Source organism: Aegilops tauschii, chromosome 6 (assembly GCF_002575655.3).
Source record: "Aegilops tauschii subsp. strangulata cultivar AL8/78 chromosome 6, Aet v6.0, whole genome shotgun sequence".
Classification (NCBI taxonomy): Eukaryota; Viridiplantae; Streptophyta; class Magnoliopsida; order Poales; family Poaceae; genus Aegilops; species Aegilops tauschii.
In genome coordinates, this window is record NC_053040.3 from 129,176,562 (window position 1) to 129,248,650 (window position 72,089).

General features: G+C 49.7%; 1 protein-coding gene and 2 non-coding genes across 4 annotated transcripts; 1 reads left to right on the top strand and 2 right to left on the bottom strand.

The window, feature by feature from the left end:
• Positions 1 to 33,536: 33,536 nt before the first annotated feature.
• On the bottom strand, positions 33,537 to 35,794 carry LOC109742214 (uncharacterized). 2 transcript variants are annotated; one of them, XR_012187384.1, is made up of 3 exons: positions 34,939 to 35,794; positions 34,291 to 34,835; positions 33,537 to 34,171 (listed from the first exon to the last, which is right to left on the bottom strand). It is a non-coding gene; the product is annotated as an uncharacterized protein (transcript). The 2 variants fall into 2 exon arrangements; XR_005759672.3 differs by having other exon boundaries at positions 34,291 to 34,838; positions 34,939 to 35,783.
• A 1,192-nt stretch (positions 35,795 to 36,986) lies between these two features.
• On the top strand, positions 36,987 to 37,068 carry TRNAS-AGA (transfer RNA serine (anticodon AGA)). The gene has a single exon. It is a non-coding gene; the product is annotated as a tRNA-Ser (tRNA).
• Positions 37,069 to 54,546: 17,478 nt separating this feature from the next.
• Positions 54,547 to 54,951, bottom strand: LOC141025891 (uncharacterized). The gene has a single exon (XM_073501823.1). The coding sequence runs from the start codon at positions 54,949 to 54,951 to the stop codon at positions 54,547 to 54,549; it is 405 nt and encodes a 134-aa protein (XP_073357924.1).
• Between the last annotated feature and the right edge of the window lie 17,138 nt (positions 54,952 to 72,089).

Genomic DNA, 72,089 nt, shown 5'->3' on the forward strand with positions numbered 1-72,089 from the left:
TTTGCTATGCTTAATACTTGTCACTAGGGCCCGAGTGCCATGATTTCAGATCTGAACCTATTATGTTTTCATGAATATATGTGAGTTCTAGATCCTATCTTGCAATTCTATAGTCACCTACTATGTGTTATGATCCGGCAACCCCGAAGTTACAATAATCGGGACCACTCCCGGTGATGACCATAGTTTGAGGAGTTCATGTATTCACTATGTGTTAATGCTTTGGTCCGGTACTCTATTAAAAGGAGGCCTTAATATCCCTCCAACGTATCTATAATTTTGATTGTTCCATGCTGTTATATTATCTGTTTTGGATGTTTAATGGGCTTTATTATACACTTTTATATTATTTTTGGGACTAACCTACTAACCAAAGGCCTAGTGCAAATTGCTGTTTTTTTGCCTATTTCAGTGTTTCGAAGAAAAGGAATATCAAACGGAATGAACCTTCGGGAGAGTCGTTTTTGGAACAAACGCAATCAGGAGACTTGGAGTGGACGTCAAGGAAACAACGAGGTGGCCACGAGGTAGGAGGGCGCGCCCAGGGGGGTAGGCACGCCCCCCACCCTCATGGGCCCCTCGTGGCTCCACCGACCTACTTCTTTCACATATATATACTCATATACCCCGAAAACATCCAGGAGCACCACGAAACCCTATTTCCACTGCCACAATCTTCGGTACCCGTGAGATCCCATCTTGGGTCCTTTTCCGGCGTTCTGCCGGAGGGGGAATCGATCACGGAGGGCTTCTACATCAACACCATAGCCTCTCCGATGATGTGTGAGTAGTTTACCACAGACCTTCGGGTCCATAGTTATTAGCTAGATGGCTTCTTCTCTCTCTTTGGATCTCAATACAAAGTTCTCCTCGATCTTCTTGGAGATCTATTCGACGTAATACTTTTTGCGGTGCGTTTGTCGAGATCCGATGAATTGTGGGTTTATGATCAAGTTTATGTATGAACAATATTTGATTCTTCTCTGAATTCTTATATGCATGATTTGATATCTTTGCAAGTCTCTTCGAATTATCAGTTTGGTTTGGCCTACTAGATTGATCTTTCTTGCAATGGGAGAAGTGCTTAGCTTTGGGGTCAATCTTGCGGTGTCCTTTCCCAGTGACAGCAGGGGCAGCAAGGCACGTATTGTATTTTTGCCATCGAGGATAAAAAGATGGGGTTTATATCATATTTCTTGAGTTTATCCCTCTACATCATGTCATCTTGCCTAATACGTTACTCTGTTCTTATGAACTTAATACTCTAGATGCATGCTGGATAGCGGTCGATGTGTGGAGTAATAGTAGTAGATGCAGAATCGTTTTGGTCTACTTGACACGGACGTGATGCCTATATACATGATCATGCCTAGATATTCTCATAACTATGCACTTCTCTATCAATTGCTCGACAGTAAATTGTTCACCCACCGTAGAATTTGCTATCTTGAGAGAAGCCACTAGTGAAACATATGGCCCCGGGGTCTATCTTCCATCATATAAGTTTCCGATCTATTTTATTTGACAATCTTTACTTTTCAATTTATACAACAAAAATACCAAAAATATTTATCTTATTATCTCTATCAGATCTCACTTTTGCAAGTGGCCGTGAAGGGATTGACAACCCCTTTATTGCGTTGGTTGCAAGGTTCTTATTTGTTTGTGCATGTACGAGGGATTTGCGTGTAGTCTCCTACTGGATTGATACCTTGGTTCTCAAAAACTGAGGGAAATACTTACGCTACTTTGTTTCATCACCCTTTCCTCTTCAAGGGAAAACCAACACATGCTCAAGAGGTAGCAAGGGGTGGTGCACAGTCTGTTGCAACTAAGAACAAAAACAACCAAGGAGCATATTTGTGTTGGTCCTGGTTTTGTTATCTTTAGACACCTTTCCCTATGTGAGCGCAACAAATCTAGTCCCGCTCAAACTCTACAGCCTTGTCCCCCAAAACAAAAGATCAGTTCGTTACAGATGTGCGTACTGCATTTGTCATTGTTTCCCCTTTTTGACCAACGTAGGTGCTGGATAGCCAGTCTGTACTAGTACTTTCCCCCTTCCTTTCCTCTTTGAACCACGTCCTAGATTCATGCTATACAACTTTCCCCACTACTTTCCTATTTGATCCAACACCTAGATTCGAGTGCAGAAGCGGAAAAAGCCCACATGCAGCTAGAGCAATGCATGTGGAATAAGTAAATTATACCTAAAGGTTCTTGGGGTGGGGTTCGGTGGGCGACCGGAGGCCGTTCGGCCCACACTATGTACGGCGGCGAGGAAGAAGGGGTCGGAGGCCCTCCCGCGCCGCCGCTGGGTGAAAGAGAATAGCTGCGCCGGTAGTGTGGATTCCCTTCCTCGCCGACGGTGACAATGTTAAGCCTCCTTCCCTTCCCGGCGGACGGATCCTGCCGGCTCTTTAACCAGCAGTGAGGGGAGAGAGAGAGAGAGGCCAACGAAGTCTTGTTTAGATCTGGAGAGGGTGAGAGAGTGTGAAGAGAGCCACTACAAGCGCTGAGGCTCCAGCGTGTATATATATACTGGAGAGAGAGTGTGAAGAGTGCAAACCCTAGAAAACAAGCGCTGAGGCTGCACCGTATACGTGATGAGGTGATTATACGGTCACTACGAGATCGTATAGCTCTGTATCCATCCATTTTGACTAGTCAAAGAATCCTCCTGGCACCGCCCCAGATCACTTTGTCTCTCTGTCATGCGGGGCCTACCTGTCATTGGGTGGAAGAAAGAAGTCGAACAAAAATAAAATTATGCTCAAGTGTAGTTATCGAACCCGAGACCTCAAGTTTGATGAGCGAACAGGCTAACCAGCTACACCACCCCCACGTTATGTTTAACGAGAGGAAAGTAACCTTCAATACATTCCTGCATTTGTGTGACAAGCATGCCGTGTTTTTTTTGCGTGGGAGTCATTGGGATTTAAATCATAATCGTGTCATGTGGCTTTGGTGGTAAGGTCTTTTGGGATTTAAAGTAGTGTTGGTAGTACAGAAATAATGCAGCCTTAGTCACCTTACTTTTCTCCACGTAGTACGTTGGGTCCCACCAGTCAGATGGTGAAACAAACAAATTAATAAGAAAAATTAAAAGCGCCAGCGGTGTATCTTACCTCACACATCTCGCTACAGCTCGTGAACACTGTCCAATTGATCCCTCTGTTCACTCACGTACTATTTTAAGTGAATCCATATTATAACATGCACACAATTTTGGGCACTTGTATTCGACCTAAGTCAGTGTGCCACCGTATCTCATACTACTCCCTTCGTCTAGGTGTAATAAGTCACGTTAGAAGGTGCAGCGGGACCAAGGTGCAAGCAGATTTTTTTTTGAAATGAGGTGCAAGCAGATTGGAGGAGAAGGAGAAACTTGACCGGTCCTTCCTCCAATCAAAGCCCCGATTTCTATCTCTAAACGCAACAATTAATCACAACAACTAAGAGATGCCGTTTTAGCTACCATGTAGGGCCACGTAGTATTAACTCGCATGCATCAACGCGTAGTTGCGCTCCATGCATTGGGTTTCCGGGGGAGATAACAAGGCAGAGTAAGGAGCGTTTGGTTACATTGCTAGGCTGGTCATAGTGGTGAGTAACTTGGACTAGTAACATGCATATGTTACTAGTCTATGTTACTACTTTCATAGTAGGTAGCAACATATGAATGGTAACATGCAAGTCTTCATTAATTGAGATATAGACTCATTTTACCTCGGCGTGTGTGTGTGTGTGTGTGTGTTTAACAGCATGTGTGTGTTAGAGAGAGCGACACATCGACCTACTCCTACAGAGAGATGGTGTGTAGTGTACGATTTAGCCGCGAGAGTCGGTGCATCCTCTTGTTTCCGGGCGTCCAGTCGGGACAGGCGGGACAGCTGCCACGCCCGCTCCTGACCAGCCTGGCCCACCCAAAGCCCCTCCATCGCCCACGCGCGCTTCCCGCCCGAAACGGTCAGCGCCGCTCCAAAGAATCGGTGCCGCATTCATGCCCGGGCAGAGCGGACGCGACCTCTCACTGGCGCCTGCGTTGAAGGGAGAAGCGGATTCAAGAGTGATGGTTGCTTCGTCCGTTCAACTTACTGCTGGGTCTATGTGATTTGACGGCTCATTGGTCATTATTACTGAGGTGGCAGGACTGCTGGATGTCCCACGCTTTCGGTGAAAGGAGGTACTACTAGATTACAATTTTCTCCATTCTCAGTGGAGGAGTGTGAGAGCAGTGAAAACACGCAGGCTCAGTGATTACATGGCCCACCTCACACTATCACCATATTTTCTAGACACCGTGCGACACCTAACTCTTTACATAGTACTAGTATAGTACGTACTGTAATTTATCAGCGAGATAAATTTGTACAATGCTATGAAGCTTCCAGCTTCTGTTTCATGTATATTGCATCCAAGGTTGCCCGTTGCAACATTTTATCAAATACAAAGGAGACTAACATGCATGCTATTGCATCTCAATGATTGACAGATCATGGCCAATGTGTACTCCCCCCGTTCCAAAATAAGTGTCTCAACTTTATGCAAACTTTAGTACAAAGTTGTACTACTACTAAAGTTGACACTTATTTTGGAACAGAGACAACTAAAGAAAAAAACGATCCATGCAGTCCCTAGTCCTTGAACCATAAACCCTAACCAGGCTTTAATTTGCTGGCAACGTTGGAGCTTCCGAAGAAATGAAGTTTGCAACCCTTTGACCATCGGATCATTTTGTGCAGTTTCACCAAAATCGAGATGAGCATCCCTGTGGCAAAGAAATTGAAGAAGCGTGATTAGAATAATATTACTGGGACTAGTTGATGAGACATAAACTCATCACAAATATAGTACGTAGAAGCCAGTAGAGGTATGTGCGGGGCAAAGAAGTAGAGAAATATCCACATGGAGTGATGTGGGCAGCTGGAGCAGTGGTGCAAGCCGGCTCTAAAGGGAGTTGTACCTGAGGGATGTCGGGACGTAGCTCAACCTAGAGGAGGGCGGCGGGAGGAGGCAACTGCCCACGTCACGGCAGTGAGCAATGGACGAAGGCAACCTCACCGGCTTTGTGAGAGAGAACGGCGGGGACCCCTGATCGGGACGTGCCGATAGTGGGTTTTCACCGTCGGCGACGGCGACCGCATCTACACTAAGAATCCACCCCTTCCCCCGGCGGACGTGATCCGCCATGATGTTAGAGATGTGGCCACAGTCGTTTTGTGCGAGAGAGTGTGAAGAATGAAGAGAGCAACCCCAGCAAGAAACCGTGTAGGCTCGTCCTGCCTATGTATATAGTGGAGCGGTTTCCTTTTCTCTCCATATGAACCTATTTATATTGCGTACGTGCCACTGAAGAAAAAAACTTTATTTATAAATGACGCAGCACCTACTACTCGTTCTCCTATAAACCTTGCGATTGGCTCTTCGCCTCTTCGGGAAGTCGAGCAATAATGGTACTGCAGTATATATCGTTCTGGCTATATGAGAACGAATGAATTGCTGCATGTCCACCACGTGGGTGAGGGTCGAGGGGCGAGGGAGAGTGCGTACTATTACGTCCGTTTCAATATGGACTACATACGGAGCAAAATGAGTGAATCTACACTCTAAAATACGTCTATATACATCAGTGTTTGGAGTATGTACTAGTAGTTCATATTGAAATCTACTAAAGGACATATATTCCAAACAATATGAAAATCTCTCTAACCAAGGTAGGGACGAGGAGCAAACGGAGGGAGTAGTAAAATTTTCTCCTTGTCCTGCGAGCCACCGCGCGCGTGGGCAAGGGAGCGGGCGTAAGGCGTACTAGTATGCAAGCTTCACCTCATCCTGCGAGCCATCGCGCCTATGGGCGGGGGAGACGGCGTACTAAGCAAGCTTCTCCTCGTTGTGCGAGTTGACGGGACACATCAAAAGTACTCCAGTGTATAGATCCTTGCCTCTAAGGTAGGCCCCACATGGTTTGCCTCTTTTAACATAACGCGTCAAGTTGCAATTTGTTTGTTCACCCGTGGTAGACAATCCTCCATCAAGTGGACAACTAGTACACGTGTCAAATTATCACGTGGGCTGCCTTTTCATACAGAAATGAGCTCCACCGTGTACCCGCGCGGGTGTGGTTTGGAAAGAGACGGGAGTACGTGCACCGTGCATGCACCTCTTCTCTTCGTGCACGTCCCCCACCTACGTGGGTGTGTGTAAGAGAGATACAAACCTAGACAGATGGTGTTGGTGTACAAAAGAAGGGGCGCACCTTTGTACCCCTTTACCTGTGCACGGACAGTCGGAGCCGCGCACACGGCCGCACCGAGCAGAACAGGGGAGGTGAACCAAGGTAAAACCAAAGCCCAAGACAGCCAAGGCAATGCCAAGGCCAAGAACACAAAGAAGCAGAAGGACGATGCAGGCTCCCCCGGCAAGACCCTTGCCGGGGCAGCCTCAGCAGCCCCGACAAGACCCTTGCCGGGGCAGCTCGCCCACACCAGCGGAGTGAGCCACCCTCGAGCCCACGGGTTCCAACTCAACCAACCACGTTGGAACTAGGGCTCGGGAGGCACCTCCATGGTGGCATGCAGATCTTTGTCAAGACCAAGGAATATTCGAGATCAAATGAGGATTAAAAGACAATGGTCCTCGGCAAGATCCTTGCCGAGGAAAGCCACAAGACCCCTAGCAAGATCCTTGCCGGGGACGACAGCGCGCCATGGCAAGACCCTTGCCGGGCCGCCCGGCAATGCCCTCACCGAGGACGCCAGCAGAACCACTGCCAGGCCCGCACCAGCCAAGTCTCCACCGCCGTTCGCATATAGCTGCCAGCTCAACCAGCTGGGCTGGCACCTGTGTGGCGACATGCAGCTTCCAGGCCAGATTGGCAAGCGCCTGCGTGGCGGCATGCAGATCTTTGTGAGGACCCTACCATCGCGCCACCTCAGCTGCCTGCCTGCCTACATGGCGCCGCACGCATCGCTGGCTAGGGCGCGTGTCGAAGCGAGGAGGAGCGGTGACGGACGGGACGGGCCTCGCTCCCGTCCCCGATAAAGCTAGGGGACACCTCAGCGGCGCATTAAATGCGTCTTGTCCTGTAATACGAGCGATAAGCTCGTAGCACTGTATGCCTTTCCACCTCCTGTGTGCCACTGTGGCAGCCCCTTTCGACTATAAAAGGAGGCCCATGGCATACTGGAGAAGGATTCGGCCCTTTGAAACCACGCACCCACCAAGCTAGTTCGAGGGCTCAAGAACTCTCTGAAATACAGCCACCAAAGCAAGACTAGGGTATTACGCATCCTCGCAGCCCGAACCTGGGTAAACGATCCTTTTGCTGATTACTAATCATGCTCTTCTCACAGCCCTGCGCCCCGGCAACCGTAGTAGGGATTCTTGTGATCCCATAGGGGTCGTTCCACACCGACATCTTTGGCGCGCCAGGTAGGGGCGCAATTGTGAGAATCTGGTCTAGTAGTTAGCCTAGCGTTTCTTCATTGCCATGGCTCCCAAGAAGAAGACGGCCACGGCGATCAGCTCGTCGGGGGCCGAACGGCCCGTGCCAGTACGGGCGAGCAGCGGCCCGGTCGCGGATAGAACCCGAGCCGCGGTCCGCGAGCACCAGCATCGCCCTGGCAGTCAGAGCCTGGCGAGCGGCGCCGTTCGCGCGCCAGGCGACGGGCCGCACGTCACCAAGTATAAAGATGGGGCTGGGGCCCCCGCAGGCGGCGCGGGGCCCTCCAGGAGTGTCGTTGTGCCACCCACGGGCGGCGCAGCAACCTCCAAGACGCCCACGCCGGCGACCACCGCACGCTTTTCCCATGGTGTGCGCGACGAGCAGCGTCACCACGCCGGTGACGCCGGACACCGCCGTGGGAAGAGCCCTGTGCGTCATCCGCGGGACGAAGGAGTTCAGCATGCCCGCCGAAGTGCTGGCGAAAATGGCGCGCAGCCGCTGGGTCGTGATAAAGCTCCTTCTAACGTGGTTAGAAGTCGAAGCGCGCCATAGTCCACGCAGCTGTCGCCGCCACCCACGCCAGCAGAAGCTTTGGCGCGCGCGCAGCTGCTCCTCGACTTCCCTCCTGCTGCGGAGAAGCTTGACGAGTGGAGGGCCACCATCCGGAGCCTCGTCGCCGTCGCCAACAAAGATGATCCGCGACCGGCGGGACCCTCGGGCCGGCGCTCCACCGAGCCACCACATGCCAGCGCTGGGAGGACCGGGGGTGCTGCGGTCACGGTGCACTCTCCTCCTCCTCGCCAGCCGCCACGGGCGTCGGCTCATCGTGACGACGCTTGTGATAACATCTCTGTAGCATCGTCCGACCCACGGACCCACCGCGACCAGCGCCAAGTTCTTCAAGAACGAGCTCACGAAGATGCTCGAACCACTATCGAGCGCTGGCGTGATACGTGCCACCACTCGGACAAGCGGGCGGGACCCGCTATGGACCACCCAGCGCCGGGGGGCTCCGGCAGCCTACCTTACGAGGTGGGCTGCCCAGCCTTTACCCGTGAGTTGCGGCAGTTCCAATGGCCGTCCCACCGCACGTTCAAGCCCGACGTCAGCGAGAAGTACACTGGCAAGACCCATCCGTCCGAGTTCCTCAGCATCTACACCATCGCGATGCAGGCTGCCGGAGCTCGCGATGACAAGGCGCTTGCCCATTACTTCCTGTTGGCACTGAAGCCCAATGTTATGTCTTGGTTGATGCACTTGCTGGCGGATTCCATTTCTTCTTGGTCGGATCTGTGCCATGAGTTCGTTGGCGCCTTCACTGGAGGCCACCAAGCTCATGGCCAGGCCAGTGATCTGCATATCATTCCCCAGAAGGAAGGGGAAACCCTGCGCAAGTACATCCAGAGATTCAGCCGGGTGCAGTACAACATCCCTGATGTTCATCCCGCCGATGTGATCAGCGCGTTACATCAGAACGTGCGCAACCGCAAGATGCGCGAAGAGCTGGCGATGACCAAGGTTAAGGATGTGGCCAAACTCTATGTTCTGGCCGATAGGTGCGCCCGGGCTGAAGAGGGAAGGAAGTACCCCGGCGAAGACGCCGGTGCGGAAACCGACTGTACTGATGAAGACACCGCCACCCCGACGAAGAAGGGCCGGCGTCGCAACATGAAATGCAAGGGCAAGGCCGTGCTTGCCGTTGAAGGGTCTGACGACACCGGCACTGCCAAGAAGGTCAAGGAAGACGACCCCGGCAAGGAGATTGCCGGGTGCGTCACCTGCCGGGCCTTAGCAGCTGCCGACAAGCCAGGGAGCTCCGGCAAGCAGTACTACCAGATCCACCGCACCAAAGGCCACGACCTCCAGAACTGCCAGCAAGTCGAGCTGCTTGCTGAAAAGCAAAAGGCCGGGTATGAGAGGCGGGACAAGGAGAAGGGCCAGGATGGTGCCAAGGGATCCGGCAAGAAGCGTGGCGGCCAAGGAGGCCACCGCGACAAGGACAGCCAGCAAGAGAGGCCCGCCCAGGGCCATGACAAGAAGCAAGAAGATGATGATCATGACGAGGACGACGAGTCTGGCGAGCAAGAGTTCCAGAAGGCTACAGAGGCCATGTGCGTCGACGGTGGCGCCTCGCTACATACTTCTCACCGCCAGCTCAAGTAGTGGTCGCGTGAGATTACAGCAGCGGAGCCGTCGTTCGACGCTCAGAAGCCGCTGAAGTGGTCCAGCATGCCCCTCATCTTTGACGCCGAGGACCACCCTGACCGCACAACCGCGGTCGGGTGTTTTCCGTTGTTGGTCTCGCCAACGATACGCAACCTCGAGGTGAACAAGATGTTGGTCAACGGCGGGGCCGACCTGAACTTGATCTCGCCCGTCGTGATCAAAAGACTGCAAATCCCTGATGGAGACCTCAAGGAAACGGGCACGTTTCAAGGGGTCAATCCGGGGAGGAGCCAGCCGAAGGGGAAGGTCACGCTGCCCGTGACGTTTGGAGGGGAGTTGAACCATAGGACGGAGAGGATCGTCTTCGACGTGGTCGAGATCCCCTTGCCCTACAACGGGATCCTCGGCCGCCCGGCACTAGCCAAGTTCATGGCGGCGTCGCACTACGCCTACAACATGCTAAAGATGCTCGGGCCGTTGACCATCATCTCCGTCCCCTCCGACAAGAAGGACGCACTGATTTGCGTCGACCAACTCTACCGGGAAGCAGTTGCAGCAGCTGCCGCCAAGGCACTTGCTCCTGCTGCTGAAGCCCCGGGAGGGAAGAAGAAGCCCGGCAAGACCTCTCGCACCCACTCCGGCAAGCGCACATCCTCGGAGTGTTGTGTTACCATCGAGGACGTGCCAGAGAGCTCTACCGGCAAGAGCAAGAAATCCAGAGCTGAGCCACCGCAGACCAAGAAGGTGTCCGTCAGGGCGGATGGCACGGGAGGGGCTTTCACCATAGGCTCCACCCTCGACAGCAAATAGGAAGGCGCGCTCGTCACCTTCCTGTGGGCGAATGTCGACGTGTTTGCGTGGCAAGCATCCGACATCCCCGGTGTTCCCAGGGAGGTGATTGAGCACCACCTAGCTGTCTGTCCTCATGCGCGGCCCGTCAAGCAGAAGGTCAGAAAGCAGGCTCTGGAGAGGCAGGAGTTCATCACAGAGGAGATCATGAAGTTGGAAGCGGCAGGTTTGGTGAGAGGAGTGCTCCACCCGACGTGGTTGGCCAATCCGGTAGAGGTGCGCAAGGCAAATGGGAAGTGGAGGCTGTGTATTGACTACACAGATATCAATAAGGCTTGTCCTAAGGACCCCTTCCCATTGCCGCGCATCAACCAGATTGTCGACTCCACGGCCGGGTGTGATCTGCTATCATTCCTCGACGCCTACTTGGGCTACCACCAAATCTTCATGACAAGAGAAGATGAAGAGAAGACAGCATTCATCACCCCATGTGGTACGTACTGCTTTTTACGGATGCCTTTCGGGTTGAAGAGTGCTGGCTCGACGTTCGCAAGAGCAGTCCAAATTGGTTTTGAACCCCAGCTCCATAGAAATATGGAGGCATACATGGATGACATAGTGGTCAAAACCAAGGACGGGGCAACTCTTGTGCAAGATCTGGAAGAGACATTTGCCAACCTACGCAAGATCAATCTTAAGCTAAACCCTGAGAAGTGTGTCTTCGGCGTTCCGTCCGGCAAGCTTCTCAGATTCTTTGTGTCGCAGTGCGGGATCAAGGCAAACCCAGACAAAATCAAGGCTATTGAACAGATTGAGGCGCCCAAGCGGATCAAGGATGTGCATCGGCTCACCGGCTGTGTCGCCGCCATGAGCCGATTCATCTCCAAGTCCGCCGAGCGCGCCCTTCCCTTCTTCAAAATCTTGAAGAAGGCAGGCCCGATGGAGTGGACCCCAGAAGCCGAGGCGGCGTTGCAGGATCTGAAGAAATACCTTTCCTCCACGCCAATACTGGTTGCGCCTAAACCACAAGAACCGTTGCTGCTGTATCTAGCGGCAACGAATCAAGTGGTCAGCGCCGCACTGGTGGCACAGAGGGAGGTCGACGAGGAGGCAGTGGCGACAGCAGAACCAGCGGACGGCGAGCCAAAGATTCCCCCGGCAGGACCTGGTGCCGGCAAGGCAATGCCCCCGGCAGAGTCTGACGCCATCAGGGCAACGCCCGCACAGTCAATCGAAGTGGTGCAAAAGAAGAAGATGATGCAGCACCCGGTTTACTTTGTCAGCTCCCTCTTGCAGGGGGTTAGATCGAGGTACTCCGGTGTGCAGAAATTTCTCTTCGGCCTCCTTATGGCCTCGAGGAAGCTGCGTCATTACTTCCAAGCCCACGAGATCACTGTCGTCACCCGCCTCCCGCTACAACGGATACTGCACAACCCAGATGCAACCGGAAGGATTGTGGAATGGGCCTTGGAGTTGTCGAGCTTTGGGTTGAAGTTTGAAAGTACCTCAACAATCCAGAGCAGAATCTTGGCAGAGTTCATTGCGGAATGGACCTCGACACCTGACGAAGAAATCCAAGAGACCGCTCTCCCCGGCAAGGAAGCGGACCGCGGCTGGATCATGTACTTTGACGGGGCTTTATCGCTGCAAGGCGCCGGTGCCGGTATGCTGCTTGTCGCACCCACCGGAGAGCACCTCAAGTACGTGATCCAGATGCACTTTCCCAGGGAGATGTCCACAAACAACACTACTGAGTACGAGGGGCTACTTGCCGGTCTCAGGATCGTGGCAGACCTCGGGGTGAAGAAGCTCATCGTCAGGGGTGACTCGCAGCTTGTCGTCAGACAAGTCAACAAGGATTACCAGAGCCCATTGATGGAGGCCTACGTAGATGAAGTGAGGAAGCTGGAGGAGCGCTTTGACGGTATCCAAGCGGAGCACGTTCCCCGAGCGGAGAACGACATCGCCGATTACCTATCGAAGTGTGCTGCATTCAAGCTACCTGTGGAACCAAGTACCTTTTTGCTCCGGTTAACTCAGCCATCCGTCGAACCGTCAACGGGGTGGAACAAGAGGAGGAAATCAGGTCCCGGCAAGTATTTTCCCGCCGAGCCCCCTGGGGCTGCCGGCAAGGATGCTGCCGTGGACGCTGAGCCTGAAAGAGCAACTGGCTCCGGCAGGGCGTCAAGCCCTGGCCGTGGAGACAACCGCTCCCATGGCAGAGGAAATGCCTTTGGTCCTTGCCGTCGAGCCCCAGGCTCCGGCGTGGGCGCAACATACTGTCTGATTCCTCCAAACAGGGGAACTTCCTGAGGAGCAGGAAGAAGCAGAAAAAGTAGCCCGTCGGTCTGCCCTGTTCCAGTTCGTCGATGACGTCCTGTACAGGAGAAGGCCGAACGGTGTGAAATTGAAGTGCATCCCCCGGGAGGAAGGACTGGAGCTGTTGGCAGAGATACATGGAGGCATATGTGGCTCCCACATAGGGTCGAGGGCCCTTGCCGGCAAGGCGTTCCGGCAAGGTTTCTTCTGGCCCACCGCCCTCCAGGATGCGACGACATTAGTAACCAAGTCTGAAGTGTGTCAGTTCCATTCAAAGAAGCTTCATCAACCAGCTCAAGCCCTTCAAACGATCCCTCTCTCCTGGCCATTCTCGGTCTGGGGGCTCGACATATTGGGCCCTTTGCCCCGTGCTGTTGGGGGCTTTGAGTACTTGTACGTTGCAATCGACAAGTTCACAAAGTGGCCAGAAGTGGAACCAGTGAGGAAGGTAACAGCATAGTCAGCCATTAAGTTCTTCAAGGGACTAGTCTGCCGTTTTGGTGTGCCAAACAGAGTCATCACCGAGAACGGCACGCAGTTCACAAGCCACACCTTCATGCAGTACATTCAAGACCTCGGCAGCAAGGCCTGTTTTGCCTCCGTGGCACACCCCTGGAGCAACGACCAAGCAAAGAGGGCGAATGCTGAAGTGTTGCGAGGCCTGAGAACGAAGACCTTTGATAGGCTGCACAAGAGCGGAAGGCGCTGGATTGATGAGTTGCCGGCGGTTCTTTGGTCGATCAGGACGACGCCAAATCGAGCCACCGGTCAGACACCCTTTGCCCTAGTATATGGGGTGGAGGCAGTTCTCCCCACGGAAATCATATACGGGTCACATCGAGTTCTCGCTTATGATGAGCTTGAGCAAGAGCAGTTGCGGCAAGATGACGCGACGCTCCTTGAGGAAGATCGTCTTCGGGCGGCTGTGAGAGCAGCATGCTACCAGCAAGCCTTGCGCCGGTACCATAGCCGCAAGGTTCATGCCCGAAGCTTTGAGGAAGGCGACCTTGTTCTTCGGCGCGTTCAGTCGGCCAAGAATTCCAACAAGTTGACGCCGAAGTGGGAAGGCCCTTATCGGGTAATACGAGTCACCAGGCCTGGCGCAGTTCGCCTGGAGACCGAAGATGTTGTTCCAGTGAGCAACTCCTGGAACATCGAGCATCTTCGCAAGTTTTACCCATAAGGCGCGGCTTGCTGGGCCCCCCGACAAGCCAGCTTTTGTACAAGCCATGCCGGCAAGGCATGTAACCCTTTGTACAAAGCCAGGTGCAGACCCTGAGCACAAATAAATGAAGCGCTGGCGCCCGAAGTTATAGCATGCATGCTAGGTCGAGTCTCTTCCTTGGTTAGGGTTGATAGTGCTTAGCGGCGACTAACCCCTAGCCTAGAGGTCGAGTGCGCGTCTCTCTGTTCTTTTTTGTCCTCCTTTGGTTCGCAGGGCACATGGGCACTTCTGCTGAGCTACTTGGAAGAAAGGGAACGGACCGGCGTCCCGACCCCGGCAAACCAGAGTTGCCGGGGGCTGCAAGTACAAGGATCCAACCGCGGCAAGACAAGGTTGCCGGGGGCTGCAGATCCAGATAAGTCTTCCATCCTCTTTCATGCATTTCAGAACGGAACTGGGGCATGTGAAACCTCGTTTTATCTCCAGGCTACCGTGCTCCCCTTTTTCCTATACCTAAGGATTATCCCCTGGGTCCGGATTTGGTTATAGCCGCGGCGGCAAGGAGATAGAATGAGGAGCCTAAGCCCACTTCATCCCTGCCTCCGCCAAGGGCGCAAGAATGGTTGAGCGAAGTGAGGGAGACGGCAAGGCCTGTTGCCGGGCGAAAAACGTTTATCTTAATAGTAACAAGGATTCGCTCCTTGTCGCGGGGTCCACCCACGAACGAAAAACCCGGCAAACATCCCTTTTTCATTAAAAACATCCCACACACAGTTCATACGGAATGAAAAACATGAGCAAGGGGATTACAAGTTCTAAATTTAACGAAGGCCCGAAGGCTTACAAACTAAAAAAGAGATGAGATGCCCGTAATCCCTTTCTTGTCCCTCTCCTCAGGAGGCAGGTCAAGAAGGCGAAAGGGCAAAAGGGGCGCCTAGGCGAGCTACGAGCAGCAGAAAGCACCAAGAGAACACCTCGGTGGCTACCCAAGGGTGGGCCGGTGATGACGGTGCCGGGAAAGGAGCTGGAAGACAAGGTGGCAGGTCGCCGGACACGCGACGAAGGCGTCGGTGTCCGCGTACTTTGAGTTGACGGCCTTGCCGCCCACCCTCTTCCTCTTGCGTAGCCTCCCGACGCCAGCCGCCCAAGGACACAGCCCCGAGAAGTTCAAGGAGCTGGCCCCTCCCCCGGCAAGACTCCACCAGAGGAGCGGCCAGGTGCAGATGTTGCTGCTGCCGCACCCGCCCAGGCACGGGGCATCCGACGCCTAGTCAGACTCGTCCCCGTCATCTGCCCCGCTGTCCTCCTCGTCACTTTCGCTCGAGGAAGAGCTTCCATTGTTGGAGTCTCCGTCGGAGGAGCTCTCCACGCAGCACTTCAGGCGAGTTCCAAAATCTCCGAAGACCTTGACGGAGAGCAACCCGTCCTCCATTAATTTGAAGTAGAGGACGAGCCCCGCCGTCAGGCTGTGGATGCGAGCGAACGTCTTCCATCCACGGCGGAGGTACATGACCCGAGGAGCCAGGAAGTCGACGTCAACCCGCGTGCCCCCATTCCTGCAGCCCCTCATGTGCAACCCGAGGGACTGGGGCGGGTCACGCTCCATCTCCCGAGCAAACGGGGCGGGAAGACGAAGACGGCGACGCGGAGGCCGGCGCAGCCTGATGAAGAACTCGCGGGGCTGGTCTCCAACGTGGCCCTCCGTCGGGAAAGGCATCATTGGCGGGGGCGAGGCCGGCGCTCCGCCCCGTCCTCCTCTTCCCCAAGCACCACGACCTCTACCACGGCTTCGCCCACGGCCTCGCCCCCCCCTTCCCCTTGCAGCCCGCTCCACCACCGCGGTTTCAGGAGGAGGAGGGACACGCTGTCGAGCGGCGACCCTCGCCGCCACCATCGAGGGACCAGGGTTCCCCTTCTCCATGGCGGATGAGAGGAAGAAGCAGAAGCAGGAGGAGATAGAAGATAGAAGAATGTGGGATGTCGTCCCCCCTTCCCTCTCCTTATAAAGGGGCGGGTGTCGGTGTCAAAACCGGCGGATCTCGGGTAGGGGGTCCCGAACTGTGCGTCTAAGGCGGATGGTAACAGGAGGCGGGGGACACGATGTTTACCCAGGTTAGGGCCCTCTCGATGGAGGTAATACCCTACTTCCTGCTTGATTGATCTTGATGATATGAGTATTACAAGAGTTGATCTACCACGAGATCGTAGAGGCTAAACCCTAGAAGCTAGCCTATGGTATGATTGTTGTTGTCCTACGGACTAAACCCTCCGGTTTATATAGACACCGGAGGGGGCTAGGGTTACACAGAGTCGGTTACAAGGGAGGAGATCTACATATCCGTATTGCCAAGCTTGCCTTCCACGCCAAGGAGAGTCCCATCCGGACACGTGTCGAAGTCTTCAATCTTGTATCTTCATAGTCCAACAGTCCGGCCAAAGGATACAGTCCGGCTGTCCGAGGACCCCCTAATCCAGGACTCCCTCAGTAGCCCCTGAACCAGGCTTCAATGACGATGAGTCCGGCGCGCAGATTGTCTTCGGCATTGCAAGGCGGGTTCCTCCTCCGAATACTCTATAGAAGATTTTGAACACAAGGATAGTGTCCGGCTCTGCAAAACAAATTACACATACCACCGTAGAGAGAATAATATTTCCACAAATCTAATCTGCTGACAGCTTTTCATAACGTGATGTACTGCCGTGGTCTGGTCATGACGAACCATTTTTCCGAGCCTGCCACCGCACGTGTTGCGAGGCGGTTTTATTGGCACGTCGTGTCGAAGCAGAGATCATGTCCCTCTTTTCACGGGATTCTCATCAATACGGGCGTGGGTAACCCCATCGTGCCTGCTGGTATGACTCCTCGATTTTAGGCAAGTTCCAAACGGCCACGCGGAGGACGCTAGATATTCACCCTCTTTATAAAGGGGCCAAGGCCTGTCCTTTTCTTCTCGCACTCAATCGAATCCTTCCCCCACCTCAAGTTCCAACACCCAAGGCTCAGGCTAGGCACTTCGGACCTTCAGTCATGTCCGGATCCAACCTTCAAGGTCGGTGGATGCCCTTCTCTGTCACAGAGGAGGACATCAAGAAGCTAAGAGAAGCCAGGTATCTGAACGCCGAAATCTCGCACAGGCTGCCTGCTCGAGGGCAGGTCATCCCCACTCCCGAACCAAACGAGAGTGTCGTATTTATTTCCCACTTCCTCCGAGGGCTAGGCTTTAGTCTTGATCCTTTCGTCAGAGGGCATATGTTCTACTACGGGCTCGATTTTCATGATCTGGCTCCGGATTCCATCCTTCACATCTCGTCGTTCATTGTTGTGTGTGAAGCCTTCCTCCACATCACCCCACACTTCGGCTTATGGCTCAAGACCATCAATGTGAAGCCGAAGATGATTGAGGGGGGACACGCAGAGTGCGGAGGTGCCGTAATAAGCAAAGGCGCCGATGTTCCATGGCCAAAGGGTTCCTTCCCGGAGGTGTCCAACTTATGGCAACGGGAGTGGTTTTACATCACAGCTCCCCGGGGTACTAAGTGGGTAGCCGCCCCTGCCTTCCGCTCGGACCCCCCGCCACAACTGGCGTCATGGATCAACAAGGGCTGGACTGGGGGCCAGTAAATAATGTGCCGTCATTGCAGAGTCGCATCCGAGATCTCCTCGAGAGAGATGTCAGCCTTGTCAAGGTAATGCAAGTCATGCTAGTTCGTCGAGTCCTGCCTTGCAAACGCCGACCTCTCCGTATGTGAGAGTTCAACCCGGAAGGACCGCGAACTATTCAGCACTTCTTCGGCGTGACGCTCGAAGAGATGTACAGATTGTTCTTCGGATCACAAATAAAGTGTCCGGACACCACCGAGGATGCGGTTCTGAGCTGCAATCGTCCAGACACCCAAGTAAGTAATTCCGCGGCCGAACACGTTGTCTTTTAATTTACCACAACATCATTCTGAAAAGTCGCCTTTTGACCAGGACTGGATAAAAAAGGCGAAGATGATCAGGTGTTCGGCCCCCCTTCCCGAGGGCTCACCGGATCCTGTACTAGCCGGGATGCTTGAGCTTGCGCCTTATCAAGCGCCATCAGGGGAAGATAAAGGGAGGAACAAAGAAGCCGAAAGCGAGCCTCACTCATTATTCATCCAAACCGAGGGAATTAGTGCCTCCGCGAAGGAGGTATTCCCTCTCCCCAAGGAAGGAAGAGGGCCGCCTCTGAAGACTTGGAAACAATGGTTTTCAAACGAGGGAAGAAACCTTTGTCAGAGGGCCCTACCCCAGAGGGCATCCTTACCGCACAGTACCCGCAAGGGGACCAGCCCTCCACCGAGCTGCAAAAGTACTTTATAGTAAATATACCCTGCTTCATTTCTGAGAACAATAACCGAGACGTATGTCTTGTAGTTCGGATCGTAGCCCTTCTCAACAGAGTTCGTCTTCAGGGGATCTTCTTCTGGAGATGATGGAGAGCGAAACGCCTCCCCGTGCTTGCCCGCCTCATGAAGCGGACGACCCTGAGGTGTCGTCACGGAGGATTTCTCCTGATCAGCCAAGGCCAGAGGGTAACCCTTCGGCTACCCGAAGTCCGGAGTATTTGGCTCCCAAGGGGAGCGACAGAAAGAGTCCGAGACTGTCCGGTGCGCGACTAGACGTACTGATGAATCTTCTGGAGCAAGCGGCTATCTCGGAAGCGCATCGTACGCTAATGGGTACGGTGGTTGAGAGGATTTCATCCGCCGAAAGTGGGTTGCATGAAGCTTTTATGAGCCTGCTGAGAGGCTTTGAGGTACGCAAAGTAATATATATTTTTTGGCGGTACCGCACACGCTAGGTGTGCCCTATGCAGATAGTGGCCCCTGAGACTCTGGTTGCTGTCGAAAAAGACGGCAAATAGAGGATCATAGTCCTAGGTAATAATCGTGCCACTTTCACGTGCAGGCGGCTGAGGGTCCGGTGGCTAGCCGGACTGGTGAGTTTGCCGAACTGAAGCGGCAACTTGATGCGGCAGATGCCGACATCGTGCTTGTAAACAAGCGGCTTGACGAGGCACAGGGTATGTATTCTCCTATGATCAATGCATATTAAGAGGAGCATGATGCTAGTATCTGTAATATGCTGTGACTGCAGATGGAGCTGTCGCCGTGGAGACCCTTCGGGCGGAACTTGCCCGAGCCAAGGAACAAGCCAGGAAGAGTGATGCGTCCGCCCTAAAGGAGGTCGAAGAGCTAAGAGCTGAACAGGCTGCGCATTGCCAGAGCAAAGAGAAATAGCCAAGATGGCTGTTGAGCTAAAAGATGCCACCGACCGTTATGAGCTTCTTGAAAAGGAGAGCCGAACGAAGACGGCGGACCTGGAGAAAGCCACGGTAGCAGCCAAGGAAGCCCGCTCTAAAATCAGAGCGGCGAAGGAGGAGCTACGTCAAGCCGGAGATATCGCGGCCGGGAAGCCCCTTTTGTTGCGGATGAAGTTCGGAGATCCTAAGTATGCCCTTGTGGATCAATTATGGAATTCTGTGGACATGTACCTGGATTTGGCAGCAAGTGCTGCTGATGCGACCAAGTTTTTCGAAGATCAAAAAAGTTGTTCTGGTCACAGTTCAATGCTCCGGCGCGTCCGCTGCTGTTAAATGAGCAAATGGCCGAGTGGGCCGAGCTCCATAGGTTGTCCGGGCTTGCCATGAGTTTTGTTGTGGATCATCTTTGGCCGGAGGGACCAAGGCCGAATAGTTATTTTGGCTTAGTGCAACGATTCCTTGGTGCTGTGCCGCACATCGACGCTGTGAAGAGGTCGGCGTGCATAGAGGGTGCGCGGATGGCTCTTGCCCGTGTCAAGACATACTGGGCAGAGATGGAGGCCACCGCTATTGCAACCCAAAGTTCGGCCGTAGGCCGGATATCGGCCAAGCACTATTTTGAAGAAGTCTTAGAAGGCGCTCGTTTAATAGAGGCTCAGTGCTCGAAGAGTATCATGTTCTAGTGACATGTATCCCAATTGTAAGAACAATGTTGTTTGAATTATAAAGGCTATGTTTATACTTTTGCCTGAAAGTATTATTATGCCTCCTATGCGGTCGTTTATGTATGTATGTGTGTGTGTGTGTGTGTGTGTATACTGAAAGTTTGCAGTCGTCGGCTTTCGCCCCCACGCATATAATGCGGGGGTGTTCGCAAAAGCGCATCTTCACACTTGATCCAACGTCTTGGTCCATTAAGGAGGTGGTAGCGCGGCGAACGAGGCAATCAGACTATATTGCTTTAACACTTTCACTTAACCATAGGAGTTTGACAGTGGGGCTACTATATAGCCCCTGGTATTTCCGCGGCTATCCAAATACGGTGCGCGTACGTACATGACCGGGAAAACCGGCCCTTCGTTAATGCGGAGGAATCCCAAAGATTCCGCTAAGTCATCGAGTGGTTGACCAGGCTCGCGCTTTATCATGACAGTCAGTTTTCGGCTTTCTCTACTGAGGTGCTCATCCGGATGAACCAGGGCACAATCGCAGTAGTTCTCTCGGTGCCACCTTAGCCGATAGAGCGGAACGTAAGGTAGCAAAACGCGGGAGCCGGGCAAACCCAACATTTGACCAAAGACATGATTCGGAGCTGATGCATATAAGGCCAAACTCGCGACGCTGAACACTCCCTAAGGTATTCGGTCTTTACAACATATACCGGGCTGAGTAACGCCCTTGATAATGAACCCCGAGTGTCCAGGTACGTGCATTATTCTGACGTGGCGAAATGCCAATAACGTCAGCATCCCTCTCGGTTATACTGAGTATCCGAAGGATGTGAAGCAACAAGAGACAGTAAAAAAGGTTTACACAGGGTCTTAATCTAAAAAGAAACCTTTGAGCGGGGCCCTGCTGCACGTCTGCGCCTGTGTCTCCATTGTGCCGTATCCTGGAAGGGTGTAACACGATTGTCATCTGCAAAAGAGAAGAACTTAAGTGAAAGTTGTCGTGCGAAAAATTGGTTATTCTTAATAAACCATTAAAATTCAAGATAAGTAAGGTCAAGCCGAACTGTAGTCCTTTTTACATGCGGGAAGCCCCTGGTACCGCCTATGGGGGTATATCCATCAAACCAATCTCAGGTTTATCTAAGTTGTTACAGCTAGTGATGCGCCGGACTCGTCTAGTCATGTCCGCGGTCTTGACGACCGATCATTTATTCTGGTTGGAGAGGCCGTTTAGTGTTCGGCTGCTAAAGCCGCCACACGTTCTTCCGCGCGCAAGGAACGCTCAACATTTCCGTTAATTGTGATGATGCCACGTGGACCGGGCATCTTAAGCTTAAGAGAAGAGTAATGCGGTATTGCATTAAAACGAGCGAAAGCTGTTCTTCCGAGTAGTGCTTGATAGCCGCTTCGGAATGGAGCGATGTCGAAGGTTAACTTTTCACTTCGGAAGTTTTCAGGAGAACCGAATACAACCTCTAATACTAGAGAGCCCGTACAGCGGGCCTCTGGGCCTAGTATTACTCCTTCAAAGGTAGTATTGCTTTGGCTGATTCTTGTCGGGTCTATCCCCATTTTGCGGACTGTGTCCTGATATATCAGATTAAGACTACTGCCGCCATCCATGAGGACTTGGGTGAGATGGTATCCGTCGATAATTGGGTCTAGCACCAAGGCAGCCAGTCCTCTGTGCCGGATACTTGTCAGGTGATCCCTGCGATCAAAAGTGATCGGGCAGGCTGACCAAGGGTTGGACTTAGGGGTGACGGGCTCTACGGCGTGTATGCCTCGGAGTGCATGTTTGCTTCTTCTTTTTGTTACATGAATAATGTTCACTGTTTTGACCTCTGGTGGGAATTTTTTCTGTCCCCCAGTGCTTTGCTGGCGAGGCTCATCCTCGTCTTCACTTGGTGTATCCCTCCCCTTGTGTTCGGCGTTTAACTTGCCGGCCTGCTTGAAGACCCAACATTCTCTGTGGGTGTGATTTGCAGGTTTATCGGAGGTGCCATGAATCTGACATAATTTGTCTAGAATCTTGTTTAGGCTGGACGGTCCATCTCTGTTGCCTTTGAAAGGCTTTTTCCGCTGACCGGGTTGAGAGCCCCTAAATCCGGCGTTTACCGCCGTGTTGTCTGGGCTGTCTTCGTTATTTCGACGCTTGCTTTTACTGCGTCGTGGTTTTCCATTACCATCCCTGACTTCAGATGTGCCTGGGTCGCTGGTGCTACTACGTGCCAGCCAGCTATCTTCGCCCGCGCAAAAGCGGGTCATGAGGCTTGTTAGGGCTGCCATTGTTCTTGGCTTTTCTTGGCCGAGGTGTCTGGCGAGCCATTCGTCTCGGACGCTGTGTTTGAAAGCTGCTAAGGCTTCGGCGTCCGGGCAGTCGATGATTTGATTCTTCTTAGTGAGAAATCTGTTCCAAAGCTTTCGGACTGACTCTCCGGGCTGTTGAATTATATGACTTAAATCATCTGCATCCGGAGGTTGGACATAGGTCCCTTGAAAGTTAGCCCTAAAAGCATCCTCAAACTCCTCCCAACTTCCAATTGAATTTTCGGGGAGGCTCTTCAGCCAGTGCCGAGCTGGTCCTTTCAACTTGAGGGGCAAGTATTGATGGCGTGGAGATCGTCTTCGCGAGCCATATGGATATGGAGGATGAAGTCCTCAATCCAGACCCCAGGGTCTGTCGTTCCGTCGTACGCCTCTATGTTCACGGGTTTGAATCCCTCTGGAAATTCGTGATCCAACACCTCATCGGTGAAACATAGGGGGTGCGCGGCACCCCTGTATTTGGATGTGTCATGGCGTTCTGACGGTTGTAGTGTTCGGTTTTGATTATGCGCTGGAGGGCGCTTCCTAGATCCGTAGATGGATCTGGTCACGCCGGCCTTTTGATGCAAGTCCTTGCTTGGATCGTGTGCTGACTTATGCGCAGCCTCGTTAGCCGCCCTATCGCGGCCACGAGGTGGTCGATCCGACCGGCCGGCCGTTTTATTTTTCGGCTGTGTGGGCTCTAAGGCCTCATCATTGAATTCGGGTAACAGCTTGCGCTTTGGATAGCTCTTTGTGTGGCAACTGCCACCATACTTTTCTTCAGTGTCAAGCACTTTGTTCCATCTACTGTTGAGCATATTCTGCGCGGCCTTAAGCCTTTGCTTCTGCTTCTTCAGACTCCTTGCGGTGGCAATAAGCCTTCTACGGAGGTTCTCTTGTTCCAAGTGCCTTTCCGGGATGATGTGTGCATCGTCGTCCGGACTGTTTTCCTCTCCGGAGAGAGGTTGATGAGCTTTATCCTCGGCGTCGCCGTGATCGGACAGCGGCTTCGTACTCTGTTCGCCGTCTGCTGGTTCATCCTGTTCTGTCGCGGCGCCTACGCCGTCGCTTTGGTTGCTTCTCGAGGGAGCTATCCTTCGCTGCCTCCTTCCGTTCCTCGTCATTGTTTTCTTTGGGTGTATCCACCATATATATCGTGTGATGAAGTGGTTGTCCAGCGCCCTGTGGGCGGTGGTTCCTGTTCCTCTCCTGCATCGTCGTCCATACCGTCGATGTCTTTGGAGTCGAAATCGAGCATGTCAGTTAAATCGTCGACAGTGGCTATTAAGTGGGTGGTGGGTGGGGAACGAATTTCTTCGTCGTCCGCTTCCCATTCTAGCCGGACATAGTTCGACCAAGGGTCTCCTGACAAGGCGAGAGACCTCAATGAGTTTAGCACATCACCTAGTGGTGAGTGCTGGAAGATATCCACGGAGGAAAACTCCATGATCGATGCCCAATCAGATTCGATAGGCACGGACGCAGGTGGTTCAGAGCCCGTAGCTGGGGACGAATCCAAATGTCCGAAAACACGGGTCTCATAAGAGCTGAAGGCAGTATTCGGCTCTATCGCCGCTGAGTGTGCGGCCTCCGTGGCGGGGTCTATCCACCCGTCCTCGGATGGCGTAATCTGCTCCGGATCGAGGGCCGGAGTAGCTGCAGGTGGGATCTCCCGAACACTGTCCGTTGGCAGGGCTAAGTCATACCTGTCGTGATTGTCGGGCGCACCTGACATGGGCTCGAATCCGTAAAAGATCAAGTCTCCGTGGATGTCGGCAGTATAGTTCAAGTTTCCAAACCTGACCTGATGGCCAGGGGCGTAGCTCTCGATCTGCTCCAGATGGCCAAGCGAGTTGGCCCACAGCACGAAGCCGCCGAATACGAAGATCTGTCCGGGGAGGAAAACCTCACCCTGGATCGCATCGTTGCCGATGATCGAAGGAGCCATCTAGCCTTACGGTGATGGCACAGTGGAACTCTCAATGAAAGCACCAATGTCGGTGTCAAAACCGGCGGATCTCGGGTAGGGGGTCCCGAACTGTGCGTCTAAGGCGGATGGTAACATGAGGCGGGGGACACGATGTTTACCCAGGTTCGGGCCCTCTCGATGGAGGTAATACCCTATTTCCTGCTTGATTGATCTTGATGATATGAGTATTACAAGAGTTGATCTACCACGAGATTGTAGAGGCTAAACCCTAGAACCTAGCCTATGGTATGATTGTTGTTGTCCTACGGACTAAACCCTCCGGTTTATATAGACACCGGAGGGGGCTAGGGTTACACAGAGTCGGTTACAAGGGAGGAGATCTACATCTCCGTATTGCCAAGCTTGCCTTCCACGCCAAGGAGAGTCCCATCCGGACACGGGTCGAAGTCTTCAATCTTGTATCTTCATAGTCCAACAGTCCGGCCAAAGGATACAGTCCGGCTATCCGAGGACCCCCTAATCCAGGACTCCCTCAGCGGGGTCGGGGCTCGGCCGCCCCGCTCGGCCAATCCAGCCACCGGAGGCACAGGGAATCAGGACCGACCCGCTGCCCCAACCAGCGACGACCCGGTTTCCCGTCTCCACCGCTTGCCACCCCAAGCGCATGGAGGACGCGTGGCGAACGTGCAGAACCTAGGGGACGGGTGAAGCGACCTCTCCCCACCCCGTGATCGTGGGGTGTGGACACCTTGAAGACCGTGACCCAGCCCCATTCAGTAAATGGGCCACGCCTTTACGCCTTTCCCTCTTCATGGGGAAGGCGCGAGCCGCCCCTATATCGCGACGTGACGCATGCCTGCGAAAACCGCCCCATGCATGCCGCCCACGTCACATACACACCCCTCCACATCGCGCATTCAACGCGGGTCATGGGGAAGCACAGCAGACAGGAAATTACCGCGGTAAAAACCGCCCCTCCTGCCCGCGCACTGTTTTGGGCCTGGCCCAACAACATGTCACGCTTATGTGTGGCCCAGGCCCGGGGGCTCCTGTCGTGTACAAAAGAAGGGGCGCACCTTTGTACCCCTTTACCTGTGCATGGACAGTCGGAGCCGCGCCCACGGCCGCACCGAGCAGAACAGGGGAGGTGAACCGAGGTAAAACTGAAGCCCAAGACAGCCAAGGCAACGCCAAGGCCAAGAACACAAAGAAGTAGAAGGACGATGCAGGCTCCCCCGGCAAGACCTTTGCCGGTGCAGCCTCAGCAGCCCCAATAAGACCCTTGCCGTGGCGGCTCGCCCACACCAGCGGAGTGAGCCACCCTCGAGCCCACGGGTTCCAACTCAACCAACCACGTTGGAACTAGGGCTCGGGAGGCACCTCCATGGTGGCATGCAGATCTTTGTCAAGACCAAGGAATATTCGAGATCAGATGAGGATTAAAAGACAACGGTCCTCGGCAAGATCCTTGCCGAGGAGAGCCACAAGACCCCCGGCAAGATCCTTGCCGGGGACGACAGCACGCCACGGCAAGACCCTTGCCGGGCTGCCCGGCAAGGCCCTCACCGAGAACGCCAGTAGGGCCACTGCCAGGCCCGCACCAGCCAAGTCTCCACCGCTGTTCGCATACAGCTGCCAGCTCAACCAGTTGGGCTGGCACATGCGTGGCAACATGCAGCTTCCAGGCCAGATTGGCAAGCGCCTGCGTGGCGGCATGCAAATCTTTGTGAAGACCCTACCACCGCGCCATCTCAGCTGCCTGCCTACCTACATGGCGCCGCACGCATCGCTGGCCAGGGCGCGTGTCGAAGCGAGGAGGAGCGGCGACGGACGGGACGGGCCTTGCTCCCATCCCCGATAAAGCTAGGGGACACCTCAGCGGCGCATTAAATGCGTCTTGTCCTGTAATACGAGCGATAAGCTCGTAGCACTGTATGCCTTTCCACCTCCTGTGTGCCACTGTGGCAGCCCCTTTCGACTATAAAAGGAGGCCCATGGCGTACTGGAGAAGGATTCGGCCCTTTGAAACCACGCACCCACCATAGCTAGTTCGAGGGCTCAAGAACTCTCTGAAATACAACCACCAAAGCAGGACTAGGGTATTACGCACCCTCGCGGCCCGAACCTGGGTAAACGATCCTTGTGCTGATTACTAATCCTCCTCTTCTCACAACCCTGCGCCCCGGTAACCGTAGTAGGGATTCTTGTGATCCCATAGGTGTCATTCCACACCGACAGATGGCGTATGTGTTCGTGAGTGTTTTTTGTTTTTTGGGGGGGGTGATTTCGTGAATGTATTTGTGGGAATATGTGTCGATGACATCTCAAACAAAATTTTGCATGCAATGTGTGTGAAATAGAGGCATATCCATATCATATAGAGAGGGCCAGAGGGGGCGATCCATGAGAAGAGAGGGGGGTCATAGATATCAATAGAGTCGAAGAGAGGATCAAGTGGGTGCGTGCGAGATGGATGAAGAGAGCCATCGAAATTGAGTGTGTGCAAGTCAAAGATATAGGGCGACTGACCTACCAGAACGTCAGAGGGCACAGGGCAAGTTTGTGTGTGGCAGGGAGACATGACTAGAGCGCTCGATGTATCGGTGTGTGTGGGGGGGTGGGGGGAGGGGGAGGGGGAGGCAGAGGCCTAACTAAAGAGGTAGAACAACTCGTATATGTGTTGAGAAGGAAAGACCCAACTATGTGTTGAGGGAGATGGGTCGACATCCATACATAACTGAAGGACGGGAAATAGGTTGGGACAGAGAGAGAGAGAGAGAGAAAGGAGAGAGAGGGGGAGGGGAGAGGGGTAGAGTGCTGGATGGGTGATGGAGTTGCTTCTCGAAGATGGTGGGAGAGGCCTACTAGACAAATTGAGGGTAGAACTGCAATATTATCAATAAGAGTGGGGATGTGTTTCTGTGTGTGCCTGTGCATGATAAATCAATCGACGCATGCATGGATGATGAAGGGGAACCATGTGTTCGCTAAGCAAACCTAACTAGATCGGTAGATCAATTGTTGTTTGTCGAAGGAAGGGAGAGACATAACTAATGAGGTAGATCGATCGACGCGTGGGGAAAAACGAGTTATAATTAAGGACCTAGCTAGGTATATGTATAGCGGGAGATCGGTCGGTGTACATCCATTTGTTAGAGGCAAATAAGGCCCAGCGAGACGGATAGACAGAGAGAATGGAGCTAGGAGGTGGTGCAAGAGGCCGAGCTACTAGCTAGATAGGGGGAGGAGTGTGCGGTTGTGAGATCGATGAAAAGAGGGGCGAGAGTTTACACCTGTGTGGGACCGTATGAGAGACACGAGGCATGGACACAGAAAGGAGGAGATGGAAGGTGCGTGTGTACGTATGTTGTAGGCAGACGCTGGAGAGGTTTATCGATCGGTGTGTGTCGGAAAGGAGTTGTGGAGACTATGGGAGAACGACCTAAAAAAATGAATGTGCGCGATGGATAGAATGCTGGGGGAGGGGGAGGGCGAGGAGGGCGTGTGCATGCACGAGAGAAAGTTAGTGCTAGCTACAAAGGTTAGAGGATTGTGTGGGTGTAAGAGACTAACAAAGATCGTAATTTGATATGAAAGTGGATTCATATATTTGAATAGGAGATCATAGTGTTATAAACATATGCATGCATGAATATAGCGGTGATACGCGTGTTGTGGTTTTGCACATGTTATACCATAATGTGATAATGCATGGCGTTTGTAACTCACAGCTAAATGTCGAACAATCTAAACCATACTATATATCAAACAATCTCATATTTTATTTGAATTTGTGATAATGTGTGGCGTTTGCAGCTTACAACTAAATATCAAACAATCTAAACAATACTATATATCGAACAATCTCACATTTTATTTGAATTTGTGGTAATGCGTGGTGTTTGCAACTCACATCTAAATACTTGTAGGCGTGGGGGGCGGGGCACCATACATTATGTGATAAACACATTATACATATGAGACATGGTTTAGATTATGAAGATCTAGCTAGAGCTTGAAATGTACTGTGATTTGAAATCAACATAAAGTGGATTCAAAAAACCGAGTTCGAGTTCATATAGTACACATAGTTCATATCTAACTCGAGAGTAATCATGTGGTGTGCTGTGAAGATAATACACAAACGATGGTTTAACTTGACAATAATGATGATTGTAGATCTTATTAAAATAGAGAAACGGATTCAAATGGTTTGACTTCTCAACAATCATCATTGTAGATCTTATTCAAATAGAGAAACGAATTCAAATTTAGTTCATATTGAGGCGGTAGTATATACGTTTGGAATGCACTAAAACGTTCATTTGAGTAGCAGGTTGCATGCATTATACACACAGCGAAATATTTTAATTGAACATAACATGAATTCAAAGTTTTGAATGACATTTGTAGTGCGAATTGATTTGGTACAGTACGTGGGACTAGACTCTCTTGTGTGCTGCGAATTGATTTCTTTTTGTTTTTTCGTCGACGGAAGTGCGAATTGATTTGGTACAGTACACGTTGGGCTTGTCCGGAAATTTCAACCAGCGCCTTGTTACCCAGAAATATTTAAGATATATCTTTGTCTCGTTGTGCTCCGACAACTCCCTCCATCTCAACCTGCGCCTTGCTATTCCAAAATTACAACGCGCGCGAAAACTCCCACCTCCTGTGAAATCCCGACACACGAAATGCCCGTGATACCCCTGAACCGAAAGAACCGCCTAGCTCAAATCGGTGGGGGTAATTTCGTAACTTACCCCACATTTCAGACAAGCGCGTCCCTAAGCCATGGTTCCCCACTCCCATCCCATCCGCCCACCCATTCGTACACCGAGGCCGCGAAAACCCGCGAAGCCCCACACCCTCCTCTGTCCGCCACCCAGCCGGAGCCTCTTCCCCGACGACATCGTCCACAGCAACACCTCGACGTCCCTAATCTACCGTACCGGATGAGGATCCGTCGTCAATCTCGTCGTCCCGCCGGTTCAGCCACCCCGTCCTCCACCTCCAAGGAGATGCCCCGATGTTCCCCTCGTCTTTCGCGCCACCTCCATTCCCACACCACCGTCTTCACCTGCACCACTGGAAGAGCATCATCATCACCGTTTCCTCGGATGAAGCTGAGGCCTAATCGGCGCCACCAAAGAGGTTGTACACTAATCGCCGCATTTTCTTATTGATTCGATCTCACGGTGCTGCCGGCGCTCGGTCCCGAGCCGACACGGCGCGGCTCCATCCATGGCAGCGTCGCCGGCCACTTCCTCCACGGTGTCGCTCCCTCGGCGGCGACGTCCACATCAGTAGGAGATGCTGCTGCTTTAGCTCTCGCTCGCGCTGCTGCTCTGCTCTTGCTCTTGGTCCCCTGCTTGGTCTGCTCTTGCTATTGCTCTTGCTCTTGCTCGCGCTGCTGCTCTCGCTCTTGCTCTTGCTTGCGATGCTGCTCCGATTTAGCTACACTTCAGTCGACTGAATCAACTTTTGGGTCAGTCAATTTTCAGGGGGTGGGGGGCTCGCCGGAGTTAAGGAAGAACCGGCCGCAGCGGGGAGGGGGGCTCGCCGGAGAGGTACCCCACTATCTATCTTAGGATTCAGGGTGGGGGCGGTGGTCGCTGACGATGGTGGGGCAGTGGCGTGGGGAACGCCAAAGAAAAAGCTCGGCAAGGGGGGGCCTAGAGGGATGGCCGGGGCGACGGCGGACCAGCGGTGGGGATTGGTTTCGGGGCGGGCGGGGCAGCGCACTGCCGGCCGCGGGCGGCGGAGTGCGGCGGTTTAGTCGGTGGTGGCTGGCGGCTCAGGGGGGTGGAGGTTGAAGTTGAACTGCAGGCCCTTGATTTCGTATCCAACGGCTGGAAAATCGACTGACCAGAGATGAAAAATTCAGTCGACCGGCTCTCGCACGCACTGCTGCTGCTGCTACTGCTTTTCTGCTACTAGCTAGTGCGTTCAGTTTCGACAGTAAAATTCAGTTTCGACAGCAAAATTTAGTTTCGACAGTTAAGTTCAGTTTCGACAGTTAAATTCAGTTTCGACAGTTAAGTTCAGAGATGAGCGGCTGAACTATTTTACATCTAGCACTTTGTGGTTATGTATTTTACGTCATCTATTGGAGATGCTATTAGAATTCCACTCAGGTTAACGTTGTCTCTCCTGTCCTGCTTCAGCCTCGGCGTCGTACAACTCACCGGAGCTGCTCCAACGACGAAACCCTCCATCACCGCGGAGCAGTACCCCGGGCTCCATCTCAAGATTCCTAAGATCTTCTTCCCCTCCTCCGACAGTCAAGTCAGCCGGATCATCCTCACCGACCAACCCAATCACGCTGAGATCGACATGGCTTCGCCAAAGAGGTTGTACACTTTTGCATCTCTTTTTTTACTCTACATGTTATATATATTGTCCACTGAGCACACGCAGTAACGTGAAATATGATTAGTTTCTCCTACTATATGACAAGCAGTGAGGTACCAGGCAACTTAGGTATCCATGGTGGACTCTCTTGAACGCCATCATTATTTATCTCTGTGTGTTTGAGCTGTGCATTTGACGATGGGCCTGGGAGTTGAGCTAGTACGGCAGTGGCCTGGGTCCAAAGTAGTAGAAGTAGGCAAGTAGCACAAAAACATTTTTTGAGTGTAGCTTTTCCTTGCTCAAGCCTGCCTACTAGAATCGCCAGTGCTTGAAAGGAAAAGTGAAGGAAAGACATAGGAATTGGAAAGTTTCCTATGGTACTACTATTCATGCATTTGGTTCAAAGGAATGGAGCAAAGGAAAACTGTAGGATTTGTTCCTTTAGTGTCTCCTTGAAAGAAAAACCGTACGAATTTTAATTTCCACTTGTCCTCCTTTTCAAATTCCTATTCATGAAGGACAAGACTAAGAGATAGTAGCATAATAGCATTATAACCGTACATTTTCTTGTGGTTTGACTTAATCTCGCCATGCTTCTTTGCATCCTCTGATCTTCCAATTCTTGTGAACCAAACACCAAGATTGGCAGAAATCCTATGTTTTTAAATTCTCTGTTTTGCATGTGCATTCCTATCCTATTACTGTGTATTTCCTATCCCTGCGTTGTTAGAATCCTCCAATGCAAACGAGCCCTTACAGAATTACTTCTCTTAGAGATAGTTGTCAAAGAAAACCTTGTGTGATTTGTCCCGCTCCTGTTGCCCCGTCGTCCACCCAAGCTCAGCTGCTCCAACGACAGAAGGGTCCAGCACAGCAGGGATCCGGCCTCCAGATCGCCGCCTTAGATCTTCTTCCCCGCCGCCGGCAGCCATGACAACTGCATTACCATCATCAACTGAGCAGATGACCTCGAGGACTACACGGGTCTGCAAGAGAGGTCGCACTCTTTCATGTCTGCTTACGTTATGCATCACTTAATATTACATGCTACTTTATCGTCCTGTTCACCGATTAGACTCAGCTCCAAACTAATGGTCAAACTTGAGTTTTTAAATGGTTGCGGGGTACATATCGGGGCCGCAATCAATAGTATCAATCTACTATCTGGTTAATCTCTGGTGTCTACTATGAGTTTCATGTTGGGTGGGAAACAAACAGTAAAGAAGCCATTATCTGTATTTTTTAACTGAAGCCATTATGTGCCTGCTATCATTGGTTTTGGGTCTATCCACAGGTTGCTACCATCACTCTGGATTTCTGCATGCACTCCTTACACAATCTCACTATGTTTTATTCCTATACATGTCAGTTATTGTACACAATGGAACTGAACATGTAGAGCAAAAGAGACGAGCCTTGTGTGGAAATAAAATTTCATGCAGACGTCGCTCCATGATAGGCGCAAAGGTAGCCCCTCCTCCACCCATTTCGGATTGTAATCGAGAGGAAGATATCTGTTCTGAGGGGGATTCAGAAGGAGAAGACCACTCCTATTTACCCCCTGAGCTCTTCGCTCTAACTTGGCATGCTGATGTTGGTTATATCATGCATATGGTGCCTTGCATTGCTTACTTTATACATCAAATATGTCAACTACTTAGTTTAGACATGCTTTGTGTGAATTCCATCTGTTTAGTTTATTCATCGTTTATGTGAATTATGCAATGCCATCTTGTTTGGCCAGGCATCATATATGTGAATTTTGCAATGCCATCCTGCTTAGCCAGTCATCTTATATGTGAATTATATCAGGCCATCCTTTTTTTCGTTACATATTACATTTGTCAACAATGTTAGTACATTCAACTACTCTTCGTGTGCATCAGCCATTTGACACGGTGATGAAAAATTTTAGAGTAAAAACAAGGTCTTCAGAGCAAACTATGCTATCTGACGAAGCGCATATCTCGCTGGTTACGGATAGCTCATCAGAGGAGGATTCAGAGATAGATGACCAGTCCTATTCCCCCCCCCCCCCGAGGTGTATGCTCTAACTCGGCAGAGATCTCATCGCGAGGAACACAAGGATGAATGCGGATTTTCATTTGGTCAATTGGTTTCCATCGTAGTGCATTGCATTCTTGAAAGTCTGCTATTATTTTGCATGGCATTGATGTCACCTATTTTGTTTGTACATTAGTATTTGGTAATTTCGAATATACTATGTTGCTTGGGTGAGGAGATATGCATGTGTCTCCTGTTCATGCGGCTCCGCTAGAAGAAGAAAATGCACATGCGCTACATAGCAATTGGGAATCTAGGACCTGTTTGGTTCATGATGAACCCTGTCACAACTAAACCTTAGGCAATCCGTGGCTGCCACCCAAATTGTGACGAACAAAATGACCATCATAAATGTGACAAGATTTGGCAAAACTAAGCCTATGATATGTAGACCATACGGCTACAAAAGTCTCGCAGCCCACAACTGTGACAATGAACCAAACATCTGCCTAACATGTTGTGGCATGACTAAGGTTAGGCATGATAATAACACTTGTAAACCAAACATGTCTCCAGTTGTTGGGGATATAATTATTAGTATGACCCGCCAGGAGGCGCCGGGTCATACTTAAGACGATTCATGAAGCCCAAGACCACTCCTGGAGATGATGGGTTAGTTAAGGGCCCAAGGCCCAAAGGGCGACTTAAGGCCCGTAGAGATAAACCGCCATATATGTGTAAACTTGTACTATAAGGCAGGAATAGAGAGAAACCGAGCCGGACACTGTTTATGAGCCGGCCGGGACTCTATGAGCCGCTGGGCGTCGACCTCTGTATATAAAGGGACGACCCGGCGGCGGTTCAGGGCAAGTAACCACAAATCGAGAGCTAGGTCAAGCGGATTCGCTCCCTCGTTATCGAGACATAAGCAATCCAACTCAAAACTGGATCGTAGGCTTTTACCTTCACCGTAAGAGGCCGAACCAGTATAAACCCCGTGTCCTTTGTCCCGATTAATCCCTTCCTTCTTCCTAGTTGCGATGGCTCCACGACTAAGTCCTTTCGCTAGGACATCTGCCGTGACAATTCCACGACACCAGTGATACACGTTATGTCACATAAGCAAACTAAAAAAATAAGTAATTGTTGATCAGCGCTTAGCTGAAATAAACAAAAAGTTCTTCAAAAGACCTTTCTGCAGTATACCCGCCAGCACCAAGTATGTACATCATCAGCCAGCCAGGAGTCTAACTGGACCTAAGCTTTTCCCGTTTACCCGTGCACGTGTGCAGCATGTACAAAGCACGTTCGGGCTCTCGCCTAGATTCGGAAATGCACCGGATTCACTAATCACTGCCGCACGAGGTACGTACTACGTACGGTCGATATGGATCACTGCCCCGTACCGCCGCGCGTGCCCGGCTGCAGCGCGAGCTTGGCGGTGTCCTTCCACAGCCGCGCCTCCATCTCCTTCTCCATCACCTTCCGCTCCGCGTGCCGCAGCGACGCCTCCAGCTCCTCGATCCGCTCCCGGCTCCTCCGGTGCAGGAGCTCCTGCAGCCGCCTCTCCAGCTCGAGCGCCGGCACCCCCTCGTCGCCGCGCTCCTCCTCCGCCTCCTCCTGTCCGTCCTCTGAATCTCGCCACCGCCTCGCACTGTACCCGCCTCTACCGGCTCCGGCTCCGAATCCCCCGTCCAGCTCGATGAACGACTCCCCGTCCGACGACGACTGCACTCAGAAAGACAACACGCAATTATTTGCCTTCAGTTAACTGCTACTACGCAACATCATGACCAAAAGTGCAGAACTCGATGTATTCATGAGAGGAAGCAATCATTCAATCAAACCTCGGGTGTTCCTTGCTCGGTGCGGCAGTTGAGCTGCAACTGCGCCCCAGCGACATCCACGGCCATGGAGCTCGATGGGTCCTCCACTTCAGACGACGTCTCGCTCGCGCCGCTCGCGGTCTCCATGGCAGACGAGGAGGCGGCAGCGCGGCCACACGGCTCTCGCTCGAGGTCGAACAGCGGGTTTCCTGTCAGGGCGTAGAACGGCCCGTCTCTCCGTTTCCGTCCAGCACGCCTATCACGACGGAAATGGCGGCGACGCGCCGGTTCGGGAGAAGACGAAGAGGTGGCGCCGGCGTCTTGGCCGTCCGTGCGCGTACTGGACGAAGCCTGGCACTGGCACGGCGAATCAGTCGTCGTGGCGACCTTGGTCGTCCTGACCACCAGCTGGTCCCTCATCTCCCGCAGGAGCCCCTCCATCTCCGCGCGCACCTCGGCCATCTTGTTGAGCTCGACGCAGGTCTTGGCGAGGAGGAACAGCAGGCTCAGCCCCATGCCGGCCGTTTCCGTCGACGACGCGCCGCTGCTCGCCGCTTTCCATCCTGCTGCTGCACGTACGCGACGACGCAATGACACGCAAAGTTTTCAATGATTGAGCAGACAGAGGCTAGCTGTAATGAGACTGAAACCACCAACGAGCGCACGCACCTGAGGAGTCGGTCGACGCGGCCTCGCTCTTCTCGGCGGCGACCTGATCCTTCCGTCCGGCGCCGCCTTTCCTGCCGAGCCTGACGAACCGAAGCCGCGCGCAGGTGAACATCGGGATGCGCAGCCGCGGCGTCCCGGGGGAAGGCGGCGAGGGCGGCATGGCGTCCTCCCCCGCCACCTCGTCCCCGCCGTCGCTGTCGACGAGGCAGTCGGAGATTCTCTTCTTCTTCTTGGTCGTCGTCCCCGCTGCGCCGTCAATGCCGCCCCCTCCCGCTGATGCCATTGCGCACGAGCTAGAGTCCGAAAGAGAGCGCGCGCGGGCAGAGAGAGGCCGAGAGAGAGAGCAAGAGAGATAGGGAGCAGAGGATGGGCAGGACGGCCGGCGGGCGTGGCGTGTGGAGAAAAGCAGCGAAGCGTGGGCGGGCGGCAGAGCAGCGGGGAGTGGCGTTGGTACGGTGTGGACGCGGGACACGTCGTGGCGCGCCTGTTGCCGGACTGTGGCAACTGCCCGGGGAAAACAACATTCCCTATACAAAATCCGTGGGTGGTCGGCCTGCGTCGTACGCGACGGAGGAAGTCGTTGGAAAGAACAGGATATAATGGCTCGAATGAGTGATCGAATCTTCTCACAACTGGGGTGTGCAGGGTTTGCGTTGGCCGGACGCTCTCGTCGCTGCTGAACTTCCGTGCGTGGTCGTGCTCAGGCCTCCAGGGCGTCCCTCACATCACGGTGGCTAGAGAGCATCGGCGTGATGGATCCAATTCAACGAGGCACCCACCCTGGCCTGATGGCGCGGCACAGCAATAGCATCTCCTGTTGTGAGATCCTCCTGTGCAGTGCTCCCATGCCACTGCTGATATCCGTTCGTTAACTACAGGCCACGGCGGATCTCACCGTCGCTCCGCCGCTTTCACTCTCGGCTGGCCGGCGAGAGCAGTTCCGTACTTGCGGAAATCGTTTAAAATAAGTGCAAGTGCAGTGACGTTGGCTGTCGCGTGGGATTATCAGTAAGCATATTACACTATACTAGGAGCACAAGATAATCTAGTCCTGCACTCCTACTAGCCTTGAAAGATGGTACCAAATCCAACATGGGCACCTCTCAATCTCATGCGTCACGTCACATCAGGCAGGACCCCCCGGCAATAGTTCCATTCCTCCAATCATTGATCGCCGATGCAGTTAACAGAGACCAGTACCGTATATTTTACTTCGAGGTACTTGACACCCCGTCTGATTGGCAGCATGGCCACCACCGGCGCAAGACGCCGTGCCCGGCCGGCCCCCCCGCCGAGCCCCGCCAGAGACGACAGGACAAAGAAAACCGTCGCAGCGCCGTGGGGGCGACCCATTCCGCAGTTTTGCCGACTTGCCGCCATCCTCCGGCCATGCATGATTCGACAGACCAGTCCGCAGGCTCGCGACGGTACCAGTGTGGCAAGACGGCACCCGACAAAGCAGACGAGGCCGTCGTCGACGACGAGCCGCCCGGACACCGGCAGGACTCTTATCCATCACCCCGGGTTTCTCTCCGATTTGACGAGCGCATGTGTGCGTCCCTCTCGTTACGGCTGTTGGTGGATTTCGATGGATCCGGAGATTGGACGCTGGCGAGTCTCCGAGCCACGGAGTGGGTGATTGATCGACGGGTCAGAGGTTAGATCTACTAGTCTGTCGTGTTAGCGTGGTAGGGTGCAGCCTGCAGCGTGATTAAAGCCGGCGATTTCGCGGGCGGGGCGTCGGAATCGATCCACGAAGCTTCAGGCGAGCTTCCTTCGTGTGCATTCAACTGGAGTACTAGGAAACGCAAGATGTAGGTGTCATGCAGAAGCGTGGAAGCTATCGACGGAACCATGTAAGTGACACGCAAGAATAAGACAGAGCGGTTCCCTCGCAAGAATAAGATAGTTACAACAACCGGAGCAAGAAGATTAAGAATTCGTCTTACGTATTAGCATAATCAACGAAGAAGCAACTGAAGCCCTGTACCTTTTGTATTCGTTCCACCATTACTTAAGAAAGCTTAAGTTCAAACTGTAGCATCAATGTGGTCGTGCCGGAGTGGTTATCGGGCATGACTAGAAATCATGTGGGCTTTGCCCGCGCAGGTTCGAATCCTGCCGACCACGCCCTTTTTCTCTCTCTCTCTCTCTCTCTCTCTATTCGGCTAGAAATAATATTATGCAGAGTAAACCATTTTTTGGCACAGTTTTTTTTAATAATTTTCTAAAACACAGGATTATTTTCTTCCAATTTTTTCCAATAATGATAATTTATAATTATTTTTTTAACATCTTATGGAATAAGACAATAAGCTAGGAATATCTCGAAATTAATGTTCCATTTGGGAAAAATGTTCATGCAACTTGTCAAAGTTGTTACACTAGGTCACAAAAATTATACGTAATCCATACCCAGAAAAGAACAGTGCTAGAAACAATGCAGAGTGTGCCAGGACTAGGTGCTCCCGGGTGTGGGAATGGAGTTTTGGCTCCCGGGACCAGGTGCTCCCGATATCTGGCTCGTCCAGAATCGCGTAGGGATGTGTGTCGTGTATTACCTGGTTGCATATACGCGAATAAAAAAGCATGGGAAAATGACATGTATGTATAATGTCAGAGAGCTGGCAGCGACGCACGTCCACTGGCCGTTAACGGCCGGCAAGCCTACCCATTACCTAGACCCACGAGTCAGCAGAGGGACACTTGGAAGCTCACCCAGTCCAGCAGGAGGGCGCGGACCATCTTGTTGAGTAAAAGGGGATCGAAGGAAGAACAGAGTGGTGGGCGGCGGCGATGGCGGCGGCTCAACCATGGTGATGGATTTCCCGGTGTCTCCGATAGACAGGTAATCATTGTTTAATTAGTAATTAGTTTGGTTTCCGCCCGCGTGTTTTTCTCTCTCTCTCTCTCTCTCTCTCTATTCGGCTAGAAATAATATTATGCAGAGTAAACCATTTTTTGGCACAGTTTTTTTTAATAATTTTCTAAAACACAGGATTATTTTCTTCCAATTTTTTCCAATAATGATAATTTATAATTATTTTTTTAACATCTTATGGAATAAGACAATAAGCTAGGAATATCTCGAAATTAATGTTCCATTTGGGAAAAATGTTCATGCAACTTGTCAAAGTTGTTACACTAGGTCACAAAAATTATACGTAATCCATACCCAGAAAAGAACAGTGCTAGAAACAATGCAGAGTGTGCCAGGACTAGGTGCTCCCGGGTGTGGGAATGGAGTTTTGGCTCCCGGGACCAGGTGCTCCCGATATCTGGCTCGTCCAGAATCGCGTAGGGATGTGTGTCGTGTATTACCTGGTTGCATATACGCGAATAAAAAAGCATGGGAAAATGACATGTATGTATAATGTCAGAGAGCTGGCAGCGACGCACGTCCACTGGCCGTTAACGGCCGGCAAGCCTACCCATTACCTAGACCCACGAGTCAGCAGAGGGACACTTGGAAGCTCACCCAGTCCAGCAGGAGGGCGCGGACCATCTTGTTGAGTAAAAGGGGATCGAAGGAAGAACAGAGTGGTGGGCGGCGGCGATGGCGGCGGCTCAACCATGGTGATGGATTTCCCGGTGTCTCCGATAGACAGGTAATCATTGTTTAATTAGTAATTAGTTTGGTTTCCGCCCGCGTGAGTCAGCCGCCCGACCAGATAGCTTAGGGATTTGATTGAATTTTAGCAGGTTGCCCATCTTCTAAGATGAGGCCTCTAGCGCGGCGGCGATATTGGAGATGATTGGAGGTGGCGGTCGTGCGGGGGAGCAGCCAGCCAATGGATCTCGCGGTGCGGTGGTCTGTAGATTCGGCTGCAGCTCACCTGGGCACTGTGCTAGCCTATTTGGAGAGGAAGTGTGATGCCCTCGATTCAATCATACACTAATCATACACGCAAATGTGTACGATCAAGATCAAGGACTCACGGGAAGATATCACAACACAACTCTAGACACAAATTAAAATAATACAAGCTTTATATTACAAGCCAGGGGCCTCGAGGGCTCGAATACACAAGAGTCAGCGGAAGCAACAATATCTGAGTACAGACATGAGTTAGACAAGTTTGCCTTAAGAAGGCTAGCACAAAAGCAACAACGATCAAAAAGGCAAGGCCTCCTGCCTGGGAGCCTCCTAACTACTCCTAGTTGTCGGCGGTCTCCACGTAGTAGTAGGCATCAACGGTGGCATCTGGCTCCTGGGCTCCGACATCTGGTTGCATCAATCGAAAAGAAGAAGAAAGGGGAAAAAGGGGGAGCAAAGCAACCGTGAGTACTCATCCAAAGTACTCGCAAGCAAGGATCTACACTACATATGCAACATTATCAAAGGAAGGCTGTATATGTGGACTGGGCTGCAGAAATGCCAGAATAGAGGGGAGAACCTAGTCCTATCAAAGACTAGCATATTCTGGAAACCACCATCTTGCAGCAACAGGAGGGAGTAGAGTAGCATAAAGTAAAGTAGTAGTAGTGTTATCAACCTCGGCCAGAGATCCTTTCTCGACTCCCTGCGAGAAAGCAATCCCAGAGCTATACTATCCATTTCTCATATCCAAGTCTCATCTCAGGTATCCAGTTCTAGTTGTATCGATCGGGATACAACTCCAAGTGTCCGTTACCGTAGGACAGGCTATCGATAGATGTTTTCTTCCCTGCAGGGGTGCACCAACTTACCCACCACGCTCGATTAACTCCGGCCGGACACACTTTCCTGGGTCATGCCCGGCCTCGGTCAAACAATACGCCGCAACCCGACCTAGGCTTAATAGAGAGGCCAGCACGCCGGACTAAACCTATGCCCCCAGGGGTCATGGGCCATCGCCCCGGGAACTCCTGCATGTTGCGTGGGCGGCTGGTGAGCAGACCTAGCTACCTCCTTCAACAAGGCAGGTGCTTACGCAGTCCAACCCGGCGCGCGCCGCTCAGTCGCTGACGTCTATTAAGCTTCGGTTGATGCATATGACGCAGAACGCCCATACTATGCCCACCTGATGGTTAGTGCTATCAGGCCAGAGGCCCCTCGGATCAAATATCCAAATCGTAGTGGATTAGGAGCACGCGGTAACAAGCAGAGACTCGCGAAAGATGTGACCCCGTTGCCCCGTCTCGAGGACTTGCGGCAAGGGTTAGGAATGCCCGGCCACGCCTCGTAATTATCTCACGGGCACCCTCCAGGTCAACCCGACTCCACATCACTCGCAATTAAGCTCGCGCGGGTACCCCTCAGAGCCGACCCGTCTTTAGTAACATGGTTCAGTGTAAAGTCATAGTAACTATAGTAACTGTGTGTCTAACACCAAGGGGAAAACCTGAGGAATCACCCTTGACGGATTCCACTCGATGTAATCATCAAGGTGAACGTAAGAGGAACCACCCTCGAAGTTCACACTTGAGGGGTTGCACGACAGAGTCGTATCGGAAGTGGTTAAGGCGGAATCACCCTCGATGACCACGACCGAATAGCTACACTACAGGGTAACATCAGAAGTGCCGATGAGGTCTCACCCCCGGCACTCGATAGTAACCCAGTAGTGTCGAGCAACTAAGGGGAAAGTGATGTGCGGTGTCGGGGCCTGGTCTTCGATCCCGTTGATCAGGTCTTCGATGATGAAGCAGGGGCAACAAGGACAAAGTGGGGGTCACTGATGGATCACTAACCAACCTATACTAAGCAGTTTAGGATAAGCAGGTAGGTAACAAAGAGCAGGTTACAAAAGCAGGCTATGCATCAGAATAGGAGCAAACAATAACAGTAGCAAAATCTAATGCAACCATGAGAGAATGGAATGGGCGATATCGGGATGATCAAAGGGGGGCTTGCCTGGTTGCTCTGGCAAGGAGGGGTCGTCATCGACGTAGTCGATCACAGGAGCAGCATCGGTCTCGGGGTCTACCGGAGAGAAGAGGGGGAAGAAACAGTAAATATAAAGCAAACATAGCATCACAAAGCATAACGTGGCAATATGCTGTGCCGGGTGTGACCTAACGTATGGCTACACGATACAGGTGAAGGGGGAATTCAACCGGGAATGTATTCCCGGTTCCGGACCTGTGTCCGAAAGATGACCGGAGGGGGAATGTTCCAAGTTCGGATAGTTAGAGGCATCTGACAGGTAAACGGATCGCGTAATCGGATTCGTCTCGTTGTTCTGAGCAACTTTCATGTAGAAAACATTTTCAGCCGAGCTACGGTTAATTTTCCATGATTTTTCAAAGGTTAAAACATTTTCTGGAATTATATAAATTAACATAAGGGTTTATTGCGTCAGCATGACATCATAGTGACATCAACAGTCAGCAGGGCGGCTGACCAGGTCAACTGGCCTATGGGTCCAGTGGGACCCACATGTCAGCCTCTGTTAGTCCAACAGTGTATTAAACTAACTAATCTAGGTTAATTAGCTACTGGACCCCACCTGTCATAGGCTAATTAGCTAAACTAATTAGTTTTAATTATTAAAACATTTTAATTAGCTTAATTAAGCGGTGGGGCCTTCATGTCAGTGGCACTGGGCTGCCCAGTCAACTAGGGCCCGTGGGGCCCACTGGCAGTGAGCCAGGGGTGGGGCCCGGCCAGCCACGTCGGCGGAGGCAGGCGTCTCGCCGCCGGCGATGCTAGGACGCGGCAGAGCCACTCGGGCCTCATCAGAAATCGTCTACAGGCGGTCATTTCGCGCGCGCAAGGGTGCGTTCGAACGGGCGAATGACGCCGCGTCGAATGGTGGCAGAGGCACGGCCGGACTTGGCCGGAAACGGCGCCGGCGACGAGGTTTGCGGCGGAGCGGCTACGGTCGACAGCGGAAAAGATGCTACGGCGCGCTACGAAGCAAAAGGAAAGGATGGGGAGGATCTGCACGGAGCGGCGAGTCCAACGGGCGCGACCCCGTGACCAAAAGGTCACCGGAAGGATGCCGGCAACGAGCTCGCGCGGCATCGCGTTCGGCCACGGTGGGAGAGACGGCTAGGGACCGCGCAAGGGCAGACGGAGAGAGGGACAAGGAAGGTGGTGGCTCACCACGCGGCTACGGAAAGCCCTTGACGGCTTAGGAGCAGAAGCGCGCGCCGGAGAGGAGGAAGATCGCCGGCGACCGAGGTGGAAGGGGCGGCTCGATCCGTGGCCTGCGGCGCTCCTCGAGCTTGATGGCGAGGCGTAGTTGAGGTAGAGGTCGTCGGCGCATCTCGTGGACGTGCTGGCGAGGCGCGGGGTGGCCGGTGGCCGCGGCTATGGCGCAGCCATGGCGACGGTGGCGCTCGGTGGTGGACGGGGAACGAGGGAGGGAGCCGAGGAGGAATCTGGTGGGGAGAGGGAGAATATCTGCGCGGGGAGGGGGCTGACGAGGACGAGGTCGAGGGGGGCGGGCTCGTCCTTATCCCCAGCGTTGCCGCGGTGAGCCGGTCGGGCGACGACCGCGGGCACGGGCGCTCGGTCGCCCGCACAGTGAAGACGACGCGGGAGGGGGAGCTGGGTGGCCTGGGTCGGCCAGGTGGGCTGAGGCCCAAGGGGGGGGCGTGGGCTGGGCCAATCGGCCCAGTTGAGGGGGGGCTTTTTTCCTTTTTCTCTCTTCTGCTTTTCCTTTCCCTTTTCTTTAATTACCAGAGAAGGAAAATGATTTATTTGGGGACCCTAATGATTTAGGAAAAATGTGGAACTGGATCATAAAAGTCCAGTGCATTTTTAGGCACTGCCACAATTATTTTTGGGAGAGGTTTAGATTCATTTGGAATTTTCATAAATGAATTTGCATTTTAAATTGCTGAAATGGCACTATTATAAATGTTAGTGTCCATTTTAGCATAGGAGTGATGTTGTTTTTCTTTACATCAAATTGTATTGGAATATTTGCTAAATGATGAACATTTTTCCAGCAACTTTTGTGCAACTTCAAATTTCACTTATGATTTGAATTTGAATTCAGATGGGAGTTGAAAAGAGATATTGAACAAAGGTGATTAAGCATTCTTTAGCCAAATGATTAGGCCTAATCACAGAGGGTTACTGTAGCATGACACTGGGGGTGTTACAGGAAGCAAGTGTTGATGCCGCCTGTTGCGCCATATCCTGTTTCACCGAGAGTGAAGGTGATAACGCTGATGCCATTGAACTTGGGGGCGTTGAGTCTCATCTGGATGGCCACCAGGAAGCTGTTATGGAAGATAGGACAGGAAGTGCAGATGTAGGGTCTGCCCAGTCTACCGGCAAGGTTGATCCTCAGGCTCCTCGATGGACTAAGAGGTAAGAATTTGTTGGTCTCATAGCCCTTTGATTTCGCTTACCCTATTTATTGATTAGTTACTGGATTTGAATGGCATGTAAATAAGTGTGGTGTAGATTTTCTTGGCCTCGAATATGAATTCTTGCAGAACAGTTTGATGAAGATGTTGGGCCATTTTTTGGCGTCTTTCAGGCGATAATTGATTTCCGTGCCACAAGGTCAGGGTTGGTAACCAGCCTCCAGATAGGACTCCATGTCCTGAAAGAGTCAGTGCGATGGAACAGACAATTAGGGGCCATGCAAAAAAACTGGGTGACCATGTAGTTGAGCCTGCTATTGGTACGACATTTGAACCGCTCAGCGAGGCCTATGATTTTTACAACCTGTACTCATGGGAGCATGGTTTCGACGTGAGGTACGGGAAAAGTAGACTGAATTCAGAGAAGACGAAGTGCATGCAGGAAGTGGTGTGTGGGTGCTCCGTAAGTTTTTTTGGCTATGAACCGTCCTAAATTATCATGAGTACTTTTGAAGGTTAGAGGCAGTTCTAATGTTCTCCGATGGTCTGTAATTTTTCAGGGCAAACCAACCAAGCAGAACAGCAGGTTTTGCCGCTATGAGGCCCTGCCATGATCAGGTTGCTTCGGACATGTGACAATGGATGGTACATTACAGAACACAGGAAAGTGTACAACATGATTTCAGGTTTTTTGGTGATGTAGACAAGGTTCCGTTTACAAAGACAACATTGAGAAATCTGTGCTAGAAGATAAATAGGGAGCAAGCCGAAGATGATGTTAGGAAGACAATCAATGTGTTCGCGGACATAGTTGCTAAAGACCAGGAGTTTGTTTCAGAGTTCAGCTAGACAAAGGTTGCAAGATTAAGAATTTGATGTGGGCAACTGGTAGCAGCCGGGACCAGTACAAGTACTTTGGCGATGTCGTCACATTCAGACATGGCATACAAAACAAATCTGTATGATATGTCATTCGATTTGTTTGCCAGGGTGAACAACCACTTCCAGAGCATTGTACTTGCCGGTGTGCTGCTCCAGGATGAGCAAGTTGAGAGCTTCGAGTGGGAGGGAAACCTCTTGTGGAGAACCCCAACAAGATTGGCGAGTACGACTGGGCAGGGTACATTCTCACTATCACCATGTGAGTTGTTGAAAAATTCAAAGTTGACCCGCTGGCTGGGGCAAAGACATATACCCTAGGAGGCTGCAGTCTTGTGCCGCAGGTAAGTACTAAGAAACATAATTAATAACCCATGATATATTTTGTGATGCGAAACCAACTTGTCCTGACTCCCTTTTGTGTTTGTGAAATCTTCAGCTTTTTTGCCTGGAGTGGATCGATTTCAAGGTTGCAAGCGTCAACACAGACCTGGTGCCAAAGATTGTCGTCTACTCATCAGAGAAAATGGAGGAGCTTATCACTTTGGTTGAACAAGACTAGCAGAGATCGGATGAACATCGAGGATACAAGGTTTGCAGGGATTGCATAGCATTGGCTATCCTTTTGTGTACATTGTTATTCAAGAAATATGTATTTGTTAGATGGTGACATTTAAATTTGTGGGCTTCGGAAGCAGACAAAGCCTGAAGGGAGCATGGGTGGGCTTCCTAAGAGGTGGCACCCTATGATGGTGCCAAGAACAGATGGAGTTACAAGAACAATCCCAGTGGCAGTGGACGAGGTATGCAAAGTGGTACAAAAGCATCACTACAAAAAAAAGACACATCCGTGACATTTTGGGCCGAACGAATTTTTTTCTGTCATGCTTATGACACTTCTATGGCGATAATTGTGACAAAACCCGGTATCATCATAGATGTGGTGGGCTCCTACTTCTATGACGAAAAATCATGACAGAAAATGGGCTTTTCGTCCTGGGCGGGCCGGAGACGCAGCTGCATGACATTCTTTGGGCCATCCATGACGGAAAAAACCATGGTAGAAGTGAGGGCGAGGAAAATATCGGGGAGTTCCTGATTACGGTGGGTGGTCAGGGGCCGAGCAATGCGCGTTTCTCTGGTACACGTACGCGCGTGGGTGCGAGGCGCTGGGCTCTAACTGAACTCGAGTGAGGCGTTCGCCTACTGAACCCGAGCGATTGCACTGCAGACTACGCGTTACTGAACCCGAGCGATCGATCGATCTGGCTGTTAACTGAACCCGATCGAGCGATTCCTTCGCTACTGCTGCTAACTGAAGTCGATCGAACCTGCAGCCTCTTGATGAACAGTGAGCGTTGTTGGGGGGTTGGATGAACAGTTCCCGGTGGGAGGTTGGATGAACAGGACCCCGTGGTAGTAGAGGCTGTTGCCACTGGATGAACAGGACCCCGATCGAGCCGGTTGGGGGTGGATGAACAGGACCCCGTGGAGGGCTGGTTGAACAGTAGCCGGTGGAGGGCTGGATGAACAGTAGCCCGTGGAGGGGTGGTTGAACAGGACGCCGTGGGAAGGGCTGGTTGAACAGTAGCCGGCGGAGGAGCGGTGGAGGCTGGATGAACAGGAGCCCGTGGATGAACAGTCACACGTGGAGGCTGGAGGAGGTCGACGGTGGAGATGAACAGTAGCCCGTGGAGTCCCGTTTTGCGGTACGCCACACCCCTCCCGATGAACAGGACCCCCGTTTCGACCGTAGCGCTCCAACACAAGTCTGTTTCTTCTGTTTTGCGGTACGCCACACCCCTCTCGATGAACAGGATCCTATTTCAACCGTACACGATCGAACACAAGTCTGTTTCCTCTGTTTTTCGGTACGCCAGACCCTTCCCGATGAGCAGGACCCCGTTTCGGCCGTACGCGGTCGAACAGAAGGCCCATTTCCTCCGTTCTGCGGTACGCCATGCCTCATTTCGATCGGCTGTTCCGTCCAAGCCGGTTGGCTCCCGATGAACACGACGCATTCCGTTGCCTCCTGATGAACACGGCAACGCAGTTTCTCCGTCCCGACCCAGCCATGTACATGAGCCCTGGCCGTACCTATGCGCGAGTAGGCGTTCGAGACCCCGCCCGTATGTACGTACGTGGCCGTATTTACTTTCTTGCACCCTGGCTGTACGTACGTGTACATGCTATGTGCGCGCCTCTACTACAACACGTGCGCGCCTATACTACGACACGTGCCCTTCCCTACTCGGCCACGGTTCATTGCTGCAGCCTGCAGACAAACCGATCGACCAGTATGTACGTACACGTTCGCGACCATAATGACAACGCTACGTACGCTTCGACCAGGTGGGTCCCGACTGTCAGGCACTTCCTTGCGTGCGAAGATGTAGCATGTGGGTCCCAGCAGTCAGGGGGAAACGTTTTTTCGCGAAATACGGTGGCCCGTCCGGTGGGTCCCTGCTGTGAGTGGAGGAATCATTATTTCGCGCGTAATAAGGTTGCACTTCCTTGCTGCGGCCGTGGACCCAGCTGTCAGCCTCTCCACGTACAATACTCTTCCGATGGAAGTCGTTTATTGACCACATTGGCCACGCCGCACCGAGAGCACCAAGGTGGTGGACGACAGCGAGGCCTAGGACGGGGACGACGCGGAGCCGGGGAAAATGCGGTAGTGGATGCCGATGCGGAGAGTAGTACGAGGGTTGACTGGTTCGGCTGCGGTGTGAGGCTGCCGTCGCCGCAGGGCCTGGCCAACAGTGGGAGTAGTAGGGGGCGGTGAGGCCTCCGCTGCAGCACAGTCGGCCACGGGAGGCAGGAGCAGGCGGCACGACCGGCGCTGGTTTGGGCGGTTGGAGCAAGAAGACCACAGTTGAAGATGAACTACGGCCGTTGGATGGACATCGTACGGTCACTAGAGCTAGAATCGTTCATATTGACTAAGTTGACAAAGCCCTCCGTCCGCGTCAACTTAGTAGGCCAACAAGTCAGCCTCCCACTATGGTGGGTCCCAGCTGGCAGGGGGAGTATTCATTTTTTGTGTGCGTAATAAGGAGGCACTTCCTTCCGTGCGAAGATATAGCTGGTGGGTCCGAGCTGTTAGCGGGGGGGCATTTTTTTCATGAAATATAGAGGCCCTTCCGGTGGGTCCCAGCTGTCAGGTGGAGGAATCATTATTTTGCGCATAATAAGGAGGCACTTCCTTGTTGCGGCCGTGGACCCAGCTGTTAGCCTCTCCACGTACAGTACTCTTCCGATGGAAGTCGTTCCTTGACCACATTGACCACGCCGCGCCGAGAGCACCAAGGCGGTGGACGACGGCGAGGCCTAGGAAGAGGACGACGCGGAGCCGGGGAAGACGCGGCAGTGGATGCCCACGCGGAGAGGAGTACGAGGGTTCATTGGTTCGGCTGCGGTGTGAGGCTGCCGTCGCCGCAGGGCTTGGCCAGCGGTGGGAGTAGTAGGGGTGGTGAGGCCTCCGCGGCAGCACAGCCGGCCACTGGTGAGGCCTCTGCGGCAGCACAACTGGTTTGGGCGGCTGGTGCAAGAAGAGCAGCGATTGAAGAAGCAGCAGGACCGTTCGATTCAAATCCAACAGTCATTGCTGCTAGAATCGTTTGTTGACTAAGTTGACAAAGCCCTGTGTACGCGTTAACTTAGTAGGCCCACAGGTCAGCCTCTGAACCGGTGCACCCCAGATGTCAGTTCAAAGGATGAGTGGGTCGCTGGGCTAGATGTTGAGTACACCACAGTCCTGGAAAGCGAGAAGATTCTAAAGGAGGCAGAGAAGAAGAAGCCCGCCGTGATCCAGGTTTGCGTGCATAACGTGTGCTTGGTCTACCACATATACCGTGCCGACTTTGAGTGCCAGGATTTTAAGAACTTCCTCAAGGATGAAAGAGTGAAATTCGTTACTGTAGACTTTAGGAATGACAGGAGTGTCCTGGGTCAGATAGGCTTCGTTGTAGGCCAGCCCTTCGATCTCCAGAAGGCAAGCCTGGTGCCCTCCTCTCAGCCTTCAATGCTGACCCTGGCAGCAACCATGATTGATCCTTCGTACGCTCAACTGAAGAAACCTCACCACGAGTTTCATCATGCATGGGAGTCAAAGACAATACATGAAGATCACATCCTGTATGCCACAATGGATGCCTACCTTTGTTTAAATATCTACAAGTGTTGGATGAAGAAGCAGAGCCCAGTGACCGGTTCAAGCAAAGAAGCGTTGGCGAAGAGGAAGAGGAAGAGGGACGAGGATGAAGTCGAGGACGTGGACTCGGACTTCGAGTAAGGTGGCAATGCCGTCGCTCATGCTGGTTCTACTGCAATGTCTAGCGGACTAGTTGCTTAGTTTTATTTCAGGGGTGTGTTGTGCTGAGCCCCCAGCAGAATTATGTTTATGTTCTTTGTCATTATTTGAACTCTTTAGTACGTACAGTAGTACTAGTATGTCTTACCATTGTTCTTCTTGTAGTTGGTACTACTGCTCGTATCTTCGTGTTCCTACTGTACTTAATACGTATGTACTAGTAGTATAATTTGGGTCAGTCGATTTCTGAAAGAAGTTCGACGGAGCGAAGGAAGAAGACGACAGAGAAGCTACCCCAGTATCTATATTAGGGTGGCAGGGTGCCCATCTATCTTATGAGTGTTGGGTGTGGAATGCAGTTCGCCGGGAAAATGGATCGTGCCTAGGGTTAAACAGATGGCGGTGGTGGGGGGAGCATGGCGGTGGCAGGCGGTTCAGGGGAGGGCGGGGCGGCGGCGGTTAGGCGTGTGGCGGGCTGGCGGCTCGATGCCTGAGAGAGAAGATGACCAGTGCATCAATTTCGGAGGTTGAAGAAGCCCTTCTAGCCATCCATGTTGCATCCAACGGCTCACAAGAGTCGACTGACCCAAATTGCTCCTTCAGATTGCAGGATCCACGTGGCATTCAAGGTCTCAAAGGTAGATTCCGCGTCCGCACCTGGTTTGCGGGCTCGGCGCGGGCTCGACCGGCTTCCGCCGCGACAGCCACCATGCGCGCCTCCTCCGTGCGGGCGAAGACGACAATGACATGCTAGCTCCTCCTCGCCGGCGTGCCTAAGCACGCGCTCGTCCTCCTCTTTGTACGCTGCATGCATAGACGCGACTCCACCAGCTACTCGCGTGCTTGGCAGCGCGGCGGCATCGCGAGGAGGGACTGCAGACAACGTGAGCGGGCGAGCCTTTGGCTTCATGGCACAGGGATGGCAGCGACATCGTGGTGATGGGCGAGAAATGGTTGGCCGAAGCAGGCGGGCGCTGGCATGCGCAACGGCGGTGGCGGCATATTGATGAGTGCGTGTATGGGAGCTTAGTTTAGTTTTATATAGGGCTGGTCAAACTTAAAAGAAGACTGTACTAGTACACGTAAACATTAGACTGGGGCAGCGCTTATATTAGTTACCACAGCAATGATACGGAATCCTGTGCAAGCGCGTGCACCGCGGCCGCGCGGTCGATCGAACGGTGCGTCACCATGTCGCGCTCGAAGGACATCCACCGAATCTTTTTGTGTGTGTGAAAACAATCCCCGAATATTACTCAACTTTTTTTCCTGGAAAAGTTCTTCACGCTGCAATATTTCCATATATTTGAATTTAGCTTCAATTCATGTTTATTTGGATTTGGGCGTTTTAGGTGCGCCCTAGTTTTTTTAATACTGATTTTATCTGTGTGACTGAGAGAGAACGTGTGTATGTGTCCATATGTGTGTTGTGGCGGAAGGGCAATGTGGAGACGGTGTGTGTGTGATAGAGACATAAAGAGGTGTGAATGTGCAAATGATCATGCATGAGTGAGACATAGAGAGATGCCGATACGTTGTGTATACATGAGAGAACGGTCTTCTATTTGTACTTGTGTGAGTGTGTGTGCGCGCACGAGAGAGAGAGGAGCATACGTAACAGAACAACCATCTCTCTCGATTCGCCCGTCCCTCGCACGATCGCATGTAACACATGCATCAACGCACACATTTTGACACCCTCACCTGATCCCTGCCCACCTCAAGGCCCGCACATCGCTCTCTATCTCGCACGCACAATCTCTTTGTAAAAACCCTATTTAGCATGTAGCTTTCCGTCACATACACACACATTCTCTCCATAGGTTTGATTTCTCTCAATATCTAACACACACACACACACACACACACACACACACACACACTGCACACACAGTCCCCCCTCCCCCGAGCACACAATTCATCCCCATCCAAGGTTATATGGCGACCACTCTTGCTTGTGCTTGTCTGCACCCCAGCATGCACACCGCCTCAATCTTCAAAGAGGGCATCGAGGAGATCGAAGACGGTGATCACACTGCACTAGAGGATGCGGGGCCATTTGGAAGTAGGATGATGTGATGACGGCTGACTGACTCCTTCTCCCTCTCTCCCGCACAAAATTACCAATCCCTCTCTCTCCCGCACAAAATTATCAATCCCTCAACCCACGAGATCCTTCCCCTCTCGTCCATGTTTTTCCAGCTCTCTCTTCAAACCTGTTGTCTCTTCTCCTTCCACGCGTACAAAATCTGGATGCACACGCATATCACGTATATTACATGTCTCCATCTTTCTCACAGACCTAACTTCTTCCTCTCTCTTTCTCTATCTCTCTCGTTAGGTTTGTCTCCTACTCTCTCGCCCACATACATACAATCTTTCCCACCCTATCTGCTCCATCTTCACAAGCTCTCTCTACACCTTTCATTCACACATTGGGATGTGTTCAAAATGTTGCTTTTATAATGGATGATGTAGAGTTATGGTTGGTTTTGTTGCATTCTACAAAGTAATAACTATGAAGTGCATTTAGATTTTCATTTGACTGGGATTATGTGAGTTTGAGCATATTGTGAAGTACTATAGACCTCGTATACATCTTGGAACTCAACAATGATTCTAACTATTGAATTGTATAGACCATTACATTCGAAGTCAGTAGCCTAATATATTTATTTCACGATTACAACAAATGATTAATTCACTACAAACTAAGAAAACAAATGTGTACTCCCTCCGTTTTTATTTAACTCCACGTATTAGCATTGGTCAAAGTCAAATTTTGTAAACTCTCACAAAGTTTATAACAAAAAATAACATATACAATAACAAATAAATACCATTAGATTCATTATTGAATGTACTTTCATATCATACATATTTGTTATGGTAAATGTTTATATTTTTCTATAAACTTGGTCAAACTTTAGGAAGTTTGACTTCGGTCAAACCTAATATGCAAAGTTAATAAAAACGGAGGGAGTACTAGTAGTTACTAGTACTGTTAACTACTAGTACTACTCGCTAGTTGCTTAGCCCAATCACCCAACACGCCACACGGGGAGTTCAGTGTCACAAAATTTTGAGGTCGGCGGGAAAATCTCCTGTGACCCTGATTTGAGCAGTGCGAAGTTACCGTCATACCCTTCGGAACAGGCCTACGGATGACGCTTGGTAGGGGCTGTTTTGGTAACTTCAGGTTCACCCTACCCAGCCAACCCACCCCGGCACCCAGAGTAGTAAACCTGAATACTCCCCATTTTCTCCACGGCATCGCAGCCTTCATGCTCCTCCCCTTCTACATCGGCGCACTCGTCCACAGCAGCGCATCTGCCTCATCGGCGTACGACGTACATAGAGCGTCTTCCCCGGCACCGTCTTCCAAGGTCTCGGATCTGCTTCCCGGAAGCCGACGCCAAGCTCAGAAGCACCACCCGTCATGGACAATGAACTGACTCCCATTGCCAACCATGATGCACAGAGGCCGCCGCGACCATCGTACTCCTCCTCGATTGGTAATGTGTGTATTGAATCTCTTAGCAGTACATGTGCAGTTCCAATTTTGTTCATACCTACCCTTCAAATTTCCTGGTTGCTATTGTTCCCGTAAAAGTAATTGGTTATAGCCTCCAGCGTCCAACAGAATATCACCTTGTAATTGTGCGTCGCTCCTGTATCATGCTGTGCTTCGGTAGGTTCTTCATCTGCAACCAGTAGTGTGGGAAATGATGGAAAGTTTTTTAGAACTAGCAAGATGCACATGCGTTGCACGGAACATCAAGATGCATTTGTATGAGTATTTTATCTTGTGAGAAAAGGATGAACGAGGGAAGGCCTTATTTGCACATGTGGAGAGGGTTGTGGGTATCTTTTTGCAAAATTGCCATAGTTTCCTTCCTATCTGTCAGATATAAATTGGACGGCCTATATTGCAGGATGGCAGGCACACCATCATCACCAACTCTGTTTTTTATAAGAGTAGAGATAGAGATAAATATAAATATAAAATAAATATAATAGTAGAGAAGAGAGTAGAGATAGCAGGGACGTCGGGAAAGGATCGCGCGCGCGGGGGGAAAAGTGGTCGAGCGCGCGGTAGTTTTGGTGCGCGGCGTCCGGCGCGCTTTATAAAATCCAACACCCTCCCACCGCTCTGTGCCTTGACACCGCTCTCTCCCCGCTCTGTGCCTCGCCACCGCTCTCTCCCTGCTCTTTCTCACCTTGCCACCACCGTGCCACCATGCCGCCGCGTCACTGGGAAACTTGGGGATACCGCGGCGTCCGCTCGCGCCCTTTCGGCGGCTTCTCCGCCGAGATCCGGTTCCGCGGGATGCGCCTCGGCCTCGACACTTTTGATACCGCCCACGAGGCCGCCCGTGCATATGACGTCGCGACGTGGCGCCTCCGGTGGCCTCATAGAACATTGAACTTCCCCAACGTGCCGACGCGGGAGCGGGCGCAGGAGCTCGCTCCTCCGCCGCGGCTTATCACCGACGAGGATCGTCGCGACAACCGGAGGTGGGAGTACCGTCTCGGCATCACTGAGATGGACAAGGAAGCCATGGCCCTGTGGCGCCAACGCTTCCCGCAGGACATCATCAATGAACGAGAGTTCTACGCGCAAAGGAGGGCGAGCAAGCCGCCTATCGCGAGGACAAGCATACGCGGAAAGCGGCCGCTCAATTCAACATGAAGCTAGGAGCAACGTCGCCCTGGGACTCCAACGACGATTGATATCTTGACGCCTACATTGAGACGTCAGAGGAGGACATCACCGAGGAGGAGTAGTTAAACTATCTTTTTTATATCTATCTATGATATATCTATGCCGAGAACTATCTGTGTCTCTACTATCTACTCTCTATCTCTACTTCTCTATCTCAGCACTCCAGGCCCGCAAAAACTTGCTATTCCGGCACTGTAAACGCTTTTTTAACGCGCCGCACGTTGCGCTTCTGTTGGAGATGCCCTAATGTTGCCCACAAGATGCGTGAGTATTACTATATTTTTCTTGCCATGTTGAGATTTTAAAACCACGAGTGCGAACATGCATAGGAGCAATGAAGACCAAACACGGGATATTGGGGACATCTTCAAGGAGCATGGCAAGTTAAAGAGGAGTTGCACCGAACCTGTAAAACGATCTTTGGTATGTAACACCCTTTCAATTACTTTCGCTTAGCCTCGTGTTCTTCGATGTGTACATGTTGTAGTTTCTGTTTCTCGTAGCCTCGTGTTCTTCGATGTGTAATAAGAAGAGTCTTAATCGTCCTAATGCTTTCATTTTTAGCTTGATGTAGGAAGTGGGTGTTCTCACCTTGGAGTCTGTTTTTATATATTTCCTTTAGAATTCACTTCTCCGAGTCCTGTTTATCTGGCTTCTACTAAATGGATCTGGGTTGCTCTGAGTATTGATCTTTTTCTCAAATACGCATAGCATGCGTATCTTTCATTAATGGGGGAGAAAAAGGGTACAAGAAACCCTCCGCTAAGGGTGTTACACACCCAAACCACCGTTCTACATGCGACTACATTTCGCTAGACTCCCACCTATGTATCCGCCCGAAGAAGCTATCTAAATCCGACTTTAGGATGCCCGCCGTCCTCCAAGTTTTGCCCTCGTGTGAGACCCGTGCTAGTAGCCTCCCTAAAGATGGTGTTTCACCGTCGAACACGATCCCGTTGCGGTGCTTCCACAATTCCCACAAGGCAAGAATAAGTATTGCCCTTACATCCTTCTCCTTGGCTCCATGTATCCGCTTGTCTAGGATCTACTCCGGTAGGGTGTCATGCGTGGTTGGCGTCCATTGTGGCACATCTAGGGCTTGGCAAATCTCCAGCCAGAAGGTTCGTGCGAAAATGCACTGAAGCATGATGTGGTTCATTGTCTCGTCGTCTTGGCTGCAAAGTGGGCATTATTGTTGATGTGGTAGCCCCCTCCTCTCTAGGCGGTCTGAGGTCCAGCAACTGTTACGTATCGCGAGCCAGATGAAAAAACGGCATTGCAAGGGGGCCCGACACTTCCATGTTGCGTCCGCGGTTGGCGCTAGCTCTCTTCCCATGAACTTGGCAGCGTACGCCGATCGGGCGGAGTAGAGGCCGTTGCGCTCCCAAGCCCATCGGATGGTGTCTTGTACCCCTTCTTGAAGCTGCACGTGCTGAACCCGAGTTCACAAGTTTATGAAGTCCGTGAGTGTCAGGGCGTCGATGTTCAGTCCACTGGGAGCTGCCCACGTCCCATTTTGTACTGCTTCCCTGACCATGAGCTGCCTTCGGATTCGGCGCGGTATCCTTGCATATATCGTGGGTGCGATTTCCTCCAGCCGGAACCCGTCCAACCATCGGTCCTCCCAAAAAAGGGCTCTTGTGCCGTCGCCCAGCTCTGTTCGTGTTGTCGCGTTGCACAGCTGGATGGATGCCTTTGGTACTGCTATCGTAAACTCACTCCAGGGTCGTGTGTCATCCACCCACGCCAACCATGGCCAGCGGGCCCGCATTGCTACATTCATCCAGGCGACGTCCAGGATCCCGAGGCCTCCAGCCCACTTGGGCGCGCAAACTGCGTTCCAGGCCATCGCGCAGTTTCCCCCATTTGCCTCCGCCTTGCCACACCAGAGGAATCCTCATAAGATCTTGTTGATCGCCTTGGTTGTCTTCGCCGGTAATTCCATGGCCAACATTGCATGCACTGGCATCGCTGAGAGGACCGATTGGATGAGGATCAACCTACTGCTCTTCGGTAGGGTCGCGGCACGCCAAGTGGGCAGGCAAGCAGCAATATGATCCACCAGGCCTTGCAACTGCGCAGCCGATTGCTTCCGGATGGTTAGTGGCAGTCCGAGATATCTCATCGGGAAGCCACCTAGTGAGCATCCCAGTACATTCGTCACGTCCGTCATTTGCTCTTATGTGCACCCGATTGGGAGGGCAACACTCTTCCTTAGGTTTGCATGAAGGCCTGAGGCTGCGGCAAACATGTCAAGTATCGCTGTGCACGTGGTAAGGTCCGTCGGGTGGGGTTTCAAGAAGATGATGACGTCGTCCGCAAATATTGACACGCGATTCTTGAGGCCAGCCGCCTCCAAGGGTGCTAGGAGGCCGGACTCAGATTCTGAGTATTGATCTAAAAAAGAAGTAACTTCATGTCAGGATGCAGTTCCTGCGAGGAGGGAAGTATGGTCAACCTCGAGATCATGTTTCAAAATGAGGCTGGATTACACACAAGGTGTCCGTTCCCTAATGATGCTGGATTAGACACAAGGTGCAAATTCCCAGATGATGTTGGATTACTGATGTCTACTACGCAACTTTATTCTTGTAGACACGTGTTGGGCCTCCAAGCGTAGAGTTTTGTAGGACAGTAGCAATTTTCCCTCAAGTGGATGACCTAAGGTTTATCAATCCGTGAGAGGTGTAGCATGAAGATGGTCTCTCTCAAACGACCCTGCAACCAAATACAAGAAATCTCTTGTGTCCCCAACACACCCAATACAATGGCAAATTGTATAGGTGCACTAGTTCAGCGAAGAGATGGTGATAAAAGTGTAACATTGGTCGTAGAAATGTATTTTTATAATCTGAATAAATAAAAACAGCAAGGTAGAAAATAGTAAACGGGCACAAAAACGGTATTGCAATGCTTGAAAACAAGGCCTAGGGTCCGTACTTTCACTAGTGCAAACTCTCAACAATGCTAACATAGTTGGATCATATAACCATCCCTCAAAGTGCGATGAAGAATCACTCCAAAGTTCCTATCTAGCGGAGAACATAAGAATAAATTGTTTGTAGGGTACGAAACCACCTCAAAGTTATTCTTTCCGTTCGATCTATTCAAGAGTTCGTACTAAAATAACACAAAGCTATTCTTTCCGTTTGATCTATCCTAGAGTTCGTACTAAAATAAAACCAAAGCAAATTCATATTCATAATACTCAATCCAACACAAAGAACTTCAAAGAGTGCCCCAAGATTTCTACCGGATAAACAAAGACAAGAACATGCATCAACCCCTATGCACAGATTACCCCAATGTCACCTTGGGAATCCGCGAGTTGAGTGCCAAAACATATATCAAGTGAATCAATACGATACCCCATTGTCACCACGAGTATTCAACTGCAAGACATATATCAAGTGTTCTCAAATCCATAAAAGTATTCAATCCGATAACAATGAAATCTCAAAGGGAAAAACTCAATTCATCACAACAAGATAGAGAGGGGAAAACACCATATGATCCGACTATATTAACAAAGCCCACGATACATCAAGATCGTGACATCTCAAGAACACGAGAGAGAGAGAGAGAGAGAGATTAAACACATAGCTACTGGTACAAACCCACAGCCCCGATGGTGGACTACTACCTCCTCATCATGGTGGCCGTTGGGATGATGAAGATGGCCACCGGAGATGATTCCCCCCTCCGGCAGGGTACCAGAACGGGGTCTAGATTGGTTTTCGGTGGCTACAGAGCCTTGCGGCAGCGGAACTCATGATCTAGGGTAACCCCGAAGGGTTTCGGAATATTTGGGAATTTATAGTGCAAAGAAGGGGTGCGGGAGGCCACCGAGGTGGGCACAACCCACCTGGGCGCGCCAGGGGGCCTGGCGCCCCTGGTGGGTTGTGCCCCCTCGGGTCACCCCCAGGTGCTTCTTTGGCCCATTGGGTTCCTTCTGGTCCATAAAAAATCCACAAAAAAGTTTCACGGTGTTTGGACTTCGTTTGATATTGATTTTCTGCGATGTAAAAAACAAGCAAAAAACAGCAACTGGCACTGGGCACTGGGTCAATAGTATAGTCCCAAAAAATGATATAAAGTTGCTATAAAATGGTTCTAAAACATCCAAGAATGATAAAATAACAACATGAATACTTCATAAATTATAGATACGTTGGAGACGTATCAGCATCCCCAAGCTTAATTCCTACTCGTCCTCGAGTAGGTAAATGATAAAAGAAATAATTTATGAAGTGTGAATGCTAGCAAAGTGCATAAGTTTAATCAATGAAAATTTCAATCACTTTTCCTAGCATCATAACAACAATTCTTTCTCATAAAATTTCTCATGTTGTAGTGGCAACCAATTCACATGTTAAGGTACAAACAATGAACTCTCTTGAAACCCAACAACCTATGTTCTTAGTCACCAAGCAATTGCAATTCATCTTATTCAATAGAGTCTAAGTAAGAGCTCCACATAATCAACCATCATATAGTCTTCTATGATTGCTAACACTCACTGCATACTCATGAGCAAAACGTTTCAACCGAACACATAGAAATATAGGGGCTTATTGTTTTACCTCCCAACATATTCACCTCAAGGGTGATGTCAACAATAATAACTCATGCTACCCATATTCAACCGGACATATGTGCCTAGATCTTTCCTCACCACATGATGCTTACCAAAAGAGAAAAATAAAAAGGAATAGAGAGAATAACTTTGACTCTTGCATGAAAGTAAATACATAAAAGTAAAAGATAGGCCCTTCGCACAGGGAAGTAGGGATTTGTAGAGATGCCAGAGCTCAAAGCAAAAATTGAGAGATAAAAACATTTTGAGAGACATACTTTTCCAACCAACGAAAACGACTTAGAGCTCCCAACACTTTCCATGCTACATATATCATAGGCGGTTCCCAAACAGAAAATAAAGTTTATTCCTTTTTCCACCATACTTTCACTTTCCATGGTTAGACGTATCCACGGGTGCCCTCCATACCAACACTTTCCAAGGAATTTATTATTTGACAACATAAAGTAAATTCATTTTTGCATTTTGGGACTGGGCATCCCTAAAACCTTTGCCTTACTCTTGTGCAATGACAAGTGAATAAACACTCATCGTGAGAATAACACATCTAGCATGGAAAATATTGGCCACCCCTCACCGCCTCGCAAGCGGTACGAGCACACAAAAGAGAAATTTATTTTTGAAAATTAGAGATGGCATATACAAATTTGCTTAGAACGGCACGGAAATACCGCATATAGGTAGGTATGGTGGACTCTTGAAAATAAGATTTGGGTTTAAGGGTTTTTGGATGCACAAGTAGTATCTCTACTTGGTGTGGAATTTTTGGCTATCAAAGATGGGGAGCAAGCACCACATGTTGAAGGATCTATGACAATATAACTTCTATGTGAATATGAGCAAACATAAACCATTACATTGTCTTCCTTGTCCAAAGTTAACAATTTTGGCATATAATATTTTGATGGGGGCTCACAATCACAAAATATTTCCAAGATAGTGTATTTGCATGTGAAAGTTCTCTTCCTTATACTAATTATTCATGAATTGCTTGTATGACCAATATTGTGATTGCCAAGCCTCAAAAGATTTCACTTTCTAAACCCAATGTGAAGCTACCACTAGGCATGATATGATTTCAATTTCATGATATTCAATTTATTCAACAATTTACTCATAGGATATAAGTGAAGCACAAGAGTAAATGACAAACTACTCCAAAAGGATATAAGGGGAGATCATGTGAGTAGTTAAATAAATATGTAGCTATTTGAGGACTCTCTCTTATAAAAAAACTTTCAGATCTAAGTAATTTATTAAAACAGAAAGCAAAACAAAACAAAATGACATTTCAAGGATAGCACAAATCATGTGAAGAAGCAAAAACTTAGGCTCAACCGATACTAACCGATAATTCTTAAAGAAGAAAGGTGGGATGCCAACCGGGGCATCCCCAAGCTTAGATGCTTGAGACTTCTTGAAATATTATCTTGGGGTGCCTTGGGCATCCCCAAGCTTGAGCTTTTGTGTCTCCTTAATTTCTCTCATATCACGGTTTCACTAAATCTTAAAAACTTCATCCACACAAAACTCAACAAGAACTCGTGAGATAAGTTAGTATAAACCAATGCATAAATCTTATCATTATCTACTGTAGAAAATCACTAAAAATATTATTCAACATTGCATACTAAATACCTCTGCATATTTAATACTCCTATCCTCAAATAGAATCATTAAACAAGCAAACATATGCAAACATAACAACAATCTGCCAAAACAGTACAGTCTGTAAAGAATGTAAGAGTATCAATACTTATTCAACTCAAAAAATTATGAAATTCTACCACACTGTAGAAAATTTATCAGAGCTCATTATGCAAAAAGTTTCAACATTTTATCACACTCTTACTATCATTGGGAATTTTTGCAACATCGATAAACTTTCTGTTTTTAAACAGCAACATGTATACTTGCAAGATAAGCATGGTAAAGGCTATCCTTGACATTTTTATTGAAATAAAAGATGCAAAACATTATTATAAATAACAGCAAGTAAATTCTTAACAAAATAAATTGACGCTCCAAGTAAAACACATATCATGTGACGAATGAAAACATAGCTCCAAGTGAGGCTACCGATAATGTTGGAGACGAAAGAGGGGATGCCTTCCGGGGCATCCCCAAGCTTAGTTGCTTGGATATTCCTTGGATATTAACTTGGGGTGCCTTGTTAATCCCCAAACTTAGGTTCTTGTCACTCCTTATTCTCCTCATATCGATATCTCACCCAAAACTTGAAAACTTCAATCACACAAAACTTAACAAAACTTCGTGAGATAGGTTAGTATAATAAAGAGCAAGGCATTTCACTTTGGTACTGTCAAAGACAAGATTCATAATTGTTCTCACACAATGCCTACTTTATCATATCATTTCCACAATTTATATTGAGCAATATAAGCCATAGAAACTAGAAAGCAAGCAAACTATGCGTTGAAAACAGAATCTGTCAAAAACAGAACAGCCTGTAGTAATCTGGATAACTACCATAGTTCTGCTACTCCAAAAATTATGAAACAAATTTTACCACGTGAGAAATTTGTATATTAAACTTATGCAAAAAGAATAAACTCAAAAGCACTCTTCTATAAAAAAAATAAGAATTATTTTCGTGAGTGCAAAAGTTTCTGTTTTTCAGCAAGATCAAATCAACTATCACCCAACATGATCCCAAAGGCTTTACTTGGCACTTTATTGAAACAAAAGAAATAAAACATGATCAATACAGTAGCATAATCATGTGAACACACAAAAACAGTAGGTAAAAGTGTTGGGTTTTCTCCCAACAAGCGCTTTTCTTTAATGCCTTTTAGCTAGGCATGAAGATTTCAATGATGCTCACATAAAAGATAAGAATTGAAACATAAAGAGAGCATCATGAAGCATATGACTAGCACATTTAAGTCTAACCCACTTCCTATGCACAGGGATTTTGTGATCAAACAACTCATGGGAACAAGAATCAACTAGCATAGGAAGGCAAAACAAGCATAACTTCAAGATTTTCAACACATAGAGAGGAACTTGATATTATTGCAATTCCTACATGCATAAGTTCCTCCCTCATAATAATTTTCAGTAACATCATGAATGAATTAAACAATATAACTATCACATAAAGCATTCTTTTCATGATACATAAGCATAGAAATTTTCCTACTCTCCACATAAGCAAATTTATTCTCATGAAAAGTAGTGGGAGCAAACTCAACAAAATAACTATCATGAGATTGAAAATTAAAATCATGATGATAAGTTTCATGGTTATCATAATTCTTTGTAGCATACATGTCATCACCATAATCATCTTAGATAGCAACTTTGTTTTCATAGTCAATTGCAACCTCCTCCAAAATAGTGGATTCATCATTAAATAAAGTCATGTCCTCTCCAAATCCACTTTCATCAATATAATCATCATAAATAGGAGGCATGCAATCATCATAATAAATTTTCTCATAAGAACTTGGGGGAGTAAAAATATCATATTCATCAAATATAGCATCCCCAAGCTTGTAGCTTTGCATATCATTAGCATCATGGATATTCAAAGAATTCATACTAACAACATTGCAATCATGCTCATCATTCAAATATTTTGTGCCAAACATTTTATTGACTTCTTCTTCTAAGAATTGAGCACCATTTTTCGAACCATCATTTTCAAGAAAGATATTATAAAGATGATCAATAATATGATGCAACCTCAATTCCATTTTTTATGTAGTTTCCTTTTTATAAACCAAACTAGTGATAAAACAAGAAACTAAAAGATTCAATTGCAAGATCTAAAGATATACCTTCAAGCACTCACCTCCCCGGCAATGGTGCCGGGAAAGAGCTTGATGTCTACTGCGCAACTTTATTCTTGTAGACACGTGTTGCGCCTCCAAGCGCAGAGTTTTGCAGGACAGTAGCAATTTTCCCTCAAGTGGATGACCTAAGGTTTACCAATCCGTGAGAGGTGTAGCATGAAGATGGTATCTCTCAAACGACCCTGCAACCAAATACAAGAAATCTCTTGTGTCCCCAATACACCCAATACAATGGCAAATTGTATAGGTGCACTAGTTCGGCAAAGAGATGGTGATAAAAGTGTAATATTGGTGGTAGAAATATATTTTTATAATCTGAATAAATAATAACAGCAAGGTATCAAATAGTAAACGGGCACAAAAACGGTATTGCAATGCTTGAAAACAAGTCCTAGGGTCCGTACTTTCGCTAGTGCAAACTCTCAACAATGCTAACATAGTTGGATCATATAACCATCCCTCAAAGTGCGATGAAGAATCACTCCAAAGTTCCTATCTAGCGGAGAACATAAGAATAAATTGTTTGTAGGGTACGAAACCTCCTCAAAGTTATTCTTTCCGTTCGATCTATTCAAGAGTTCGTACTAAAATAACACAAAGCTATTCTTTCTGTTCGATCTAACCTAGAGTTCGTACTAAAATAACACCAAAGAAAATTTATATTCATAATACTCAATCCAACACAAAGAACTTCAAAGAGTGCCCCAAGATTTCTACCGGAGAAACAAAGACAAGAATGTGCATCAACCCCTATGCATAGATTACCCCAATGTCACCTCGGGAATCCGTGAGTTGAGTGCCAAAACATATATCAAGTGAATCAATACGATACCCCATTGTCACCACGAGTATTCAATTGCAAGACATATATCAAGTGTTCTCAAATCCATAAAAGTATTCAACCCGATAACAACGAAATATCAAAGGGAAAAACTCAATTCATCACAACAAGATAGAGAGGGGAAAACACCATATGATCCGACTATATTAACAAAGCCCATGATACATCAAGATCGTGACATCTCAAGAACACGAGAGAGAGAGAGAGATTAAACACATAGCTACTGGTACAAACCCTCATCCCTGATGGTGGACTACTCCCTCCTCATCGTGGTGGCCACCGGAGATGATTTCCCCCTCCAGCAGGGTCCCGGAACGGGGTCTAGATTGGTTTTCGGTGGCTACAGAGCCTTGCAGCAGCAGAACTTCTGATCTAGGGTAACCCCAAAGGGTTTCGGAATATTTGGGAATTTATAGTGCAAAGAAGGGGTGCGGGAGGCCACCAAGGTGGGCACAACCCACCTAGGCGCGCCAGGGGGGCCTAGCGTGCCCTGGTGGGTTGTGCCCCCTCGAGGCACCCCCAAGGTGCTTCTTTGGCCCATTGGGTTCCTTCTGGTCCATAAAAAATCCACAAAAAAGTTTCGCGGTGATTGGACTTCGTTTGATATTGATTTTTTGCGATGTAAAAAACAAGCAAAAAACAGCAACTGGCACTGGGCACTAGGTCAATAGGTTAGTCCCAAAAATGATATAAAGTTGCTATAAAATGGTTGTAAAACATCCAAGAATGATAAAATAACAACATGAATACTTCATAAATAATAGATACGTTGGAGACGTATCAATTAAGCACAAGCCAGGTGGAGTCATCATTTGTTCGTGTCCTCGTGGCTCTAGTAAAGGCTGAAAGTAAGCGTGCAACAGCCCTTGAGAATGTAGCTGAGTTCCTGAAGAAGCGAAAAGAGCAATCAAATGCTCTCTTCACCCAAGCCAAAGAAGAGTGGAAGAAGCCAGAAAGAAGCTTGCAGAGGCAGAGCAGGCTAGGCGTCTCCCACTATCTAAAACTGTTGTCAATACAAAATTTCCTTCATAATAGCTAGGTTCAAATGTTTATCCAGTCAACATGCCTGTTGTGATGTCCGTGCATCTACTGATGTGGCACAAAATAAAGTTTTTTCGGGTCATGTAATAACAGCAATTACTTTCCAAACAATAATAAACGAAGCATTGGACATGGTATAGTTCACCCGCAATCCCAACATTCCAAGTTCAACTTCCACATCAAACTCATCTTCACAGATATCTGCACATTCATAGATAATGTCCACAACCATGATTCACTTCAAAGCCAAAAAATGTGAGGAGAGTTATAAATAAAGAAAAACCTCTAGTTCGTACTACCAGTGCGAGCACAACAAGTCAAGACCATGCGTAATAAATTATCTTTTGGTAATTTTTTGACTAATCACGAATAACTTCTGGAAGCAGGTATAATTTCTAATGTCGGCCGCGGCTGGGGTCCATGGTGTTTTGAGCCAAACTGGGCAACACACCGGGTGTCTATGCCGACAACGCGGTGGTCGTAGCATTCGTGGGTTCAGAGCGGCGGCGGCTCCCGTGGTCTACTATTCCTCGGTGTCGGCGGTGACCGCAAACGTCTTGGCCACCTCCGCCAGCATGCTGCGGTTCCGCCAATGTTTGCATCGGATGGCGCGGCCAACCACGGTGCACTGGACGCCATGGTCCCCCGTGTGCCGGCGTGCAGCAACTGGCCACTCCTTTGCGAGCAGGCTTGGAGCATTGAGTTGATGCACCAGGGGCCAGCTTGGAGCGGCGGCTTGCTCCTCCGCTTGCCCGCCTGCAGCCTCGCCCATGGTACTGACGGCCTGGGGCGGGGAGGGAGGTGGGGTAGCGAGTTGCCTAGCTTGTCGGGGCACCCAGCCGGCTTTTATGCCGGAGAACTCGTCTTCCTGGTCACCGGATGCTATGGAGAGTGTGGAGAAAATGGTGCAAGGAGGATATGGGGAGCAGCGGTGTGGTGCAGTTCTTGCCAGGTGTATGGCCTCGTTTAAATAGCGAGTGGACGAGAGGAGCCAGCCGACGCTGTGTTATAAAATGTCGGCCGACTCGTGGAAGGACGTGTTGCCGGCACACGCGCAGATTCAATGGAGGCAGGCGGGGCAGTCTGAAGCCGGTTGCATGCGGCGAGGAGGCGTGTTCAGCCTGGCCTGCAGCGAGTGGGGCCCCCTTGGCTGGCGCGCCGGTTCAATGCCTGCGCTATGAGAGGTCGCGTCCGTGTCAGAGCAATCACTCCCTCCAGTCCTTTTTTGTTTGGGTATAACAAAATCTCGTTTTCCATTCACATTTTACAAGTAAAATTCGTGGACAAACTTTGACCCAAAATACGTTGGGGACTAGTAACCAGGACGGAGGTAGTAGTTATGAATTCCATTTTCGCTCCATACCAATCATTCTAAAATCTACTTAGTACTTATAATGCACCATTGAAAATCAGAACTCTTACCCCACTAAAAAATGATATTTTAAACGTGGCTACTCGATCAGTGGCGACTGGTGAGCCACCGCCTCCAGGTTGTTCACCTGTGGTCCCGACCATTCCTACGGATCAAATTATCACGCGAGCTGACTATTCCTACAAAGGTGCGCTCCACCACGTACCCGGTACCCGCGCATGCAGCAATCGTGCACCTAGGGTTTTAGGGTTTATTTGTTTACGGTGCCTTTACGTAACTCTCATGTGTGCGAGATAGCGAGAGACCGACTGCGTGCGTGCGCCTCTTCTCTTCGTATACAGTAGTAATAACTAGCAATGTGCCAATGCGTTGCCACACGATCAAAGTAGATTAATACATATTCACCGATTTGATAGAAAAAGAGTCTAGTTTTGAAATACGTATATCACTAAAAATATGTTATGTTTCACTCAAAATATATTCCTTTGGCGGTTTTGATGAGATAAGGGAGGAATGTGGTTGGTTTCAAGATTCGAGAAGTGGTATATCTCTAATTTCTACTCTTATTAGCAAGATGCCTGTGCATTGCACAGAACATCAAGATGCATTTTTTTACAAAACACCTATTGTGATTGACCCATGCAGGAGTAATCCTATGTGTAAAAACTAATGATATCTCGAGAAGTTTATCGGAAAAATGGTATCTCGAGAATTTCATCAAAAAAATGATATCTCGAGAAAGATGAGAGATAAGGTGAGGAGGAGTGGGGCGTAGTGGTGATTGGTGGTCGGACTGGGCGGAGGCATGGGGATGGACGGCGCCGGCAGCGGCCACCATGCCAGATTGTTCCAGAGACTTCCTTTTTTAATTGCTCAGCAATGGGGTTGTGGGAGATAAGGATGAACGAGGCAAGACCTTATCTGTAAATGTGGAGAGAGGTGCGGGTATCTTTTGTAAAATTGTCATAGTTTGCTTTCTATCCGTCAGATATAGATCGGACGGTCTATATTACAAGATGGCAGGCACACCATCATCACCAACTCGGTTTTTTTCTAATAGTAGAGATAAAAAACAGAGTTGGTGATGATGGTGTGCCTGCCATCCCGCAATATAGGCCGTCCGATTTATATCTGACGGATAGGAAGGAAACTATGGAAATTTTGCAAAAAAATACCCACACCCCTCTCCATATTTGCAAATAAGGCCTTCCCTCGTTCATCCTTTTCACCCACGAGATAAACTACTCATACAAATGCATCTTGATGTTCTGTCCAACGCATGGGCATCTTGCTAGTTGTTGCAAAAAGCCCATGTGTGTGTGTGTTGTGTGTGTGAGAGAGAGGGAGAGAGGAGGAGGACAGAGTGCGTGTGTGACAAAGACACAAAGAGTGTGTGTGCGAGAGGTATCAGCTTAAAATGAGGCGATAGTGTGTGTGTGCATGATCGAGAGGGCGTGTCTCAAGAAGGGACGAAAAATCTACATAGATACAAGGAGCGTGATAGAGACATGTACGCGATAGTGGAAGCACGAGTGTGCGGGTGTATAAACCTATCTGGAGGCTAGTCGATCAATGTTTGTGAGAGAAATACGAGTCGGGGGTGCGAAAGCGAGAGTTTTGTGTGTGAGAGAGAGACAGAGACGGTAGTCGGGAAGGGGAGTGGAAGCAGAAGTTGTGTGTGTGTGTGTGAGAGAGAGAGAGAAAGAGAGGGGGAGTTTGTCTAATTGGTAAACAAATGAATAATGTCAGTTTTATAACCGGGATGGAGACGGAACGGAGACCGCAACAAATGTTGTGTCTGCGGGAGAGAATAATTTTAGTGGTATGAGTCATATCTAGAGAGATATAGGGTGTGTGAGAGAACCCTATAGGGAGAAATACAAAGTGAAAGACGAGTGAGAGTGTGTGTGTGGCGGTGAAAAAGAAAGCTTAGGTACCTAGTGATACCAGAGAACGGTAGAGACGTGAGAGATAATGAAAACCATGTAATGTATAATGATAGGGAGAGTGTGACACTTCTCAAGGGAGATGTCGAGAGACCATGTTTACGAAAATAGGAGAAACATGAAGTGAGCGTGCGGGTGAGCTGGAGAAAAGAGAGTGATAGCTACATGAAGGAGCATGCGAGAGAGATGGGCGTGAAAGGAGATTCAAATATTTAGTTGCATGTATAGAAAATGTCAACATAAATGGGATTCAAATATTTGAATTCGAGATGATGATACATGTAATTCATACTCGAACAAAAATTGATCTATCAAACATGCATACTCATATGAATTCACGCGCATCTACGTTATTTAATATGTAGATATTACTGATCCATGCATTTTAGTAGAACATAATTTGGTTTAAATTTTTTGAATTCAACCTTATGATTTTGAGATCATTGTATTTGTAAATCATATTTTATATATAAAGGAGCAGAATTCTTTGTTGTGCTTTTGAAAGTATATATAAAAAATGTTGTATATAGAATTTTGTTCCAACCGAAAGTGGATCCTGCCCAAACAAAAATAGAATACAAACTGGATTCGAATTGAGTTGGCACGGTAAACATGCACTCTTGCTCTGCAAAAATTTGAACGAAGCGAGGAAAGTCGCAGTAACCGCCCGAAACCAAAATCTGCGAGATGGAAATTACTGCCTATCCCTGACACGCAAAGCCTATCGGCTCTATTTCTATAGGTTTCGATGGGGGTAGGTTTGTAATTTCACTCAAACATGACATAACCGCCTCTCACCCGTATTCATACATGGTGGGCGCCAAAACAAAGTGTCTCCTCGGCCGAAATTGACTCCCTCCCCGATTCATAAACGGTGGGCGCCATAACAAACTCTCGTCGGCAAATATTCGGTGTATGCGAGATTACCGCCCTATCCCCAACCGACTAATATTGTTGTGATGTAGGAAATTTTAAACGGGGGCTAAGTTTGTAAATTTCCTTGCATTTGAGACAAGCGCGCCCTGAAGACATGGTTCCCCCTTCCTCTCTCCCTCCATTTCCCCATTCGTACTCCGTGGGCGCCAAAACACCCTCTCCACTCCAGCCTCCTCCATCCGCCACCCCATCCACCGCCGTCCTCCTCCACCATGCCGGAGCTGATACCCCGACACCGTCGTACAGTACAAGAGATCGGCCTCTCTCATCCATGGCTTCGGACCGGGATCCTTGCATCCCGTCCTCTCGCTTCATCCCCGCCGTCGTCCACCTTGCCGGCACCGCTCCTACGACCGTCTCGTCCACCGCGCCGGGATATTTCCCCCGCAGCCACCGTCTACCCTCCTAGATCTGCTTCCACGCCGCCGACAGCCATCGCTACCGCAGCACCGTCAAATTCTCAGCAGATGCATACACGGCGCCGCACCAGAGGCGATACTCTTTCGTATCTGCTCAACTTATTTATCGCGGCAAGAAAATAGAGCGCCACTGCTTTACTCTGATTTCTTGTCCATCACTTACTTGTTGGTTGAAAGCAAACATTGGTTGCAAAGTTTCCTTTGTCCGGTTTGCACCTTGAAATCCTCCATGGCGCGCTCAACACTATACTCGCAATGCTTATGGGTTCCCCTTTTATATTCCACACTAGTTAAATGACAGTAGACTAAATTTCAAAATTGGGTCAGTCAATTTTTGAGAGCTCGTCGGAGTTCGTCGGTGTGAAGGAAGGGGCATGGGTGGGGATGGTGGTTGTGGGGGGCGGTGGCCTGGCGGTGGTGGGGCCTTGCCGAACAAAGAAAACTCGACGCGGGTGGGGGCGGGGATGGGGATGGGGTGGTGGAGGAACACATGTGGTGGGGGCGGTTCAGGGGAGGGCGGGGGGGGGGGGGGGGTCGGGGCCGGTGGTTCGGCCGGCGGCCCGTGCGGTGTTCTGTATGGGAAGGATCAGAGACAAGGAAGAAGAGGGTTAGGAGACGTAGGATCTTCATCCAACCGCCTGAAATGGTCGACTGACCCAAATGACAAAAGTCACGCGACTTGCATGCAGACATTCCTTTATATTCAGTACCATCATCGTAGCTGCTTAGCACTGCTCCTGAATCCATCAAGCTAAACAACATGCCACTCATAATTCCAAACTTGTTGCTCAAATACGAATCTGATATGATGCTGATATTACTAAAATAGATAGCGTTTAATTGGTCAGCTAATGTTCCTACTTTACTCTCGAAAAGCACGTGCACCACATACAGAGAGACAACAGGGAGTTGCATTCTTAATGCGCTCTGGTTCGTCATGTGTGGGCACTGCGCAATGAACATTTTATTATCCAAAATCTGCTTGCTCTTCTTTAGCATGTTCCTCTTCTATTCTTCTTTAATAAGTACTCTCGCCGTTCCTAAATACAAGTCTTTGTATAGATTCCACCATGGACTACATATGGAGCAAAATGAGTGAATCTACACTCTAAAATGTATCTGTATACATCTATCTGTATGTGATCCATAGTGGAAATCTCTACCAAGACTTATATTTTGGAAAACGGAGGGAGTATGATAGTAGTACAGTATGTTCCTTGTAGTGAAGAGGAGCAGGGACATTTGCAGTGTAGAGGTCTATTCGGTCGGTTGTGATGGACACTTTCAACTCTTCTGGCCTCTTTGATTCATAGGATTTTGTAAACATAGCAATAGGAATTGTAGTGGCCTGCCCACTTGAATCCTATAAGATTAGCAAGGAAATGCGGGGAGCTGTGTCGCCTTTGAGAGTTACACTGATATTAACAGTACCGCACCGTTAGTTGAAGAGAGCTGGTATCCGAAGCCTTTCTAGCCATACCGGCAATAGTAGCCTATTTTTCCAGCAAGTTCCACTTTGCTGATTTTACTTGTGATGCTTACGGTTTTCCCGTTATATCTACACTATGATTTGTGTAGCTGCTTTGTGTCGCACTAGCAGCAGTCCACTCTTGAAGCTAAACAACACACCAATCATAAGTCCAAAGCTTACTTCTTCAAATACGAATTGTGATATGACACGGATATTAGTTAACATACACACATTTAATTGGTCAGGTAATGCTCCCACTTGATTTTCCAAATGCATGTGGCCACATATAGAGAGACAGCATAGAATTGCATTTCTTTGGGCGTTGTGATTCATCATGAGTGGGCAACCAACATTGTATGCAAAGAAGCGGAACCTCAAGAATATGCTTCCTCTTCTGTTCTTTAACATGTTCCTCTTTTGTTATTCTGTATTTAGTACGTACAGTATGTTCCTTGTCAGGAAGGGGAGCAGGGACATCTGCAGTCAACAGCTAATAGAGCTGGCCTATACGTGATCGATAGGCTTTCAATTAGTAGCGGCAATACAACACCATATTTTCCAGCCAGTTCCACTTTCCCGATTTATATATCCTGGTTATGGTGTACCCCTTTTATGTACACTACGATCCGCCTAGTTGTTGTATGCTCTTGTTGTCATGGTTTGGCAATAAACTCTCTATACAGTATATTATGAACCTATCATCTGCCAACTATCCTTACTTCTGGAGCCTATTTTTTTGTGTACTTGTGCTAGATTATATTAATGTACGCACCATATTACAGCACACATGGGCTCTCTCATCAGAATCCAGTGATAGCACACAAGGGTTTACAGGGCGTCCCTATATTAGAATATCATGTGCATTACAAAGATAATCTCACTACTATTTATGTTTTCATGCTTCTCAGATATTATATGTAATCACAGTGAATATCAGAATCCGCGCATCAGAAGAATATTGTGGAACACTGCAACGACTTACAAAATTGGCACCAAGGCATTGAGTGCCATTCTGCATGCAATGAAACTCATACGCTCCCCACCTGTAGATTCTTGTTCAGAATATGATCCTAATGACTATTCTGACCTCGAGGAGTCAAAGGCACATGGCCTGTCCTGTTCACCCATCAAGGTGCCTGTTCTAATTTGGCAAGGTTTTATTGATTGCGTGTATCTTGCATAAGGTGTCTTGCATTTCTTCTACTTTGTTGCACCGCCATCTGCTTAGTTTACTCATGATATATGTCAAGATGCCATGCCCATCCATTATCAATACATATTACATCTGTCATCATACCATGTTTTTCCACTCAAATGATGTTCTTGTGCATCAGACATCAAAAAGGAAAAGGTTGATTGCCGAACCTGAAGGAGCACCAGCAAAGTCCTTGAAAGACGTGGTGGTGCCGGAGAAATCAGACAGCACCCCACTTATATTGGCTGTACAACCAATGACACAAAACATAGGACTGACTCCAGCAGACTGTACCCATACTTCACTGGCCACACCACTAGCCCCACCACACATGACCTGTACTCAAGCAAAAGGTATGCCAATTTCAGTTGCCATAGCACCAGCCGTACCACAGAAAAATCCCACTCCAGCAAAAAGTACAGCAAGTCCACCGGCCGAAGACCTATCCCAACTGCAGAGACGGCCAATTCCTGCAGATTGCAACCCCATTCAAGTTATTCCTAGTTTAAAAGATAATGCTTTCAATGTTGTTAGGGACTACGTGCATATATTCCCATCATGGGAAGATTATAGTGAAGACAAACACCATTTTTACATATTCCTGTCCCACTTACGTGTAAGTGCTATTATTCATGGTGATTATTTTCCTGTTTTCTGCTGATCGAACACATCAATGATTTACATTACATTGTTGTAAGTAGGCGAGGGTCAATCTGGATAGTCATGAAAAGCAAAGCTTGCTTGTGCTTTTCAAGGAAGCATTGCAGCAGTATCGGTGTTACCTGAGGAAATCCCACTTTGATGGCAAGTCTATAAACGAATTTCCGGTGAAGTCTCCTGTGCTAAATTTAGAAGACATTGAATGGAAAAACCTTGTTATGCACTGGTCTCGTTCCCAGGATGAGGTAATGTCTATGATATCACATGACAATTTGAACTTCTACTTTTGCGCATGTGCCTTACGGATCTCTTTTGCAGGAAATCTGCTCGAAGAAGAATTCCGGTTTGAAAAGGACGAGAGGATATCGCAAATATGCTGCCCGCTGCTTTGCTCTTGTTAGTACATGTTGTCCTGTATCACTGTACTTGCATTCATACCTGGTTCATTATGTGACAGCAGTATGCATCATAGCTTGCTTATCAATTGTTCGCTCCAAATTATCTGATCTGTATGAATGGTTACATTAGTCCAATGCCAATGATTTTTTTAGCTCTGCATTGTTCTTGTAAGTACCTGTTGTCCTTTATCAGTGTACTTATATTGACAGCTAGTTGTTCATGTACCATCACTCTACAGCTTATTTTCCTTTGCCCTCCATTTTCTACACATCAGATCTATATTTACTCTTAC

What these genes read in the sequence shown, in the direction of transcription:
- LOC141025891 (XM_073501823.1), bottom strand. Translation starts at nt 54,951, where the DNA reads ATGGCCTGGAACGCAGTTTGCGCGCCCAAGTGGGCTGGAGGCCTCGGG.